Source organism: Pseudophryne corroboree, chromosome 6 (genome assembly GCF_028390025.1).
Source record: "Pseudophryne corroboree isolate aPseCor3 chromosome 6, aPseCor3.hap2, whole genome shotgun sequence".
In the NCBI taxonomy this organism is placed as follows: Eukaryota; Metazoa; Chordata; class Amphibia; order Anura; family Myobatrachidae; genus Pseudophryne; species Pseudophryne corroboree.
Genome location: NC_086449.1, coordinates 326,224,426 through 326,291,467, shown reverse-complemented (window position 1 = coordinate 326,291,467; position 67,042 = coordinate 326,224,426). Strand labels below are relative to the sequence as shown.

General features: G+C 46.2%; 1 protein-coding gene across 1 annotated transcript; it reads right to left on the bottom strand.

The window, feature by feature from the left end:
* Nucleotides 1-26,464: 26,464 nt before the first annotated feature.
* LOC134935241 (serine-rich adhesin for platelets-like) lies at nt 26,465-62,885 on the bottom strand. Its single transcript, XM_063930426.1, has 6 exons — nt 62,788-62,885; nt 58,742-58,822; nt 55,790-55,908; nt 53,401-53,578; nt 48,250-48,349; nt 26,465-27,735 (listed from the first exon to the last, which is right to left on the bottom strand). Exons 1-6 carry the CDS (start codon nt 62,878-62,880, stop codon nt 26,630-26,632), a joined length of 1,677 nt encoding a protein of 558 aa, XP_063786496.1. The 5' UTR covers nt 62,881-62,885; the 3' UTR covers nt 26,465-26,629.
* Nucleotides 62,886-67,042: the final 4,157 nt, after the last annotated feature.

Genomic DNA, 67,042 nt, shown 5'->3' with positions numbered 1-67,042 from the left:
TCACCCATTGTCCGGCTGTGCCTGTCGTCTTAGGTCACCCCTGGCTTGCCCTTCATAATCCCACCATAGATTGGCGGTCTGGGGAAATTTCCTGGTGGGGTTCCTTCTGTGTTAAAGGATGTATTTCTCGTCCAGTCCGGGTCGCGGCTGTCACTCTGGAACTCATACCTTCGGCGTATCAGGATTTTGCCGATGTTTTCTCTAAGGGTAATGCTGATATCCTGCCGCCCCACCGGTCATATGATTGCACCATTGACCTTGTCCCTGGTGCCACTCTGCCAAAAGGGAGACTTTATGCACTATCTGGCCCCGAGACTAAGGCCATGGATGATTATGTGCAGGAAAGCCTGAAGAAGGAGTTTATTAGGCCCTCGAAATCTCTGTTAAGTGCAGGGGGTTTTTTTGTTGAAAAAAAGATGGATCTCTAAGGCCGTGCATAGACTATCGGGCCTTGAATAAGATTTCTATTAAAAACACCTACCCCTTGCCGTTGATTTCGGTGTTGTTTGATCAGCTCCGGATTGCGGTTATTTTCTCTAAAATCGATCTCAGAGGAGCATACAACCTCATCCGAATAAGATCTGGGGATGAGTGGAAGATGGCTTTCAGTACACAGTCCGGACATTATGAATATCTTGTGATGCCGTTCGGTCTGTCTAACGCTCCTGCAGTGTTTCAGGATCTTATTAACGACGTCCTCTGCGACTTTCTAGGAAAGTTTGTGGTCATTTAGTTAGACGACATTTTGATTTACTCAGTCTCCTGAACAGCATGTTGTCCATGTGCGGCAAGTGCTTCAAAGGTTACGGGAGAACTATTTGTACGCTAAATTGGAGAAATGTGATTTCCACATCACTGAGGTGTCCTTTTTAGGGTATATTATTTCTCCTAAGGGGTTTTTTATGGAACCTAAGAAACTCCAGGCCATCCTAAGTTGGGCGTAACCCACTAACTTGAAGGCTATCCAGCGATTTTTGGGTTTTGCAAATTATTATAGACGTTTTATTCATGCCTTTTCCGATTTAGTTGCTCCTATTGTGGCGTTAACAAGAAAAGGAGCTGATCCTTCCAAGCCGAGTGTGCCTTCCAGGCTCTAAAACAGGCCTTTGTCTCGGCTCCAGTTCTCAGACACCCCAACCCTGATCTTCCCTTTATTGTCGATGTGGACGCCACAGAGGTTGGAGTGGGAGCCATTCTTTCTCAGGAAGACCCCAAGTCTCTGGTGTTACACCCTTGTGCCTTCATGTTCAGGAAAATCTCCTCTGCTGAATCCAACTATGATGTTGGTAATCGAGAATTGCTGGCAGTCAAATGGGCTTTTGAGGAATGGAGGCACTGGCTTGAAGGAGCTAAGCATACCATTACGGTATTCACTGACCACAAGAATCTACAGTATATTGAATCAGCAAAACGGCTTAATGCTCGGCAGGCGCGTTGGGCGCTGTTTTTTTTACACGATTCCAGTTCATCATCACCTACAGGCCGGGTTCTAAGAACACCAAGGCCGATGCCCTGTCACGTTGTTTTCTTCCGGCTCACAATAACCACCCTTCCGCAACTCCCATTGTTTCAACATCTGTCATCCGGGCCGGCCTCACACAGGATTTGTTTACACAGCTTGTCCAGGTTCAGCAGCAGGCTCCCAGTAATACTCCTGTTGGTCGTCTCTTCATTTCCGAGTTCTTGAGAGGCAGTGTCCTCACAGAGTTTCATGACAGTAAGGTTGCTGGCCATCCTGGTATTGCTAAAACCTTGGAGTTAATCTCTCACTCGGTGTGATGGCCTAATCTTTCTAAGGATGTTAGAGAATTTGTCCTTCCTGTCAAGATTGTGCTAAGCCCAAAGTGTCCCGATCCTTGCTGGTCGGGCAACTCATGCCTCTTGCAATTCCACTCAGGCCATGGTCACACATTTCCATGGATTTCGTGGTGGATCTTCCTCTTTCATCCGGGTTCCAGGTGATTTGGGTAGTTGTGGACCGTTTTAGCAAAATGGCCCACTTCATTGCTTTACCCCGATTACCCTCCACTCAAGTTTTGGCAGTTCTGTTCCTCCGCCATGTCTTCAGGCTTCATGGTTAACTCGTGGATATAGTCTCAGACCGGGGACCACAGTTTATTGTCCGTTTTTGGAAGCGTTTTTGTGCCTCGTTAAACATGAAACTCTGTTTAACATCTGGATACCATCCACAGTCTAACGGGCAGACTGAACGTGTGAATCAGTCACTAAAACAATATTTACGTATTTATACTGCCAAACTTCAGAATGATTGGTCAGATTTTTTTCCTCTGGCCAAGTTTGCCTACAATAACTCTTGCCATTCATCCACCAAGGAGTCTCCATTCTTTTCGGTCCTGGGCTTTCACTCTAGAGCCAATTCCTTTACTCCTCATTATCCAGCTTCTTCTTTGACCTTAACCTCCCGTCTCAGAGTTATTTGGAGGAAGGTACACCTTGCTCTTAAGAAAGCTAATCTGTCTAAAATTAATTAAACAAAAGAGAGCGCATAGAGAATATATACCAATTTATTATTGGATAAAACACTTAAAATTGTATGTATACTGATGATTTAAAACATGAATGAATGAAACCGCACAAAAGGAAACCACTGAACTAACAATGATATAGGCTTGTAATCCCAAATGATTGTGGGGAAAAAAAAACGTTCTCAATATAGCTGAGAGAGGTAATGTTCAATGTCCCACCAAGCAGGTGATAGCTAATGAGCAAAGCAATAGAACCGTGGCAGGTCCACTTGATCCTCTTGAAAAATAAGTAACATTTGTAACAATGCAATATGAATGTAACCGATTCCTCCCACAGCAAGTGGGTAGGCTACAACCCCCCGCCGCAATCCGACAGTGTGGTATCTCACCGCTGCAGATGAAAAGAGTGGTGGTCCGCTTCCAGAGCTCCTGGGCGATGCGGTAACACGGGCGCGGCGGTCAGATGCGGCAATGTCCCAGCAAGGGAGAAGGGGGGGAACCCACACCACGGCTGGAGCTGGTAACTGGAGGTGGTGGTAAAGTGCTGGATCAGCGCTGCGGCTGTAAAGTGCAGTAGTCAGGGCTCACAGTGATGCGGTTAATGTCCCTTATCCTTAACGCATTTCTCCGACGTAGGGCAAGTCGGTTTCACCTTCTGATGAAACCGACTTTCACCAGCTCCAGCCGTGGTGTGGGTTCCCCCCCCTTCTCCCTTGCTGGGACATTGCCGCATCTGACCGCCGCGCCCGTGTTACCGCATCGCCCAGGAGCTCTGGAAGCGGACCACCACTCTTTTCATCTGCAGCGGTGAGATACCACACTGTCGGATTGCGGCGGGGGGTTGTAGCCTACCCACTTGCTGTGGGAGGAATCGGTTACATTCATATTGCATTGTTACAAATGTTACTTATTTTTCAAGAGGATCAAGTGGACCTGCCACGGTTCTATTGCTTTGCTCATTAGCTATCACCTGCTTGGTGGGACATTGAACATTACCTCTCTCAGCTACTGTATATTGAGAACGTTTTTTTTCCCCACAATCATTTGGGATTACAAGCCTATATCATTGTTAGTTCAGTGGTTTCCTTTTGTGCGGTTTCATTCATTCATGTTTTAAATCATCAGTATACATACAATTTTAAGTGTTTTATCCAATAATAAATTGGTATATATTCTCTATGCGCTCTCTTTTGTTTAATTAATTTTAGACAGATTGGTTTGTATATCAGGTGTTCAGAGCACCTCTTGAGAGCAGCTACTGTGCCTTTACAGGTGTATGTGTATTTGCATTGTTTAAATATTATTGCTTAACTACAAGCGCCTGATTTATTCCTTTACATTAAGGATTTTTTTTCTCTTAAGAAAGCTGCTTTCCGGGAAAAAAAAAATTCTGATAAGTTTTGACGCCCGTGCACATTTAAGGTAGGAGATAAGGTGTGGTTGTCAACCCGCAACATCAAGCTCCGACAACCCTCGGCTAGATTGGGACCCAGATTTATTGGACCATTCCTTATTATCAAAAAAGTCAATCCAGTGGCCTTTCAGCTACAGTTGCCAAAGTCACTTAAAATTGCCAACACTTTCCATTGTTCCCTATTGAAGCCATATGTTCTCTCCAGGAGATTTCCTCTGAAAATTTTCCAGGGTAGACCTCCGGTGGATGTTCAGGGTCAACAAGAATTCCTAGTGGAGAAAGTACTGGATTCTAAATTTTCTCGTGGTCTGCTCTATTTTTCGGTTCATTGGAAAGGGTACAGCCCAGAGGAAAGGTCTTGGGTCCTGGACAAGGATTTGCATGCCCCTAGACTTAAGAGGTTGTTCTTTCGGGAATTTCCTCATAAACCCGGATATAGGGGTTCTTTAACCCCTCCTCAAGGGGGGGGGGTACTGTTAGGTGCGGCGGCTCTCGCCAGCGCCCGACCGTTGCTAAGCAACGGTCCCGGCGCATCACGTCCGCCGCGCCTCCTCCTGCTCCCCGCACGGCGCCTGGCAACGCCAGGATGCTGTGCGCACTGAGCCGCCGGGTCCTTGGCAACGGGGACGCCACAGGCGGACCGCGTTCCCTGTTGCCATATAATTAATCACCTGTCACCTGCAGGGCAGCTGCATGACATTATCAATTTAGGTTCTCTGCAGCGATTGGTGCAGCTACCTGGTATATTCTCCCTCAGTGCCTTACACAGATGCCGGTGATAGCTTCCTGTGAGCTGTTCCTGCTCTGGAGAATTCCCTGTTCGGTGTTCTGTGATCTGGTCTACCTGGTTCCAGTGGCCCTGTGTCCTGGTGTTCGGAAGCCTGTCTTTGGAGTCCTTCCAGCCCTCCAGTCAGTAGAAACCAGTGTCTGTGATCTCGAGGTTCTTGTGCACCTGCGGTTGTTCCCCCCGGTGTTGTGAGTAGCGGCTTTTGCCACGTCTTGCAGCCTAGGCCGTAGTGTTTTCGTTATACTTGTTGCTAGTGCTTTTGCAGAGGTTTTCCACCCTAGCTGTCCTCCCCGGTACACGACGGTGCTGTGTAGGGTGTGGACAGAATTACCTTTGTTCTCTTTTTCCATTGGTGGCCATGCCACACATACGTTTTGTTTGAGTTCTGTAGCAGCCCCTAGCTCTGTGTTTAATTTAGTTAGAGGACCCCTTGTTCACACCCCATGTCAGTTTACGCCTTGTCTCCAATTAGGACCGGGGGGGCATCGGAGCTGGGTAGACTTAATCCGCCCTTCAAACGCGGCTGCCGTGGGCCCAAGAAAAGTCTCGCAGGCGTGGACTGACCACGTGGGTGGAACAACGGAGTTAGGGTCCTAGGGGTTGCTGCTGAACTTTGCTCTTCTTACAGCATCACGTTCCTGTGCTCAGGACTTACCCACTCTGTATCTTACATTCTGAGCACAGAGAACGTAACATTCCGGTTATATATATTATGCCCAAACTACACAAATCACAGACAGCTCCGTCCGGCCGCCCGATCATATCCGCACGTTTTCTCTGTACAGTAATATTTCCAAATATTTAGACTATTATTTGCAACCACGGATTGCATCTGAACCCACTTTCTTGAGACACCCCAACATGTTACTAGACAAATTGGATGGATTATGTAATTTGCCCAACCACCTACTACTCTGTACCATTGACGTGGTCTCGTTATATACGAGTATTCCACAACAAGAAGGACTCTCCAGTGTTAATACTTACCTGCATAATCGTCCAAAATACCAAGGCCCTGACATCAACTTCTTCATTAATTTACTGGAAAAAACTGTTGTACATTATTATTTCCTGTTCAATTAGCAATTCTTTGTGCAAAAGAGGGGCTACGCAATGGGCTAACATGTGGCCCCCTCATTTGCCAATATATACATGTTGAAAGTGGAGGAGGATTGCATGCAGAATTTAAATTTCCAGACATATGTGGCATTTTTTTGCCGTTACATTGATGACATCCTTGCCTTATTGACTGGTACAATTACACAGTTTGAATCAGCTATGTTGGAGATAAATCCGATGCATCAGCATATCAAGTTCACCTATGAGTACAGTCATACTAACATTCATTTTTTGGATGTATGCATTCATTGGAATGGTACTACTTTTGACACTAGAATATACCACAAACCCATAGATGCGAATAACATCCTGCATGCTCAAAGCCACCAACCTCCTTCCTTGAAAAGGGGTCTCCCTTTCTCTCAATTTCTAAGGATCCGGAGCACTACCAAGGATACTGATGCTGCACTGCAGGAAATTGACAGCATGTTACAGATGTTTTTGCAGAGGGGCTATACATTGAAGGAGTTGGAAACAGCAAAAGCCAAGGTTCTTACCTGATCAAGGTCGGAGTGGCGAGAAAACACCAAATAGAAGAAACGGGCTGAAGCAAAAGTATTGCCTTTTGTGACCAGTTTTAATTCATCTAGTAATTTTGTCAGCTCCACCACAAAGAAATTGTGGCCTATTCTGAATACAGATCAGTTGCTGGAATCATTAACAGATTCACGTGTGATGATGTGTTACAAGCGGGGGAGGAATTTGCGTGACTGGTTGGTGCATAACAAGGTGTCCAGACCATGTTCAGTGATGGACCAACATTTCCTGAGTAGAAAACCCGGTTTCTATAGATGCACTGGGTGTACTACTTGTAGATAACTTGAAACAGGGGGCTTGGTTATGCACCCCAGATATGGCAAACGCATTCCCATCAGACACATATTGACCTGCATGACTAACTTTGTGGTGTACTACATTAAGGGGGGAATTCAAATGTTTGAAAAATCAGTTGGGTATCTTTTTTTCCCTATCTAATAGACAGGAAAAGACAGACACCCAACCGACTTTTCAAACATTTGAATTCCCCCCTATGTGTCCGTGCAGTCTTATGTCTGTTGGGAAAACCATATGTACCGTTTGTGAGCGTATGACCCAGCACCGCTCAGCCATCCGACATGCCCTGGAGGGAAATTATGTCATCAAGCCTGTAGGGAGACACTTTAGGGAGCTTATATATATGCAATTAGCGGCTAATCGCGGCAATTTTTCACCCGTTTTTTAATTCGACACAATTCGACCGTCGAATTCCGGCAAGTGGGTGCCGGAATTCAACATATTCAATAAAAAACGGATTTGACAGTCCCGCTGTCAAAAAACGGCCGATTTAACGGATTTTGATCCGATTTTAAAAAAAACGGAAAAAAAATTGCGTGGGGTCCCCCCTCCAAAGCATAACCAGCCTCGGGCTCTTCGAGCCGGTCCTGGTTCTAAAAATCGGGGGGGGGGGGGGGGGAAATGACACGGGATCTCCCGTATTTTTAAAACCAGCACCGGGCTCTGCGCCTGGTGCTGGTGCAAAAAATACGGGGGACAAAAAGAGTAGGGGTCCCCCGTATTTTTTACACCAGCATCGGGCTCCACGAGCTGGACAGATAATGCCACAGCCGGGGGTCACTTTTGTACAGCGCCCTGCGGCCGTGGCATTAAATATCCAACTAGTCACCCCTGGCCGGGGTACCCTGGGGGAGTGGGGACCCCTTCAATCAAGGCCCCCCCCCCAGCCACCCAAGGGCCAGGGGTGAAGCCCGAGGCTGTCCCCCCCATCCAAGGGCTGCGGATGGGGGCTGATAGCCTTGAGAAAATTGAAAGAATATTGTTTTTTCCAGTAGTACTACAAGTCCCAGCAAGCCTCCCCGCAAGCTGGTACTTGGAGAACCACAAGTACCAGCATGCAGGAGAAAAACGGGCCTGCTGGTACCTGTAGTTCTACTGGGAAAAAAATACCCCAATAAAAACAGGACACGCACACCGTGATAGTAAAACTTTATTTCACACATGTCGACACATACATACTTACCTATGTTCACACGCCGACCTCTGTCCACTTGTCCAAGTAGAATCCACGTGTACCTGTGAATAAAATTATACTCACCTGATCCAGTGTCCAGATTATAATCCACGTACTTGGCAAAAAAAAAAAACGAACACCCGGACTGAAAGGGGTCCCATGTTTACACATGGGACCCCTTTCCACGAATGCTGGGACCCCACGTGACTGCTGTCACAGAAAGGTCCCTTCAGCCAATCAGGAAGCGCTACTTCGTGGCACTCACCTGATTGGCTGTATGCGCGTCTGCTGGCAGACAGCGCATCGCACAGCTCCCTCCATTAGTTCAATGGTGGGAACTTTGCCGTCAGCGGTGGGGGTACCCGCGGTCAGCCGCTGACCGCGGGTGACCTCACCGCTGACCGCAAAGTTCCCACCATTGAATATAATGGAGAGGCTTTGCGATGCGCTGTCTGACAGCTCAGACGCGCATAGCCAATCAGCAGAGTGCCAGGACGTTGCGCTCGCTGATTGGCTGAAGAGACCTTTCTGTGACAGCAGTCACGGGGGGGTCTCTGCATTCGGGGAAAGGGGTCCCATGTGTAAACATGGGACCCCTTTCAGTCCGTTTGGTCCGGGTGTTCATTTTTTTTTTTTGCCAAGTACATGGATTATAATCTGGACACTGGATCAGGTGAGTATAATTTTATTCACAGGTACACGTGGATTCTACTTGGACAAGTGGACAGAGGTCGACGTGTGAACATAGGTAAGTATGTATGTGTCGACATGTGTGAAATAAAGTTTTACTATCACGGTGTGCGTGTCCTGTTTTTATTTGGGTATTTTTTTCCAGTAAAACTACAGGTACCAGCGGGCCCGTTTTTCTCCTGCATGCTGGTACTTGTGGTTCTCCAAGTACCAGCTTGCGGGGGAGGCTTGCTGGGACTTGTAGTACTACTGGGAAAAAACAATATTCTTTCAATTTTCTCAAGGCTATCAGCCCCCCATTGGATGGGGGGGGGGACAGCCTCGGGCTTCACTCCTGGCCCTTGGGTGGCTGGGGGGGACCCCTTGATTGAAGGGGTCCCCACTCCCCCAGGGTACCCCGGCCAGGGGTGACTAGTTGGATATTTAATGCCACGGCCGCAGGGCGCTGTATAAAAGTGACCCCCGGCTGTGGCATTATCTGTCCAGCTAGTGGAGCCCGATGCTGGTGTAAAAAATACGGGGGACCCCTACTCTTTTTGTCCCCCATATTTTTTGCACCAGCACCAGGCGCAGAGCCCGGTGCTGGTTTTAAAAATACGGGGGATCCCCTGTCATTCCCCCCCCCCCCCCCGGATTTTTAGAACCAGGACCGGCTCGAAGAGCCCGAGGCTGGTTATGCTTAGGAGGGGGGACCCCACGCAATATTTTTTCTGATTTCTACCATTCCATTTAAAATATATATATATATATATATTTTTACAAATATATAAATAATACTTGTGCCTCCAAAATAGACAAACCAAGTACCTAATCCCTTCTAATATAAATAGATATGCTATTACCAATAAAAAAAACACCAAAAAAAAACATGTTTTTACATTTTTTTATTAGATTCCGCCACCAAAGTGTGGCGGATTGAAAATGACGAGTTTACTGTCTAATCGCAGCAATTTTTCGCCCATTTTTTAATTCGACCGTCGAATTCCGGCAAGTGGGTGCCGGAATTCAACATATTCAATAAAAAACGGATTCGACAGTCCTGCTGTCGAAAAACAGCCGATTTGACGAATTTGATCCGATTTAAAAAAAAACCGGAAAAAACGGTAAAAAACCCGAAAAAAATTGCGTGGGGTCCCCCCTCCAAAGCATAACCAGCCTTGGGCTCTCCGAGCCGGTCCTGGTTCTAAAAATCCGGGGGGGGGGGGGGGGGAATGACAGGGAATCCCCAGTATTTTTAAAACCAGCACCGGGCTCTGCGCCTGGTGCTGGTGCAAAAAATATGGGGGACAAAAAGAGTAGGGGTCCCCCGTATTTTTTACACCAGCATCGGGCTCCACTAGCTGGACAGATAATGCCACAGCCTGGGGTCACTTTTATACAGCGCCCTGCGGCCGTGGCATTAAATATCCAACTAGTCACCCCTGGCCGGGATACCCTGGGGGAGTGGGGACCCCTTTAATCAAGGGGTCCCCCCCAGCCACCCAAGGGCCAGGGGTGAAGCCCAAGGCTGTCCCCCCCATCCAAGGGCTGCGGATGGGGGGCTGATAGCCTTGAGAAAATTGAAAGAATATTGTTTTTCCAGTAGTACTACAAGTCCCAGCAAGCCTCCCCTGCAAGCTGGTACTTGGAGAACCACAAGTACCAGCATGCAGGAGAAAAACGGGCCCGCTGGTACCTGTAGTTCTACTGAAAAAAAAATACCCAAATAGAAACAGGACACGCACACCGTGATAGTAAAACTTTATTTCACACATGTCGACACATACATACTTACCTATGTTCACACGCCGACCTCTGTCCACTTGTCCAAGTAGAATCCACGTGTACCTGTGAATAAAATTATACTCACCTGATCCAGTGTCCAGATTATAATCCACGTACTTGGCAAAAAAAAAAAAAAAACGAACACCCGGACCAAACGGACTGAAAGGGGTCCCATGTTTACACATGGGACCCCTTTCCACGAATGCCGGGACCCCATGTGACTGCTGTCACAGAAAGGTCCCTTCAGAATTTGACAAATGTCGAATTTCAAAAAGTCGAATTTGGAAAGTCCGTTTTTTTGACGGAAAGTACTGAATTGCATTGTCGATTTTTTTTTTTTGGGCGAAAATGTCCAGTTTTTCGACATTTTCGGGAATTCGACCGCAATTGCATATACCCCTTAAAGCACTGTTGTCGAATTTCCAAACTTCAATTGAATATACTTTTGTCGAATTGCCGCATTTGTACCATTGCAGAAATGTCGAATTTGACAAATGTCGAATTTCAAAAAGTCGAATTTGGAAAGTCCGTTTTTTTGACAGAAAGTACTGAATTGCATTGTCAAAAAAAAAATTTGGGCGAAAATGTCCCGTTTTTCGACATTTTCGGGAATTCGACCGCAATTGCATATACCCCTCAGTGGTAACCTTGTCATATAAAATTATAGACCACGTCCTGGCCAGTAGACGCGGAGGGGATCGGGAGAAAAGACTACTGCAAGTGGAGTCTTTTTGGATCCATTCCTTAAATATTCTGTCTCCTCATGGCTTAAATGAGACACTTTCTCTTCTTTTTTTGGAGTAACTCAGGAGGTGTTTGAAAATGTCTTTTGATAGTAGTTTATGTCATCATATTTATATCAACCTTGGGTTCATAGTAGTCACTTCAATAAGTTATGTTATTGTCACGGAATGTTGTTTAACATCTACTAATATTTATGATTAAGTATAAGACCTGTGTGGCATTAGTCAAAGTTACGGCTGGCATTGATGCAGTTTATTCGCACCCATGAATAGGTCACGTAGGTTCAGCGTACGGAATTTATGCACTGATCTGGTATATATCGCATACATACCAATGGTGGCGTTGTTGAATGCTTGTATTTGTATTAGTGATGTGCACCGGAAATTTTTCGGGTTTTGTGTTTTGGTTTTGGATTCGGTTCCGCGGCCGTGTTTTGGATTCGGACGCGTTTTGGCAAAACCTCCCTGAAATTTTTTTGTCGGATTCGGGTGTGTTTTGGATTCGGGTGTTTTTTTACAAAAACCCTCAAAAACAGCTTAAATCATAGAATTTGGGGGTCATTTTGATCCCATAGTATTATTAACCTCAATAACCATAATTTCCACTCATTTCCAGTCTATTCTTAACACCTCACACCTCACAATATTATTTTTAGCCCTAAAATTTGCACCGAGGTCGCTGGATGACTAAGCTAAGCGACCCAAGTGGCCGACACAAACACCTGGCCCATCTAGGAGTGGCACTGCAGTGTCAGACAGGATGGCACTTCAAAAAATAGTCCCCAAACAGCACATGATGCAAAGAAAAAAAGAGGTGCACCAAGGTCGCTGGATGGCTAAGCTAAGCGACCCAAGTGGCCGACACAAACACCTGGCCCATCTAGGAGTGGCACTGCAGTGTCAGACAGGATGGCAGATTTAAAAAAAATAGTCCCCAAACAGCACATGATGCGAAGAAAAAAAGAGGTGCAATGAGGTAGCTGTGTGACTAAGCTAAGCGACCCAAGTGGCCGACACAAACACCTGGCCCATCTAGGAGTGGCACTGCAGTGTCAGACAGGATGGCAGATTTAAAAAATAGTCCCCAAACAGCACATGATGCAAAGAAAAAAAGAGGTGCACCAAGGTCGCTGGATGGCTAAGCTAAGCGACCCAAGTGGCCGACACAAACACCTGGCCCATCTAGGAGTGCCACTGCAGTTTTCTAGCGAGAGGATGAGTGCTTCCATCCTCATGTGAATCTGAACCACTAACCATGAACATAGGCCAGGGCCTTAGCCGTTCCTTGCCACTCCGTGTCGTAAATGGCATATTGGCAAGTTTACGCTTCTCCTCAGACGCTTTTAATTTTGATTTTTGGGTCATTTTACTGAACTTTTGTAATATACTTGATGACACAGAGGTAGAGCAGTGGACTACTGTACCGTACTGCTATATATATACTGGTGGTCACAGCAACATTCTGCACTGTCCCTCCTACTATATACTGCGCACAACTAAAATGCAGCACAGGTATGGATGGATAGTATACTTGATGACACAGAGGTAGGTAGAGCAGTGGCCTACTGTACCGTACTGCTATATATTATATACTGGTGGTCAGCAAAATTCTGCACTGTCCTCCTACTACATATACTGCGTACAACAACTAAAATGCACCACAGGTATGGATGGATAGTATACTTGACAACACAGAGGTAGGTAGAGCAGTGGCCTACTGTACCGTACTGCTATATATTATATACTGGTGGTCAGCAAAAGTCTGCACTGTCCTCCTACTATATATACTGCGCACAACTAAAATGCACCACAGGTATGGATGGATAGTATACTTGACGACACAGAGGTAGGTAGAGCAGTGGCCTACTGTACCGTACTGCTATATATTATATACTGGTGGTCAGCAAAATTCTGCACTGTCCTCCTACTATATACACTGCGCACAACTAAAATGCACAGGTATGGATGGATAGTATACTTGACGACACAGAGGTAGGTAGAGCAGTGGCCTACTGTACCGTACTGCTATATATTATATACTGGTGGTCAGCAAAAGTCTGCACTGTCCTCCTACTATATATACTGCGCACAACTAAAATGCACCACAGGTATGGATGGATAGTATACTTGACGACACAGAGGTAGGTAGAGCAGTGGCCTACTGTACCGTACTGCTATATATTATATACTGGTGGTCAGCAAAATTCTGCACTGTCCTCCTACTATATATACTGCGCACAACTAAAATGCACCGCAGGTATTGATGGATAGTATACTTGACGTCACAGAGGTAGGTAGAGCAGTGGCCTACTGTACCGTACTGCTATATATTATATACTGGTGGTCAGCAAAATTCTGCACTGTCCTCCTACTATATATACTGCGCACAACTAAAATGCACCACAGGTATGGATGGATAGTATACTTGACGACACAGTGGTAGGTAGAGCAGTGGCCTACTGTACCGTACTGCTATATATTATATACTGGTGGTCAGCAAAATTCTGCACTGTCCTCCTACTATATATACTGCGCACAACTAAAATGCACCACAGGTATGGATGGATAGTATACTTGACGACACAGAGGTAGGTAGAGCAGTGGACTACTGTACTGTACTGCTATATAATACTGGTGGTCACTGGTCAGCAAAATTCTGCACTGTCCTCCTACTATATACTACAATGCAGCACAGATATGGAGCGTTTTTCAGGCAGAGAACGTAGATATTTTCAGCACACTGAGCACAGATATTTGCAAGCACACTGAGGAGGTCATTCCGAGTTGTTCGCTCGCAAGGCGATTTTAGCAGAGTTGCTCACGCTAAGCCGCCGCCTACTGGGAGTGAATCTTAGCATCTTAAAATTGCGAACGAAGTAATCGCAATATTGCGATTACACACCTCATAGCAGTTTCTGAGTAGCTTCAGACTTACTCGGCATCTGCGATCAGTTCAGTGATTGTCGTTCCTGGTTTGACGTCACAAACACACCCAGCATTCGCCTAGACACTCCTCCGTTTCTCCGGCCACTCCTGCGGTTTTTCCGGAAACTGTAGCGTTTTTTCCCACACGCCCATAAAACGGCCTGTTTCCGCCCAGTAACACCCATTTCCTGTCAATCACATTACGATCGCCAGACCGATGAAAAAGCCGTGAGTAAAATTACTAAGTGCATAGCAAATTTACTTGGCGCAGTCGCAGTGCGGATATTGCGCATGCGCATTAAGCGGAAAATCGCTGCGATGCGAAGATTTTTACCGAGCGAACAACTCGGAATGAGGGCCTGAGCACAGATACTTGCAGCACACTGAGCACAGATACTTGCAGCACACTGAGCACAAATATTTGCAGCACACTGAACACAGAAACTGAGAGAACGCTGCATGTCCTCTCCCTATCATCTCCAATGCACGAGTGAAAATGGCGGCGACGCGCGGCTCCTTATATAGAATTCGAATCTCGCGAGAATCCGACGGCGGGATGATGACATTCGGGCGCGCTCGGGTTAACCGAGCAAGGTGGGAGGATCCGAGTCTGCCTCGGAACCGTGTAAAATGGGTGAAGTTCGGGGGGGTTCGGATTCCGAGGAACCGAATCCGCTCATCACTAATTTGTATTATTTTGTTGTTTTGTTTTTTCACTTGGTTTTTTTTTTAAATAGCATTTGTTTCTGTATATAGATATATGTTGAATAATTTTATGTATTTAGCATTGATATCATGGCATCATGTTGCTAGGGAGATGCTGTGTCACGGATCATGATCCCCCGCCCCTGCCCTGCAGGAGACGTATGGGGTCAGCACGCCCTACTATGTTGATGCTGGAACGCAGTTGGAATGCATGGCGGCACAGTGCATGTCACTGGGATACAGTGAGTTACCACGTTTCGGAAGTGCTGGCCGGACATCGCATCTCAGGCGGTGCAGCAGCGGGGAACTTTGGGATTAGAAAAAAAGCGGGATTATTTGTGTATATAAGGTATGTGCACGTTGTATTTCACTGTGAGTTCTTGATAAAGGTGGCAACACTGAAACGTTGGACTCGGATCCTTTACACTATAGACCACTGAGTGCCGCCTCCTGCTGTGTGTGTGTGTGTGTGTGTGTGTGTGTGTGTGTGTGTGTGTGTGTGTGTGTGTGTGTGTGTGTGTGTGTATGTATATATATATATATATATATATATATATATATATATATTCATTCATTCTTTTCCCACTTTCTGCGGATACAAAATCTTTTTTTCTTCTTTGGTATGGAATGTGCTTCACAAACTCCTGGCAATCAGTTCTGTGGGACTGGCTCTTACAGCTCACCAAGAACATATGCAATCTGGCTGGACCAATTTGCAATATATGGAGCTCGTATCCTCAAGTATCAAGGCCTATAGATTGTGAGCTTGCGAGCAGGGCCCTCTTTTCTCTTTGTCTGTTTGTTATTACCCATTCTTGTTTTATTACTGTTTTATTCATAATTATAAAGCAGTGATTGTGATGTGTTGGAACCGGTGTAAGGTGGGGTATGTATATTAGATTGTGCATACCTCCCAACATGTCCCATTGCAGGAGGGACACAATGCTCTCTACTTGGACTTTCCTCTTAATATATGATTGGTGTCACCTGTACTGAACTATTTAAATGATAAGAAAGGTGTTTCAACACAGGTGTTTGCAATCATAAATTAAGAAGGAAGTCCAGGTAGAAAGCATTTTGTCCCTCCTGGAATGGGTCATGATGGGAGGTATAGATTATTTATATTAAATTTAAACCAATGGTGTATATTAGTTTTAAACTAATAGTTTAATAATACCTGGGCACTGTTTATACAGTAGACCCACTTAATTGAAATACAACTATTTTATACAATTTTCTTGGCAACTTAAACAACCTTAAAATATACATCGAAAAAGAAGATACTTTATCTTGTCACATGCAAGAATAGCATCAGCCTCTGTACTACTTACACACTGGGATAGGACTCAGGAGGACTCTCTGTGTGTCTCTCTTTCTCTAGACCCAAATGGTTTAGTTGCATAAAAGTTTACACAGGACTCAGACACCTAGGCAGGGAGGAGGAGAAGCTGGGATCCCTGTGTCACTTACTGCTCTCTCTACCAGTGACGTGCGGTGAGGTCTTTGGCTGGGGAGGCACATATATATCTCCATCTTCCCCCTCTCTCACTTGAGATGTGTGTGCAGGCCAGAGTGTAGGTGCCGCTCAGGGCCGGTGCAAGGGTGTTCGGCGCCCTCCCTCCCTTAACTCATAAAGGGACAGCGTGCATCACAAAAGAGGGGTGTAGTCTCCCAAGGAAGGGGCGTGGACACAATAGCACCTGAGAACAGTACCTCCAATTCAAATTACGCCACACTGTAGCGCAATCTTATTCACATTACACTATATGCAGGCACGGACGCTGAGGGGGAGATACAGGGAGGGTGAGGGCAGGAAAGCTGACGGGGAGGGTGAGGGCAGGGACGCTGAGGGGGAGATACAGGGAGGGTGAGGGCAGGAAAGCTGACGGGGAGGGTGAGGGCAGGGACGCTGAGGGGGAGATACAGGGAGGGTGAGGGCAGGAAAGCTGACGGGGAGGGTGAGGGCAGGGACGCTGAGGGGGAGATACAGGGAGGGTGAGGGCAGGAATGCTGACGGGGAGGGTGAGGGTAAGGACGCTCATGGGGAGTTAGAGGGATCATGAGGGGCGAGTTACAGGGAGGGTAAGGGCAGTAGAACTGAAGAGGGAGTTACAGGGAGGTTGAGGAAAGGGGCCTAAAAAATAGATTAGAATAAACAAATGCTCTAAATCCCCCCAACCGTCACTTACCAGATATGTGCAGTGCCTCCTCACTTCTTCCGGAAGAGGCAGTAGTCTGTCACACGTGGGTCTCTATCAGTGATTGTGCAGGACAGGACTCGGAGCTGATAGTGTGGTTTCCGCTCACCACCGGCAAAGCTCTTGACTGTGGTCTGGGTCTGGATCCCATCTTCATGTGCCTGGGGGGGGGGGGGGGGGGGGACATGGCACACACTTTAGTTAGAGGGGGGGACAGTGCACACACTTTAGTTAGAGGGGGGACACGGCACACACTTTAGTTAGGAGGAGGGGGGGAACATGGCACACACTTTAGTTAGTAGGGGAGGGGGAGGGGGGACACGGCACATACTTTATTTAGAGGGGGGGACACGGCACACACTTTAGTTAGGAGGGGGACCCCCTCCCTCTCCTAACTAAAGTGTGTGCCGTGTCCCCCCCCCTCTAAATACAGTGTGTGCCATGTCCCCCCCTCCTAACTAAAGTGTGTGCCGTGTCCCCCCCTCCCCCTCCTAACTAAAGTGTGTGTCGTGACTCGTGTCCCCCCCTCTAACTAAAGCGGCACACACTTTAGTTAGAGGGGGGGACACGGCACACACTTTAGTTAGGAGGGGGGACATGGCACACACTTTAGTTAGTAGGGGGAGGGGGGACATGGCACACACTTTAATTAGGGGGGACATGGGACACACTTTAGTTAGGAGGGGGGACATGGCACACACTTTAGTTAGGAGGGGGAGGGGGGACATGGCACACACTTTAATTAGGGGGGGACATGGCACACACTTTAGTTAGGAGGGGGAGGGGGGACATGGCACACACTTTAATTAGGGGGGGACATGGGACACACTTTAGTTAGGAGGGGGGGACATGGCACACACTTTAGTTAGGAGGAGGGGGGGACATGGAACACACTTTAGTTAGGAGGAGGGGGGGGGACATGGAACACACTTTAGTTAGGAGGAGGGAGGGACATGGAACACACTTTAGTTAGTAGGGGGAGGGGGGACACAGTAGACAGATCTGCCATTCCGCTCTCACCCTATACCGCTGCTGGTGCGCCCCATGTCTTCCGCTCTCCCCCCTCCTCCATGTGCTGCTGCTGCTGCTCTGTGTCTTCCGCTCTGCCTGTGTGTGACAGGCGCCGGTCCGGCAGCGGCAGCAAGGACAGCTGTGCCGTGAGTAAGGAGGCAGGGAGGGGGGAGCCGCTCTTAAGTCAGCGCCGCATCCCGGTGTCCGGGCGCCGCCGCAGCAGTACCTGTCGGGTCCCGTCGCTTCTCCTGGCCGCGTCTATGTGATTGGACCAGCGGATCCAGCACTGGATCCGCTGTCCAATCACTGGTGCCTCGCTAGCAGCGGCGTGCTTTCCCTGCAGCAAAGCACTTGTATATGTGCCGCATTCCCCTTCTTTTGTAATGGGCTTTTACAGCCCAGCGCATGGCCCCGCCCCCCGCTTTGTCCCCGTTTCCACTGGCTACGGGCGGCACTAGCTATTAGTGCCTCCCAAACTTAATACATGGCCTACAATGATTATAATAATATAAAGTTGATACATATGACACAGAATATGTGTCATATGTATCTGCTTTATATTATTTGAATCATTAATGGCAGGGGAGGCACTGCCTCCCCTGCCGCCCCTGACTGCACGTTCCTGCTCTCTACCCTCCAGAAAGCTCCGTCAGTAGCTCATGAAACATGATATTCCTGTGTCTCTGCCTGCACTGCATACTGTCCTGCTCGCCTAAGAGGGAAAGCTTGTGATATCAGAGTGCTTTGGCCGGGGGCCCGGTGTACAGTATGTTCTGCCCCCCCTTAATCTGGCTATGGTTGGTAGCAGGACAAATGGGCTAAGGATCCGGGTGATCTTAGGGTCAGAGAATCTTCACAACGTTAGGTCTGCAGTATGTACTACTGATTAGTACCTAATAAAAGTGGTCCAAGGAAGGACAACTGGTGAACCAGCGATAGGGTCATGGGTACCGAAGGCTTATTGATGCACATGGGTAGCTAAGGCTAGCCTGTCTGGTCCTATCCCAAAGAAGAGCAAAGTGCTGAAAAGTTAATGCTGACTACCTCATATGATAGACAGGTGTCAGAACACACAGTGCACCGCTGTTTGTTACGTAGTTGCAGACTGGTCAGAGTGCCCATGCTGACCCATCCACCATCGAAAGCTCCTAAAATAGCTACGTGAGTGTGTCATCTTTTCCCCAGGTAAACGCACATACTTCAGGCCCTCCACAAAGTGGCGCTGAGAGAGGGGGGGAGAGGGTACAAAGACCTGGGCCCAGGTCTGAAGGAGGGGCCCAGCGGGGGGGCCTGGCCCACGCTTCCTTTGATTAGGCCATGCCCCCTAAACAGTACCAGGGCCCAGCCAGGCTCTCTACTGCTCTAGCTGGGAGGCATGCCATGCTCCTGTGAGTGGGTGCTTCTAATGTGCTAGACATCCCCCTATAGAGGTGTTGCCATGCCCCGAATGCTGTCACCACACCCCCTCCAGGGGGCAGGGCGGGCCAGAAAGTTGTTGTACTGGGGCCCAGGAATTCTCTTGGCAGCCCTGTGTCCACATGATATGAAAGAAAATGTGATTCATCATACCAGGCCACCTTCTGACAAACTGTTTTATCAGCTGCCTGGACTGACCACTTTACTTGGGAAGTGGACATGATGCTGTTCTGGGAGACTTGAATACTCTTTCGGGTGGCCGGGAGCACCACATGTGATCAGGGAGCCTCTCAACCATTCTGGGAGAGTAGGCAAGTATATGGTGCTGTTGCTATGAAACAATAGGGCATACTTGCTACTCTCCCGGGATCGCTGGGAGGTTCCCAAAAATTTGATGGCCTTCCTGGCTTCCCGGAGAACGGGCAAATCTCCTGACTACAGAAGCAGCTCTGGACCTGGCCGCCCACTTAGCGAGTGAAGTGGGTGGTCGGGGCAGCCAATGACGTGATTCTCACTGATTTGCGTCATCGTAGCCACGAAGCCTGCTGTATAATGCCGGTAATCTCGGCATTGTATGACAAGAGGCGTGGCTATGATGATGTAATAATGGGTACCACACCCTGTACAGCATCATTTGTATAGTCACACAGCCATCCCGCCCCTGCACCAATTACCCTGCTTTGCAGACCTGGCTACACTCTCCTGGAGAGAGCAGCCAGGAAGTCGGCAACGATGCAATAATAAGATTTTACTTACCGATAAATCTATTTCTCGTAGTCCGTAGTGGATGCTGGGGACTCCGTCAGGACCATGGGGATTAGCGGCTCCGCAGGAGACAGGGCACAAAAATAAAGCTTTAGGATCAGGTGGTGTGCACTGGCTCCTCCCCCTATGACCCTCCTCCAAGCCTCAGTTAGGATACTGTGCCCGGACGAGCGTACACAATAAGGAAGGATTTTGAATCCCGGGTAAGACTCATACCAGCCACACCAATCACACCGTACAACTTGTGATCTGAACCCAGTTAACAGTATGACAAACGTAGGAGCCTCTGAACAGACGGCTCACAACAATAACAACCCGATTTTTTTTCTTTAACAATAACTATGTACAAGTATTGCAGACAATCCGCACTTGGGATGGGCGCCCAGCATCCACTACGGACTACGAGAAATAGATTTATCGGTAAGTAAAATCTTATTTTCTCTGACGTCCTAGTGGATGCTGGGGACTCCGTCAGGACCATGGGGATTATACCAAAGCTCCCAAACGGGCGGGAGAGTGCGGATGACTCTGCAGCACCGAATGAGAGAACTCCAGGTCCTCTTTAGCCAGGGTATCAAATTTGTAGAATTTTACAAACGTGTTCTCCCCCGACCACGTAGCTGCTCGGCAGAGTTGTAATGCCGAGACCCCTCGGGCAGCCGCCCAGGATGAGCCCACCTTCCTTGTGGAATGGGCCTTGACAGATTTAGGCTGTGGCAGGCCTGCCACAGAATGTGCAAGTTGAATTGTGCTACAAATCCAACGAGCAATCGTCTGCTTAGAAGCAGGAGCACCCAGCTTGTTGGGTGCATACAGTATAAACAGCGAGTCAGATTTTCTGACTCCAGCCGTCCTTGAAATATATATTTTCAATGCCCTGACAACGTCCAGCAACTTGGCATCCTCCAAATCGCTAGTAGCCGCAGGCACCACAATAGGCTGGTTCAGGTGAAACGCTGACACCACCTTAGGCAGAAACTGAGGACGCGTCCGCAGTTCTGCCCTGTCCGAATGGAAAATCAGATATGGGCTTTTATACGATAAAGCCGCCAATTCTGACACTCTCCTGGCTGAAGCCAGGGCCAGTAGCATGGTTACTTTCCATGTAAGATATTTCAAATCCACCGATTTGAGTGGCTCAAACCAATGGGATTTGAGAAAATCCAAAACTACATTAAGGTCCCACGGAGCCACTGGGGGCACAACCGGGGGCTGTATATGTAGTACTCCTTTTACAAAAGTCTGGACTTCAGGAACTGAAGCCAATTCTTTCTGGAAGAAAATCGACAGGGCCGAAATTTGAACCTTAATGGACCCCAATTTGAGGCCCATAGACAATCCTGTTTGCAGGAAATGTAGGAATCGACCCAATTGAAATTCCTCCGTGGGGGCCTTCCTGGCCTCACACCACGCAACATATTTTCTCCAAATGCGGTGATAATGTTGTGCAGTCACTTCCTTCCTGGCTTTTACCAGTGTAGGAATGACCTCTTCCGGAATGCCTTTTTCCCTTAGAATTCGGCGTTCAACCGCCATGCCGTCAAACGCAGCCGCGGTAAGTCTTGGAATAGACACGGTCCCTGCTGAAGCAGGTCCCGTCTTAGAGGTAGAGGCCACGGATCTTCCGTGAGCATCTCCTGAAGTTCCGGGTACCAAGTTCTTCTTGGCCAATCCGGAGCCACGAGTATCGTTCTTACTCCCCTTTGCCGTATAATTCTCAGTACTTTTGGTATGAGAGGCAGAGGAGGAAACACATACACTGACTGGAACACCCACGGTGTTACCAGAGCGTCCACAGCTATTGCCTGAGGGTCTCTTGACCTGGCGCAATACCTGTCCAGTTTTTTGTTGAGGCGAGACGCCATCATATCCACCTTTGGTTTTTCCCAACGGTTCACAATCATGTGGAAGACTTCTGGATGAAGTCTCCACTCTCCCGGGTGTAGATCGTGTCTGCTGAGGAAGTCTGCTTCCCAGTTGTCCACTCCCGGAATGAACACTGCTGACAGTGCTATCACATGATCTTCCGCCCAGCGAAGAATCCTTGCAGCTTCTGCCATTGCTCTCCTGCTTCTTGTGCCGCCCTGTCTGTTTACGTGGGCGACTGCCGTGATGTTGTCCGACTGGATCAACACCGGCTGACCCTGAAGCAGGGGTTTTGCCAGGCTTAGAGCATTGTAAATCGCTCTTAGCTCCAGTATATTTATGTGAAGAGACATCTCCAGGCTTGACCATACTCCCTGGAAGTTTCTTCCCTGTGTGACCGCTCCCCAGCCTCTCAGACTGGCATCCGTGGTCACCAGGACCCAGTCCTGTATGCCGAATCTGCGGCCCTCTAACAGATGAGCACTCTGCACCCACCACAGAAGAGACACCTTTGTCCGTGGCGATAAGGTTATCCGCTGATGCAACTGCAGATGCGATCCGGACCATTTGTCCAGCAGATCCCACTGAAAAGTTCTTGCGTGAAATCTGCCGAATGGAATCGCTTCGTAAGAAGCCACCATTTTTCCCAGGACCCTTGTGCAATGATGCACTGACACTTTTCCTGGTTTTAGGAGGTTCCTGACTAGCTCGGATAACTCCCTGGCTTTCTTCTCCGGGAGAAGCACCTTTTTCTGGACTGTGTCCAGAATCATCCCTAGGAACAGCAGACGTGTCGTCGGAAACAGCTGCGGTTTTGGAATATTTAGAATCCACCCGTGCTGTCGTAGAACTACTTGAGATAGTGCTACTCCGACCTCCAACTGTTCTCTGGACCTTGCCCTTATCAGGAGATCGTCCATTTTCTTTGAAGAAGAATCATCATTTCGGCCATTACCTTGATAAGGACCCGGGGTGCCGTGGACAATCCAACCGGCAGCGTCTGAAACTGATAGTGACAGTTCTGTACCACGAACCTGAGGTACCCTTGGTGAGAAGGGCAAATTGGGACATGGAGGTAAGCATCTGTCCCGGGACACCATATAGTCCCCTTTTTCCTGGTTCGCTATCACTGCTCTGAGTGACTCCATCTTGATTTGAACCTTTGTATGTAAGTGTTCAAATATTTCAGATTTAGAATAGGTCTCACGAGCCGTCTGGCTTCAGTACCACAATATAGTGTGGAATAATACCCCTTTCCTTGTTGTAGGAGGGGTACTTTGATTATCACCTGCTGGGAATACAGCTTGTGAATTGTTTCCACTACTGCCTCCCTGTCGGAGGGAGACGTTGGTAAAGCAGACTTCAGGAACCTGCGAGGGGGAGACGTCTCGAATTTCCAATCTGTACCCCTGGGATACTACTTGTAGGATCCAGGGGTCCACTTGCGAGTGAGCCCACTGCGTGCTGAAACTCTTGAGACGACCCCCCACCGCACCTGAGTCCGCTTGTACGGCCCCAGCGTCATGCTGAGGACTTGGCAGAAGCGGTGGAGGGCTTCTGTTCCTGGGAATGGGCTGCCTGCTGCAGTCTTCTTCCCTTTCCTCTATCCCATGGCAGATATGACTGGCCTTTTGCCCGCTTGCCCTTATGGGGACGAAAGGACTGAGGCTGAAAAGACGTTGTCTTTTTCTCCTTTATACGGCAATACTTCCATGTGCCGTTTGGAATCTGCATCACCTGACCACTGTCGTGTCCATAAACAACTTCTGGCAGATATGGACATCGCACTTACTCTTGATGCCAGAGTGCAAATATCCCTCTGTGCATCTCGCATATATAGAAATGCATCCTTTAAATGCTCTATAGTCAATAAAATACTGTCCCTGTCAAGGGTATCAATATTTTCAGTCAGGGAATCCGACCAAGCCACCCCAGCGCTGCACATCCAGGCTGAGGCGATCGCTGGTCGCAGTATAACACCAGTATGTGTGTATATACTTTTTAGGATATTTTCCAGCCTCCTATCAGCTGGCTCCTTGAGGGCGGCCCTATCTGGAGACGGTACCGCCACTTGTTTTGATAAGCGTGTGAGCGCCTTATCCACCCTAAGGGGTGTTTCCCAACGCGCCCTAACTTCTGGCGGGAAAGGGTATACCGCCAATAATTTTCTATCGGGGGAAACCCACGCATCATCACACACTTCATTTAATTTATCTGATTCAGGAAAAACTACAGGTAGTTTTTTCACACTCCACAAAATACCCTTTTTTGTGGTACTTGTAGTATCAGAAATATGTAACACCTCCTTCATTGCCCTTAACAAGTAACGTGTGGCCCTAAAAGAAAAATACGTTTGTTTCTTCACCGTCGACACTGGAGTCAGTGTCCGTGTCTGTGTCTGTGTCGACCGACTGAGGTAAAAAGACTTTTTAACGCCCCTGACGGTGTTTGAGACGCCTGGACAGGTACTAATTGGTTTGCCGGCCGTCTCATGTCGTCAACCGACCTTGCAGCGTGTTGACATTATCACGTAATTCCTTAAATAAGCCATCCATTCCGGTGTCGACTCCCTAGAGAGTGACATCACCATTACAGGCAATTGCTCCGCCTCCTCACCAACATCGTCCTCATACATGTCGACACACACGTACCGACACACAGCACACACACAGGGAATGCTCTGATAGAGGACAGGACCCCACTAGCCCTTTGGAGAGACAGAGGGAGAGTTTGCCAGCACACACCAAAACGCTATAATTATACAGGGACAACCTTTATATAAGTGTTTTTCCCTTATAGCATCTTAATATATATAATCATATCGCCAAATAAGTGCCCCCCCTCTCTGTTTTAACCCTGTTTCTGTAGTGCAGTGCAGGGGAGAGCCTGGGAGCCTTCCCACCAGCATTTCTGTGAGGGAAAATGGCGCTGTGTGCTGAGGAGAATAGGCCCCGCCCCCTTTTCGGCGGGCTTCTTCTCCCGTTTTTCTGAGACCTGGCAGGGGTTAAATACATCCATATAGCCCCAGGGGCTATATGTGATGTATCTTTTAGCCAGTATAGGTATTTCATTGCTGCCCAGGGCGCCCCCCACAGCGCCCTGCACCCTCAGTGACCGCTGGTGTGAAGTGTGTGACAACAATGGCGCACAGCTGCAGTGCTGTGCGCTACCTCATGAAGACTGAAAAGTCTTCTGCCGCCGGTTTCTGGACCTCTTCACTTTTCGGCATCTGCAAGGGGGTCGGCGGCGCGGCTCCGGGACCGGACTCCATGGCTGGGCCTGTGTTCGATCCCTCTGGAGCTAATGGTGTCCAGTAGCCTAAGAAGCCAATCCATCCTGCACGCAGGTGAGTTCACTTCTTCTCCCCTAAGTCCCTCGTTGCAGTGAGCCTGTTGCCAGCAGGACTCACTGTAAAATAAAAAACCTAAAAACTTTTTCTAAGCAGCTCTTTAGGAGAGCCACCTAGATTGCACCCTGCTCGGACGGGCACAAAAACCTAACTGAGGCTTGGAGGAGGGTCATAGGGGGAGGAGCCAGTGCACACCACCTGATCCTAAAGCTTTATTTTTGTGCCCTGTCTCCTGCGGAGCCGCTAATCCCCATGGTCCTGACGGAGTCCCCAGCATCCACTAGGACGTCAGAGAAAAGGGGACTGTCTCTGGGGCCCATAACGCCTGTACCTCTCTGGAGGCTGTTTGTTATAGCATAACTGTATTCAATACCCTGCAAAAAGTGTCAGTCAACAAACTACTTGCCATGATATGTTCACCTCCGTATACTGAATACACTAGATCATGTAGAATAGTTTGTAGACTGCCCCTAAGTCACTTTCTGCTAGCCTAGCATTAGATCTTGCAGAGCTGCAGCAAACATGATGTCACAGAGCTTAGCAGGAGCCCGCCAAGCACATTCTGATAGTGGCAGCAGATTGGACTGTTATCTGGGGGCATTGTGTAGCATACTGTGCTCTTGATAGACTGTGTGGCATACTATCATCCTGATACACTACAATCAGAGCTGCCGAGTTGGGGGTGGGTACTAATTACCTGGGCCCAGCTTGTTGGAGGGGCCCGGCAGGAGCTCAAGTCCGCCGGCTTCCCTCTTACCTGACAACAGCAGCCTTTCTCCCCAGCCCAGCTGCTGTGTGCTGGGCTGCAGTCAGGCCAGAGAGGCAGAAGCAGCAGTCTCTGCCGGGGCAGGTGTGTGTGTGAGGGGTGGAAGCGATCTACCTAGGCATGGCCACGCCGCCCGCGATTAGGCCATGTCTCCCGAAATATTGCCTGGATGGGACAAAGCGCTCGACAGCACTAACAGCAATAGGGCATAAAATTAAGGAAGGCACTACTATGGGGCATACAATGAATCAGAACTGGGGAGAGAAGGGTCCCTCTAGAAGCATTTAATTGCAGCTTATGATTGGTCTTTCTATCACCCCTCCCACTCTCTCTCTGGTAATGTAAAGGAGAGGGCATCTTAGGAAAATATTTTCCTAGGTGGTAATTCAGTTTTAAATAAACACACAAAAACCTTTAGATTCTAATCATAATCTGTTTAATGTACACTGTTACAAACACTACAAGCTTAAAAACAAATCACAGTCTATACAGACTAATTGAATTATAAATCTTGGTGCCAAACGCAAAGGTTTGTGTTTTACTTGCTTAGATATAACTACTGCCTGCATCTTCATCGGATTGTACTGAATAATAATCATGTCTCATTTTAGGCCTATTTATTTATATAGTGCCTCATTTATACAGTGTAGCGCTTTATATATTTTCCCTTCAAAATGACTCTTGGTGGACACATTGGAGGAAGAGTCTGATAGCCCTCTAGAGTCTCTTGTCAGGGTCACAGCAGGAATATTTTGGTTTATAAGATCAGCGCTTCTTTGTTGATTTGTAGGAGATGATGAACTTGAACTGTTGGCAGTCATACTGGTTAATTGCGAGACTACAACCCGATTGCTATTTGTCACAAGTGATAAGGAGTCTGTGCTCCTGTTGGTCACTCTTGAGGAATGATCTGAGTTGCTTTTTGTGGGTTGCAGTAAGGAACAGTGACTCTTGGATTCTTCTGGTGAAGGGTTTTGGCTTCTACTTACATACTGTGAAAATGTATTTGAAATTTCCATTCTATGTAATGAATCTTCTGCAAACTCTGGCTCTTTTTGTGATGTGGGGCTTGCACTAATTGCTTTGGTTTTTGACATTCTTGAATAATGTGTGGGAGAAGGATGGGGACTCTCCCCAGAGTCTTCTAGGGAATAACAAGAGCTCGCATCAGATTCCTCTGATGAGAAGTCAAAGCTCTGATTTGATCCGACATACATATGTGGTTTTGTTTCTGCGTCTGAAACGACAGTTTCACACTCTGTGGATCGGTAAGATGCTGTGCCACTTCTGGATATTTTTTTAGACTGACTTGTACATTGGTCATGCTCATTACTTGACTGATATTTCTGTCTCACACTGTCCTCCTGAGACATATCTTCCCTTCCATCAGAATCCTCTAGGAATAGGCTTGCTCCTCCAGAATTCGCATTACTAATACCATACTTAGAATTGCTAAGACATTTCTGACCTCTTGATTTACATCTAGTCTGTAGTTTATGACCAGCTCTTTCATATTCTACACTTTGATAGGTCCCTCTCTTATGGAAGCTGTTGGTGGATCCATCTCTCGAGTCACAATAGTTTGAGCTCCCATACAAAGTCAGTGTGGATGTCTCAGCTTGAATTGGAGTGATTTGTCTCTTCTTCTCTGTGTGGTATAGGGGTTCTTTGCTTGTCCTGTGTTCTACTGTTTGAGGGATACTCTCAAGTTTGAGTGTTGATCCTGTAGAAATAACAATATCAAAGCCTGTAAAAGTCTACCCTCACATATGGATCTAAAAAAACCTCACTAAGGACTAATTACTTACAAACAATTTTCGTCACACATAGGGGAAATTAAATTTGAAGTGATGCTGGAAATATGCAATAACAATAAAAAGAAACATCTGTAATGGCGGCACATTGGCCCTGATTCAGATGTGGACAGTGGTGTGCCCTGCGCCACAAAGGACTGATTATTGCAGGACATGTCCTGTGTGTGTGAACAAGTCCGGCAACACAGGATGCAGTTCAGCATTAGACTAAGTGATTGACAGTCTGATGCCATTTTGGGGTGGGGAGGCGGCAGCTATGGCCTCCATTTCTCCAAACGGAGGCGTGTCACCGGCGTTTAGGTGGAGGGAAGATCTACAAAGAAGGGGGGATAGAGGACTGCTGCGCCTCAGAGAGCTGCAGTGGGGAAATCCGCGGGTGATCACTCAATCACCCTAGAACATGGATGCACAAGGAATGAGAAATCCCTTCTGCGCTCATCCAACAACAACAATGTACAGTGATAAAGTAATTCAAATAAGTTCTCAGTCAATCAGTCTATAAAAAAGTTCTGGTCTCTGCCTCAGTTCTTTTCCATACAGGAGGTGTTAGGTGCAAGAGGACTTGATGCGTACCATACTCGCATAGAGTCGTGATATGTCCCTCGTATAAAGGTATCTTTGGGTCCTTTGTTCCTTTCTCTCCCACTCCTCCAAAGTGAAAAGTTCTTATCCTCGTGGTTGGAAAAAGTAAGAAATGGGACAGGAGAACAACTGATAGTGTAGTAAGTTCGTGAAAGCGGAAGATCACTGGATAAAAATGCGTGAAGGAGTGTATTGAACGTGGCTCTAAGAGTTAATAATCCGGAATTTTCATCCTTTCTACAGGTGATGGTACGGGAGTGGAGGTGCTCAGAATGGATGATAATTTAACGCGTACCGTACTCACGTTAGATCGTGGTTGGTCCTCCATATAAAGGTATCTTTAATCCTTCGTTTCCCCTCTTCCTCTTGTCCCAGAGATGGCGCTGAATCGATGTTTATTCTCGGCGGTGAGGAAAAAAGACAAGTGAACGACTGATAGTGTAGTACGTACGTAACAACACGTAACCATATATAACTGTTAGAATGGAGAGTGACCTTTATACTATTCTGATAACTTGGTGCGTACCATGGCCCTCATTCCGAGTTGTTCGCTCGCAAGGCGAATGTAGCAGAGTTACACACGCTAAGCCGCCGCCTACTGGGAGTGAATCTTAGCTTCTTAAAATTGCGACCGACGTACGCGCAATATTGCGATTACAAACGAGTTAGCAGTTTCAGAGTAGCTCCAGACTTACTCTGCCTGTGCGATCATTTCAGTGCTTGTCGTTCCTGGTTGACGTCACAAACACACCCAGCGTTCGCCCAGGCACTCCCACCGTTTCCCCGGCCACTCCTGCGTTTTTTCCGGAAACGGTAGCGTTTTCAGCCACACGCCCCTGAAACGCCGTGTTTCCGCCCAGTAACACCCATTTCCTGTCAATCACATTACGATCGCCGGAGCGAAGAAAAAGCCGTGAGTAAAAATACTTTCTTCATAGTAAAGTTACTTGGCGCAGTCGCAGTGCGAACATTGCGCATGCGTACTAAGCGGATTTTCACTGCGATGCGATGAAAAATACCGAGCGAACAACTCGGAATGAGGGCCCATACTCGCATCCATAAGAGGAGGGAAAAAGTACATAAAGGTATCTTTCCTTGTACTGGTGTTTATATAAACCTGGTGGTATCACTTAGAGTCACTCACACTCAAATGAGACAGATGACACCTTGAAAAATACTTTTCTGTCGAAACGCGTTGGTGTGAGGGCCAGGACCACCAGTAATTAATCAGGACGGTATTAGCTAAGATTTTTTTGTGTTCAATAAATTTTGTGTGTTAATACTTCATCTCTGAATTATTGACACTCGGTTTTTCTCCCCACACGTACACCGCCACCTACGAGAGGAGTGGAATTGGGGACCCGGGACATCTAGGACCACTCCAAAGATACCTTTATATACAGGTCTTAACACTATTAAGTGTGAGTTGGGTACGCCCATTTCTTATGTATCATCTGTCTCATTTTGTCACGATCCGGGTATCTGGACGCCATTTCTTACCCATCAGGTGCCTCCTAAGGCTGGCTCAGCGCTCCAGGACCGGATCCCATCTGTTATCCTGATGTGTACATTCCTGTATCCTCTCCTGTCACTCTGGGACGCTGTCACAGTAAACGCCATATTACACCTGGCATGGCGTCTCCGGCGGCCTCCGCCGCCGTCCCTGAACTTCTGCATGCAGAGTGTCTGAGTGGCGATTACGTCAGCCGCGGCCTCCGCTGTGTCCGCGTGGTTGGATGTGCATCTGTCAGCCTGGCGCCTCCTGTCTCCGGTGGCCGGCGCCGCCATTACTGTTTTCATTACCACATGGATTACAAACCAAACTTCCCTCCAAGTGTCTGCATGGGCGCAGCCATCTTGGATTCTGTCAGCTGATCATTTCCACCAATCTGTTCTCAGTATTGATAATCTGCATAATTGCCTACCCAATCCCTTCCTTGCTGCAGGTATAAATACACTGTGCCTGAGCAAGGAAGGCGTCAGTGCTTTGGTTGTCAAACCTAGTTCCTGTTTGTCTCTCTCCTGTGATTGTCTTCCAGGTTCCAGCTCCTGTCTCAAGACTTCCACCATAGAGACCCGCACCAGCATTCCACCTGCGGTGTAGCCTGACTCTCCAATCCATTGTGGATTCATCTGTTTCCAGCTACAACTTTACCTGCTTCCAGCTCAGCTTCCAGCAGAGTACAGCTTCCCTTAAAGGGCCGGTGTCCTTTCTACACTTTACCACTCTCCACCGGTATTATTATTTCTCCGCTCTCAAGTTCTACATTTCAGTTCATATTTCATCGCTCCCAAGTTCATTTATTATTTAACTGGTTCCAGCCAGTATCCACTCCGTGCTAACAACAGTCTGGTTCCAGCCAGTATCCACAACAGCTGTTTTATCTTCAGCAACCCAGCTTTTCCTGGAACACCAGCTGGCACAAACCTGGGTTATCTCCATTGCTACAGTCGGGCCTGGTAAGGACTTTCCATCTAGAAGATCATAAGAACTATCTCACACTACCAGTGCCCTGTGGCTCCTGCCATCCTGTAGTACCCAGGAACTGTATTTATTCTTTGCTGACTTTTACGTTTTCTTTTACTGCTGCTGTGTTGCGGAGTTGTCATAATAAACATCATTGACTTTTATCCAAGTTGTCGTGGTCACGCCTTCGGGCAGTTATTATTCATGTTACTTACATGTCCAGGGGTCTGATACAACCTCCCAGGTTCCGGTACATCTCAGCCCCTACAACTGAGGCTGCCTCCCGTCAGCTCAGGCCCTCAGTTGTGACAGTAAGCACTGACCTAATGAATCCAGCCGGAGACCAGGATCAAGCGGCCAGGCCGATGCAAGAACTGGCAGCCCGACTAGAACATCAGGAGGCTGCACAGGGCCACATCATCCGCTGTCTCCAGGATCTCTCTACTCGGCTGGATGGGATTCAGACAACTCTCCGTGGATCAGGCGCGTCTGGTGCGTCAACCACAGTGACTCCAGCTATAACCCCACCCACCTTACCCATTTCTGCTCCACGTCTTCATCTTCCAACGCCAGCAAAATTTGACGGATCTCCAAGATTCTGCAGGGGATTTCTCAACCAGTGTGAGATTCAGTTTGAGCTACAACCTGGCAATTTTCCCAGTGACCGTACAAAAATTGCCTACATTATTTCTCTTCTCAGTGGCTCAGCCCTTGATTGGGCATCACCGTTATGGGAGAGGTCCGACACCCTGCTATCTTCCTACACTGCCTTCGTGTCAACATTCAGGCGCATCTTCGACGAGCCAGGCCGGGTAACCTCAGCTTCATCCGAGATTCTCCGTTTACGCCAGGGGTCACGTACTGTAGGACAATATCTGATACAGTTCCAGATCCTGGCATCCGAACTGGCATGGAACGACGAGGCCCTGTATGCTGCATTCTGGCATGGCTTATCTGAGCGTATTAAAGATGAGTTAGCTACCAGAGACTTACCTTCTAAGTTAGATGAGCTAATCTCACTCTGCACGAAAGTTGATTTACGTTTCAGAGAGAGAGCAACTGAGCGTGGAAGATCATCCGCTCCAAAATCTTCTGCTCCTCCTCCTCGTCAACTGTCACCATCTAAAGATGAGCCCATGCAACTTGGCCGTTCCCGTTTAACTCCTGCTGAGCGCCGAAGACGTCTCTCCGAGTCTCTCTGTCTCTATTGTGCAGCTCCGTCTCACACCATTAATGCCTGTCCCAAACGTCCGGGAAACTCCAAATCCTAGCTCGCCAAGGAGAGGGCCGGCTAGGAGTAATGATCTCCTCTCCATCTCCTCAAGATTGTAATCTCCCAGTCTCGCTTCAAGTTGCTCAACGTTATCGGAACGTCATTGCCCTCCTTGATTCCGGAGCAGCTGGGAACTTTATTACCGAAGCCTATGTTAAACGGTGGTCCCTACCCACCGAGAGACTTCCTTCGTCCATTTCTTTAACTGCCGTGGATGGCAGCAAAATTTTTGATGCAGTTATTTCTTTAAGGACTCTACCAGTTCGTCTGAGGGTGGGAGTTCTTCATTCCGAACTTATTTCTTTTTTAGTGATTCCAAGAGCCACACATCCTGTGGTCCTGGGCCTTCCATGGCTCCGTCTTCACAATCCTACAATTGATTGGACGACTACGCAAATCCTGGCATGGGGTTCCTCCTGTGCTGAGACATGTTTGTTTAAAGTATTGCCTGTCTGTTCTTCCTCCCCCAGGTCGTCTGATGTTCCACCTCCTCCATATCAAGATTTCACGGATGTGTTCAGTAAAGCTTCTGCTGATATCCTTCCTCCTCATAGAGAATGGGACTGTCCGATTGATCTCGTTCCAGGGAAGGTTCCACCTCGAGGCCGAACTTATCCGTTGTCTCTGCCTGAGACGCATTCTATGGAGGAATATATTAAAGAGAACCTAGCAAAGGGGTTCATTCGACCTTCTTCTTCTCCAGCCGGCGCAGGCTTCTTTTTTGTAAAAAAGAAAGATGGTGGTCTGCGGCCGTGCATCGACTACAGAGGTTTGAACGACATTACCATCAAGAACCGTTATCCTTTACCCCTGATTACTGAGCTCTTTGACAGAGTTAGCGGAGCTACCATCTTTACAAAGCTGGACTTGCGAGGTGCATACAATCTCATCCGGATCCGTGAGGGTGACGAGTGGAAGACCGCCTTTAACACCCGTGACGGACATTATGAGTACCTCGTCATGCCCTTCGGATTGAGCAATGCTCCAGCTGTCTTCCAGCATTTTGTCAATGAGATCTTCAGAGACATTCTATACCGTCATGTCGTGGTCTATCTAGACGATATCCTCATTTTTGCCAACGATTTAGAGGAACATCGTTTTTGGGTTAAAGAGGTTCTGTCCCGTCTCCGTGTCAATCATCTCTATTGCAAATTAGAAAAATGCGTCTTTGAAGTCAAGTCCATTCCGTTTCTAGGGTACATTGTGTCCGGTTCCGGACTAGAGATGGATCCTTAGAAACTACAAGCAATCCAAAATTGGCCGGTACCCTTAACCCTCAAAGGGGTCCAGAGGTTCTTAGGGTTCGCCAACTATTACCGAAAGTTTATACGAGACTTTTCCACCATTGTGGCGCCTATTACTGCTTTCACTAAGAAGGGTGCTAACCCGTCCAAGTGGTCTGAAGAAGCCATGCAAGCATTTCATCTTTTAAAACAAAGGTTCATCTCTGCGCCTGTTCTGAAACAGCCTGACATCGACTCTCCTTTCATCTTAGAGGTGGATGCCTCCTCCGTTGGAGTAGGAGCGGTGTTATCTCAGAGGGCTAAAGATGGCCATTTACACCCTTGCAGTTTCTTCTCCCGGAAGTTCTCCCCAGTTGAGCGCAACTATGCCATTGGCGACCAGGAGTTGCTAGCCATCAAGCTCGCTCTAGAAGAGTGGAGGTATCTGTTGGAGGGAGCTTCTCATTCAATCACCATACTTACAGACCACAAGAACCTTTTATACCTGAAGGGCGCACAATGTCTCAACCCTCGTCAGGCCAGATGGGCACTTTTCTTTTCCAGGTTCGACTTTAAACTCCAGTTCTGTCCGGGCTCTCAGAATCGCAAGGCCGATGCCCTTTCCCGCTCATGGGAGCAAGAAAATGAGTCAGAGTCTTCAGACAAGCATCCTATTATAAATCCGTTGGCATTCTCCACGGTAGGGATGGACTCTACGCCCCCATCAGGGAAAAGTTTTGTGAAGCCGATGCTAAGGAAGAAGCTCATGCATTGGGCCCATGCTTCCCGTTTTGCCGGACATACAGGTATCCAAAAAACCCTGGAGTTTATCTCTAGGTCCTATTGGTGGCCAACTCTGAAAAAGGACGTCTTGGAGTTAATTGCATCTTGCCCAAAGTGTGCCCAACATAAAGTATCCCGCCAGTCGCCTGCGGGGCAACTGGTTCCACTATCCGTTCCCCGTCGACCATGGACCCACTTGTCGATGGATTTCATTACAGACTTACCCATGTGCAACAAGTTCAATACCATCTGGGTGGTAGTTGATCGGTTCACCAAGATGGCACACTTCATTCCTCTCACCGGTCTTCCGTCAGCTTCCAAGTTGGCTCAAGTATTCATACAAGAGATCTTCCGACTCCACGGTCTTCCTGAAGAAATTATCTCAGATCGAGGAGTTCAATTCACAGCCAAATTCTGGCGAAGTTTATGTCAAGTCCTCCAAGTCAAGCTAAAGTTTTCCACGGCTTACCATCCTCAGACCAATGGTCAAACCGAGAGGGTGAATCAGGACTTGGAGGCCTTCCTCCGCATCTATGTGTCCTCCTCTCAAGATGACTGGGTTCAATTACTTCCCTGGGCCGAGTTCTGTCATAACAACCAGTATCATTCTTCATCTGCTTCAACACCATTCTTCACTAACTTTGGATTCCACCCTAAAGTCCCTGAGTTCCAACCGCTTCCAGCAACTTCTGTTCCCGCAGTGGATATCACCTTGCATCAGTTTGCCAATATCTGGAAGAGCGTACGATCAGCTCTGCTCAAGGCATCGTTCAGGTACAAGAAGTTTGCGGATAAGAAGCGTCGAGCAGTTCCTGCTCTCAAGGTGGGTGATCGGGTATGGTTATCCACGAAGAATTTGAGGTTAAGAGTTCCCAGTATGAAGTTTGCACCTCGCTATATCGGTCCTTTCAAGATTGAACAAGTCATCAATCCTGTTGCTTACAGACTCCAGTTGCCTCCCTTCTTAAAAATACCCAGGACATTCCATGCTTCCCTGTTGAAACCGCTGATCTTGAATCGGTTTCATTCCTCACTTCCTCCAACTCCGAAAGTCCAAACTCAACGAGGCGTTGAGTATGAAGTGGCCAAGATCCTGGACTCACGTCACCGTTACGGTCAACTACAATATCTTATTGACTGGAAGGGTTATGGTCCTGAGGAACGTTCATGGACCAATGCTTCTGATGTCCATGCTCCTGCCTTGGTCCGGAGATTCCATTCCAAGTTTCCTCAAAAGCCAAAGAAGTGTCCTGGGGCCACTCCTAAAGGGGGGGGTGCTGTCACGATCCGGGTATCTGGACGCCATTTCTTACCCATCAGATGCCTCCTAAGGCTGGCTCAGCGCTCCAGGACCGGATCCCATCTGTTATCCTGATGTGTACATTCCTGTATCCTCTCCTGTCACTCTGGGACGCTGTCACAGTAAACGCCATATTACACCTGGCATGGCGTCTCCCGCGGCCTCCGCCGCCGTCCCTGAACTTCTGCATGCAGAGTGTCTGAGTGGCGATTACGTCAGCCGCGGCCTCCGCTGTGTCCGCGTGGTTGGATGTGCATCTGTCAGCCTGGCGCCTCCTGTCTCCGGTGGCCGGCGCCGCCATTACTGTTTTCATTACCACATGGATTACAAACCAAACTTCCCTCCAAGTGTCTGCATGGGCGCAGCCATCTTGGATTCTGTCAGCTGATCATTTCCACCAATCTGTTCTCAGTATTGATAATCTGCATAATTGCCTAGCCAATCCCTTCCTTGCTGCAGGTATAAATACACTGTGCCTGAGCAAGGAAGGCGTCAGTGCTTTGGTTGTCAAACCTAGTTCCTGTTTGTCTCTCTCCTGTGATTGTCTTCCAGGTTCCAGCTCCTGTCTCAAGACTTCCACCATAGAGACCCGCACCAGCATTCCACCTGCGGTGTAGCCTGACTCTCCAATCCATTGTGGATTCATCTGTTTCCAGCTACAACTTTACCTGCTTCCAGCTCAGCTTCCAGCAGAGTACAGCTTCCCTTAAAGGGCCGGTGTCCTTTCTACACTTTACCACTCTCCACCGGTATTATTATTTCTCCGCTCTCAAGTTCTACATTTCAGTTCATATTTCATCGCTCCCAAGTTCATTTATTATTTAACTGGTTCCAGCCAGTATCCACTCCGTGCTAACAACAGTCTGGTTCCAGCCAGTATCCACAGCAGCTGTTTTATCTTCAGCAACCCAGCTTTTCCTGGAACACCAGCTGGCACAAACCTGGGTTATCTCCATTGCTACAGTCGGGCCTGGTAAGGACTTTCCATCTAGAAGATCATAAGAACTATCTCACACTACCAGTGCCCTGTGGCTCCTGCCATCCTGTAGTACCCAGGAACTGTATTTATTCTTTGCTGACTTTTACGTTTTCTTTTACTGCTGCTGTGTTGCGGAGTTGTCATAATAAACATCATTGACTTTTATCCAAGTTGTCGTGGTCACGCCTTCGGGCAGTTATTATTCATGTTACTTATGTCCAGGGGTCTGATACAACCTCCCAGGTTCCGGTACATCTCAGCCCCTACAACTGAGGCTGCCTCCCGTCAGCTCAGGCCCTCAGTTGTGACACATTTGAGTGTGAGTGACTCTAAGTGATACCACCAGGTTTATATAAACACCAGTACAAGGAAAGATACCTTTATGTACTTTTTCCCTCCTCTTATGGATGCGAGTATGGTACGCACCAAGTTATCAGAATAGTATAAAGGTCACTCTCCACTCTAACAGTTATATATGGTTACGTGTTGTTACGTACGTACTACACTATCAGTCGTTCCCTTGTCTTTTTTCCTCACCGCCGAGAATAAACATCGATCCAGCGCCATCTCTGGGACAATAGGAAGAAGGAGGGGAAACGAAGGATTAAAGATACCTTTATATGCAGTACCAACCACGATCTGACGTGAGTACGGTACGCGTTAAATTATCATCCATTCTGAGCACCTCCACTCCCGTACCATCACCTGCAGAAAGGATGAAAATTCTGGATTATTAACCCTTAGAGCCACGTTCAATACACTCCTTCACGCATTTTTATCCAGTGATCTTCCGCCTTCACGAACTTACTACACTATCAGTTGTTCTCCTGTCCCATTTCTTCTTTTTTCCAACCACGAGGATAAGAACTTTTCACTTTGGAGGAGTGGGAGAGAAAGGAACAAAGGACCCAAAGATACCTTTATACGAGGGACATATCACGACTCTATGTGAGTATGGTACGCATCAAGTCCTCTTGCACCTAACACCTCCTGTATGGAAAAGAACTGAGGCAGAGACCAGAACTTTTTTATAGACTGATTGACTGAGAACTTATTTGAATTACTTTATCACTGTACATTGTTGTTGTTGGATGAGCGCAGAAGGGATTTCTCATTCCTTGTGCATCCAGGCAGTGGCGTCACAACGTTGGTGCGGGGGGTGCGGCCCGCACCCGGGTGTCACTGCTCAGTGACAGGAGCTGGATTCTGCAACCCGGCTCCTGTCACAGTGCAGAAGCCAGCACTGCAGATTCAGCAGTCTCCGGGTGAAGGCCGTATCCCCCGACCCACAATGTGCCGAAAACGGGGGTCGGGATTCAAAGCCACGCCCCTTCCACGAAGCCACACCCCCTTTTCACCCGCGTGTTATAAAAGTAAGTGACGCCTCTGCATCCAGGTGGAGGGAAGAGTCCAGGGGTCTCCGTGGTTGCATGGAGATTTCCTGGCCTCTGCGACACACGGCTTGCGCGGCACCATGGATGCCGCAAGCCACCTGATGGTGAGTGAGTGATCTGATGCTGTGTCCTGGCAAAGATCAGATCACTACTGCAGCAGGAGGCATCTGGTTGCAATAGATATCAGTGCTGCTTCCTTGGAACTTCCTAGCAACTCCAACCACATCTGAATCAGACCCATTTTAACGGCAGCATCGCAAAAGGATGCACAGCAAAATGAGCAATGCTGTGTTACTATAAATATTGTCGATGTGCACAGCCAAAAATCGCTTCAGATAGAATTGCCCTCATAGCATTCTTAATAGGCAAAACATTGTCTATTACTAATGCAAATTAGCTGTCCTGTTGACAAAGTTTTTATCCCTGTACAAACTTGGATCAAGAAGGATGTCAACCTGACAGCCTGCATGGAAATTAATAAAATAATAAAGTACTGAAAGTTTTCTTGGAGCATAGGAAAATGGGAAGGATAGGCATAAACAACTTAGTTGCCCAAAAGACCATTCACCATTAACTAATATTGGGGGAGTCATTTGGTACTTTGAAAATGTCTTCTGTTACTTAGAGATCGTAGAGGGTTGAAGCAATATTTACAGAAGACACACATTACAATACATACTACTGAGCAGTAGAGTTACATTGTAAATATATATTCATGACAGGTGTAATTCAGCCTGGAACAGGTCATTTTGACACACTGTCACACCTACCAGGTTCTGATCCAATAAAAAATAATTTATGAAAGTGCAACAAAAGAATCATCACAAATGCTGTTTCTTGATGCCATGTGTCTATATTTCCATAAACATGCTCTTTACATACAAAGCATGTATACTAGTGAGACATGATGGCACCATCCTTGGAGAGGTACAGAATGTGAAGGTATAAGCTGGGAGCATTGGGGCACTTCTGGCTGACTGCACTATAGGCACATTTGTTAGTCTTGTAATGATCTATGCTAAAACAAGACTATGGGCCAAATGTATAAGCCAATTGCAGAGAGATAGTCATTATATTTAAAGTGGCAATTAAAGAAAAAAAAAAACAGGTTACATAGAAACAAAGAACTTGAACCACTTGGGTCTTTTTTACGGTTTGATAGCCTAAACCCTATTTGAACCTTAGTTCTCTGTAAAGATATTCTTATGTCTATCCCAGGCATGTTTAAATTGCTCTACTGTCTAAGCCTCTACTACCTCTGATGGGAGGCTATTCCACCTATCCACTACCCTATCTGTTAAGCAATTTTTCCTCAGATTTCATTTGTACCTATTTCCTTCCAGTTTCAGCAAGTGTCCTTGTGTTAGTACTTATCTTCCTTTGAAGAATGTCTCCCTCCTATACCTTGCTAAAACTCATATTTGAACGTTTCTATCATGTCCTCCCCCTTTCTCTTCTCTGCTCCAATGATACATATTAAGATCTTTTAGTCTTTCCAGCAAAGTTTTGTGATGTAGACCATGCACCATTTTAGTTGCACTTCTTTGTATAGTCTCTAATGCAGCGGTGGCCAACCAGTGGCTCTTGAGCCACATGAGGCTCTTTCTTTAATTAAATGTGGCTCCCAACACTCTAAATCATGTGACCACAACCAGGGCTGCCATCAGGAATTGTGGGGCCCAGGACTGACAAAATAGGCAGGGCCCTTTCCCAGTATGAGAAGTTAAATGCATGTCACATTGTTTACAACCTGGCTGAACACACACATTATCAATAAATAATAATCAGAATTACATGAAAAAAATATCAATAATACCCCTTTTACACTGACAATTTTGTTCCGGGATTTTGCACGTGTACGCGCATCGTCCCGGGATTTTTGTCAGTGTAAAAGGGTACACTTTCAATTTCCCGGGACGAGCATCCCGGGACTTCAACCCAGGTCTCGACCTGGGTTGAATCCGGGACCATCCCAGGAAGCTGTGCAGTGTAAACGGGTATACCGGGTCAAGGCGACCCGGCACCTGTTCTCTGCATAAGAGGAGGCGGTGCTCGGAGAAGATTATCTCCAAGCACCGCCTCCGGGAGACTCAGCGGTGACATCACTGACCCGGCAATATGCCGGGTCGGGCCGCTAATGTAAAAGAGTCATTCCCGGGAATGTGTCTTGGGAAATATCCTGGGACACATTCCCGGGAATGACCTCAGCCTGCGAGTGTAAAAGGGGTATGAGAGGTCTAGAGTGGGTGCCCGCATAAGAACGCCTCTGTCTGGGTTTAAGCATTAAGATGTGAAGGGCTTGGAATAAGTAGTAATATTGATAATAGACAGTAATTGGAAATAAATGGTCAGATAGGAGATGAACATGGATGATGATCTGTCAGCCTGCTGTGAGTTCTCAGGGACAATCTCCAGGGTGCCCATAGATGGTACAAGCCTTCCCGGTAATTAAAAGATGATCTGTGCTAGAATACAATATATGTAAAAAGAGCAGCTCTACTTCAATGTTGATTTGTAATAATAAAAAAGGAGGGATGGGTAATTTGGGATCTGGTCAGGATCCCAGCGGACAGGATCCAGGCAGTCAAAATACCGTCGTCAGAATCCTGACACTGATTGGAATGCCAGCACCGGCATCCCGACTAGGATCACAAGCCTAGCGCCAGAATGCTGATAGCCAGGATAGTCATTGCCAGGCTGCCGGATAGGTAAGCCACACGGGGAGAGGGTCAGGTTAGGTTTAGACTGCAGGGTGAGGGTTAGGCTGTGGGGAGGGGGATTAGATTTATGCTGCCGGAAGGGATCGGTTAGGTTTAGGCACTCCCAGGGAGGATTAGGGTTAGGCTGCGGGAAGGGGAGGCTAGATTTAGGCACCACTGGGGATGGTTAGGGATAGGCTGCGGTGGTGAAGGGTTTGGTTTAGGCTACGGGGAACGGGGGGGGGGGGGGAGGGGGTGAAGGTTTACATACTTATCCGCCCCTGTCGGAATTCTAACCATTGGGATACTATGGTTGGTATTCTGACCACCGGCATATCAGCACCAACCCGGTTATTTAGCTATTTGCACTGTATAGTAAAGTGTGTGTGGCACTTTACAAAATTAAAAATAATAATACAAAAAAATGAATATAAATGTTTATAGTATTTTTAGATTATTGTAAGCCAGTGAGACTTCTCAGCGGTGCAGGGTGCCAGCAAAAGGTAGGTAGTATAGGGAGAGATAGTTAGACCAACTGCTAAATGGATGGAAACTCCCTATTTCACTTATCATTCTTACATTTGTTCTACCTGAGGGCAAGCAGTAGAAGGAGCTGCAGGAGACCCAGCAGCAGGCAGCACATTGCGGTCCTTCTCCCCATAAAGTTGCAGTGCCGGGCTCCGGGGCACAGTTAAACGCAGGGAGCACACCGAGCATCTCACTTCCAAGTTCCTCCTGTCCCTTAGCTACCGCCGCGGGAGGGAGCGGGTAGCTTACGCTGCGGGAGAGAGCAGGGTCAAAGGAGATATGGCTTGGAGGAGAGAAGCCGGGACCCAGGGGAGCGGGGAGTGCTGAGCGTCAGCACGACCATGTGCAGGAAGAGGGAGAGAGGCTGTTGCTCACTGTGTCTTGCAGACGCTGCTCCGCTCCGCCCTCCTCCTCCTCCACCACCACAGTGTCAACGTCCTGCACCGCACAAGATTTAGAAGTAGAAGCCAGCGGCAGGGCCCCCATCTCTGTCCGGGCCCGGGACTAGAGTACCCGTAGCCCCCCCCTGATGGCGGCCCTGACCACAACAGATACAGAAACTGCTACACTCCAGCCAGACATGCAGCAGCACTACAGGGACTGAAAACTGAAGGAGCCAGATACTAGAGGCGAGACACCCACTGGCAAACAGAGAGCACATTAGGGGTTGCAGCAATGGCATGACTTGGTGGGGGAACTTTAGTGACACATGAGGGTGGGCTAGAGTGACACAAGGCGGAGCTGGCTGGAGTGACACAGAAGGGTCCTGGGCAGGAGTGACACATGGAGGAGCTGACTGGAGTGATGAAGGAGGGTGCTGGAAGTAGTGACACATGGGAAAGCTGGCTAGAGTGACATAGGAGGGTGGTAGCAGGAGTGACACATGGGAGAGCTGGCTGGAGTGACATGGGGGGGGTGCTGGCAGGAAGGACATAGGAGGGTGCTAGCAGGAGTGTCACATGGGAGAGCTGGCTGGAGTGACATGGGGGGGTGCTGGCAGGAGTGACATAGGAGGGTGCTAGCAGGAGTGTCGCATGGGGAGCTGGCTGGAGTGACATAGGAACGTAAATAGGGGGTTAGGTTTAGTCACTAGGGGGTGGGTTAGGCTACTGGGGGGAGTTAGGGTTAGGCTGCAGGTAGGGAGGGTTAGGAAAGTAGGGGGCAGTGTCACATGGGGAGCTGGCTGGAGTGACACATGGGGGAACTTAAGTTTATTATGTGAATCTGGCCTTTTCAATTATTTTATGTGGAAGTGGCTTTTTCAATGGATCTATTTTTTATTTTATGTCGTTCTGGCTTTTTCAATGTATTTTATACCAGGGGAGTGGTCTAGCATGTACAAGGCCACATTCCATTTTTGCATGCGCGCCTTCGGCTCGATGTCGGCTCTTTGACGTACCTAACAAGGTTTTTTGGCTCTTTGTCACTGACTGGTTGGCCGCCCCTGCTCTAATGTATTTATATCCTTCTGCAGACATGGTCTCCAGAACTGAACACAGTATTCTAGATGAGTCATACCAATGACATATACAGTACAGTGGCATTTTTACTTCTTTCTTTCTGCTATTGATTCCTCGACCTGTGCAACCAAGCATCTGACTTGCCTTTTTCATTGATTTTTTACATTGCTTACTTGCCATTAAAGTCACCTGAAATAGTGACTCCTAGATCCCTTTCCTCCTTAGTAGTTTCCATTATAGTGCCATTAATACTATATTTAGCGTTTGGGTTTTGAGACCCAAGTGCATGATTTTGCATTTTTTGACACATTCTTGACCATTCCTCTAGTTTACCTAGATCCTTGATTATTTGTTTCACACCTCCTGGTGTGCCTACCCTATTACATACTTTTTTGTGTCATCTGCAAAAAGGCACACTTTCCCTTTGATACCATTTGCAGTGTCCCTAATAAAGATATTAAAAAGCACTGGTCCAAGTACAAATCTTTGGGGTACATCACTTGTAACCTTTCCTTCCTGACACTGCACTCCATTTACTACAACTCTCTGTTTCCTATCCTCCCAAACTTTTGAGTTTATTTAGCAGTTTGTGATGTGGGACTGTGTCAAAAGCCTTACTGTAATCTAAATATGCTACATCAATGACCCCTTCATCTATTATTTTAGTCACCCAGTTAAAAAAGTCAATAAGATTTGTTTAGCATGATCTCCCCCCAGTAAATCCATACTGTTTTGGATCTTGTATATTGCTGGATTTGAGATATTCCACAATTCTTATTTTTAATAGGGTTTCCATAAATTTCCACATTACTGGTGTAAGGCTCAGTAGTTGGTAGTTGTTTGCACTACCTTACTTCCACTTTTGTTCAGTAGGATTACCTGGGCTCTTTTCCAGTCCTCTGGAATTACAACTGTAGCTAGCGACTGGTAAAATAATTCTGTTAATGGTGATACCGGCACGCCTTTTTAACTCTTTTAGTATACTTTCATGTATCCCATCTGGCCCCATTGATGTATCCACTTTTCGTTTTGAGAGTTCTGTTAAGACATTCTCCTCTGTAAATGCACTTGTATCGAACTTATTTCTATGACTTATCTTACAACTTAACTGTGGCACATTCCCCTCTCTTGCTTTAGTAAATACTAAGCAAATATAATTGGATGATCTGCTATTGCCTTGTCTCCTTCGACCAGGCTCTCACTCGGTTTTAAGTCTTATTATTCTGCCATCTGCTTTTCTCTTTTCACTTATTTACCTACAAAAGTTTTGCCCCTTTTAGCTATTGACTGGACCATTTCCTCTAAAGCTTGCGCCTTTGCATGTCTGATTACCTTCTTAGCCTCCTTCCTCCTGACAATATACACCACTTTGTCTTCATTATTTTATTTCCTAAAGGACTTTTTTTTTCTTTCACACTAGTTTCCTTCTCCTTGTTTTTCCTACCACTTTTGATACAAAGATCTGTTGCTTTTAGTATTGCACATTTTTTAAAATTTTCCCACCTTTCTTGACCTCCTTCCATGTTCCTCCAATCTGCCAATGTTTTTTTTTTTGTGACCTGAGTCGGTGCATGTCTTTATAGTAAATGATACAGCTCGATGGTCACTGGATCCTAGATTTTCTCACACATTTATGTCTGATATGTCTGATATTCTGTCTCTGTTTGTATTATGTCTAATATTGCATTTTTGTGTATGGGCTTCCTCACCAATTGCTTGAGGGATGCTCCATACAAGGAATTTACAAAGTCCCCACTTCTCGTGGAACTTGCAAACGAGCCCTCCCAGTTTACATCATGTAAATTCCTCTCCTCTTAAAGCCATTTTAGTGATGTCCTGCAACAGTTTCCTGTCCAGTTCTTCCCCCTGGCCTGGAGGTCGCTATATCACCCCAGGCTGGTTTTGCTGCTGCTTTAAATCTAGTGACCATCTCGCTGGAATCAAGCCAGCTTCCGCAATTCGTGAGTAATTACATCTAGCTCTATGTTTTGTGGGATGTTGATTAGGGGACCAGAGTCTATTTTGTATTGACCCATTCAGTGGTGACTCTATTATTACTATGTCACACCTCCCAGGGTGGGTATTTAAATGAATTACCTGCTCATTGCCAGGGGTTTCATGCGCGTTGCCAGGGGTTTCACGCACTGAGTGCCATTCTTGTTGCCAGGGGTTTCATGCTCTGGGATCCATGCTCGTTGCCAAGGCAAATGCTCATTGCCAAGGGTAATGCTTGCTGCCAAGGGGAATGCTCGTTGGCAAGGGGGTGTATTTTTGCTGGCAGGCACTGAAATCATCTCCCCCTCATCTCTCGTACTCCTCTGGAGGAGGAGTTCTGCAGAATTCTGCTAAGCCCCGCCCCCAGAGTACAAGGGAGGAGGAGCAGTTGCATGCCCGGGAAATCTTCTGGGATAGCCAGTCTCCCAGTGCAGCTGACCCTGGAGATTTTCCGGGCATGTTACTTAAGGGGTTAAAACTTGTATGTGCTCTAGTCTGGAGGTGTTGGTAACCAGTAGATTTCCTATAATTTTTATGGGACACATTTTAATAAACTATACACATTTTTTAAGTGGGAGACAGCATTTCTAAGTGCATAAAAACCTGACTCATATACTAAATACAGTGCCAACATCCACTTACTCTCGTGATTAATTGAAAGTATACATACTGTACGAGTAATCTTTAGGGAGAACCAGTGCCGTTTCTTGCGGCGGGCGAGCCGTGCAACCACACGGGGCGCCCGCCGCGGCACTTCTTCAGCACTAAATCCCCCCTCCCCTCTCCTCCCGAGTGTCCAGCTCGGGGGGCGGGGTTTCGCGGAATGACGCGTTTGCGTCGTGACGTCACGACGCAATCGCGTCATTCCGCGAAACCCCGCCCCCCGAGCTGGGCGCTCGGGAGGAGGGAGAAGGGGGAGCCAAGCCGGCCGGCGCCACGCAGACGAGGGAGAGGCGGCTGAAGAGCGGGAAGAACCGCTTCAAATGTAAGTCAGCCCCTCTCCCTCTCTCTCTCCCTCCCTCACCACCACCACCTGCCGTACTGTGTAAATTGGGGACACCTGTCTTCGGAATGTGTAAAATGGGGACACTTGCCTGCCGTAATATGTAAAATGGGGACGCAGTCTGCCGGAATGTGTAAATTGGGGACTCTTGCTTGCCGTGATGTGTAAAATGGGGACACGTGCCTGCCGCAATGTGTAAAATGTGGACACTTTCCTGCCGTACTGTGTAAAATGGGGACTTTCCTGCCGTACTGTGTAAAATGGGGACACTTTCCTGTCGTACTGTGTAAAATGGGGGCACTTTCCTGCCGCAATGTGTAAAATGGGGGCACTTTCCTGCCGTACTGTGTAAAATGGGGGCACTTTCCTGCCGCAATGTGTAAAATGGGGGCACTTTCCTGCCGCACTGTGTAAAATGGGGGCACGTGCCTGCCGCAATGTGTAAAATGGGGGCACGTGCCTGCCGCAATGTGTAAAATGGGGACACTTGCCTGCCGTACTGTGTAAAATGGGGACACTTGCCTGCCGTGCTGTGTAAAATGGGGTTGTGTGCCTGCTGTAATGTGTAAAATGAGGCCTTTTTTTTTTTTAATCCTGTGGTGGCCGTGATGATGAGATCAGATGAGGCCATGCCCATCTTAAAGCCATGCCCATTTTAACGAGGCCATGCCGGGAGCGCATGGTTTTCCTCTTTATATCTATGGGAGGGGGCATTTTTTCTTATGTGAATATGGGGGGGGGGGGGGGGCGCATTTTTAAATCTCGCACTGGGAGCCAAATTGGCTACAAACGGCCCTGGTCATGTGCTTATGTATACAAGTGCCTTGCTAAAGTATTCACCCCCTTGGCTTTTTACCTATTTTGTTACATTACAATCTGTAATTTACATTTTTTTTTATCTGAATTATATGTGATGGATCTGCACAAAATAGTCTAAGTTTGTGAAGTAAAATTAGAAAAATGTATATATAAAATAATTTTTATACATTCAAATTTGAAAATTGGCATGTGCATATGTATTCACCCCCTTTGCTATGAAGCCCCTCAAAAGTTCTGGTGCAACCAATTACCTTCAGAAGTCACATAATTAGTGAAATTAAGTCCACCGGTGTGCAATCTAAGTGTCACACGACTGTCAGTATAAACACACCTTTTCTGAAAAACCTCAGAGGCCGCAACACCACTAAGCAAGAGGCATCAAACCATGGAGACCAAGTAGCTCTCCAAACAAATCAGGGACAAAGTTGTTGAGAAGTAAAAGTCAGGGTTGGGTTATAAAAAATATCCAAATCTTTGATGATCCCCCGGAGCACCATTAAATCCATCATCTTCAAATGGAAAGAACATGGTACCACAATAAACCTGCCAAGAGAGGGCCAGCCACCAAAACTCACAAAGCGGGCAAGGGGGGCATTAATCCGAGAGGCAGCAGAGAGACCAAAGGTAACCCGGAAGGATCTGCAGAGTTCCACAGCAGAGACTGGTGTATCTGCGCATGTGACCACAATAAGCCGTACACTCCACAGAGCTGACCTTTATGGAAGAGTGGCCAGAAAAAAAGCCATTACTTAATGTTAAAAATAAGAATGCACATTTTGAGTTTGCCAAAAGGCATGTGGATGACTCCCCAAATGTATGGAGGAAGGTGCTCTGGTTAGATGAGAATAAAATATAACTTTTTGGCCACCAAGGAAGACGCTATGTCTGGCGCAAACCCAACACATCCCATCACCCCAAGAACACCATCCCTATAGTCAAACATGGTGGTGGCAACATGATGCTGTGGGGATGTTTTTCAGCAGCAGGGACTAGGAAACTGTTTCGAGTCGAAGGAAAGATGGATGGTGCTAAATACAGGGATATTCTTGAGCAAAACCTCTTTCAGTCTGCCTGTGATTTGAGACTGGGACGGAGGTTCACCTTCCAGCAGGACAATGACCCGAAGCATACTGCTAAAGCAATACTTGAGTGGTTTAAGGGGAAACATTTAAAATGTGTTGGAAAGGCCTAGTCAAAGTCCAGATCTTAATCCAATTGACAATCTGTGGTCAGACTTGAAGATTGCTGTTCACGAGCGGAAACCATCCAGCATGAAGGAGCTGGAACAGTTTTGCCTTGAGGAATGGGCAAAAATCCCAATGGCAAGATGTGGCAAGCTCATAGAGACTTATCCAAAGCGACTGTAATTGCCGCAAAATGTGGCTCTACAAAGTACTGACTTTAGGGGGGTGAATAGTTATGCACGCTGAAGTTTTCTGTTATTTTGTCCTATGTGTTGTTTGCTTCACAATAAAAAAAAAACATCTTCAAAGTTGTAGCCATGTTCTGTGAATGAAATGATGCAAACGTTCAAACAATCCATTTTAATTCCAGGTTGTGAGGCAACAAAACACAAAAAATGCAAAGGGGGGGTGAATACTTTAGCAAGGCACTGTACATAGGGCAGTCAACCATTTGTTTATAATGAAATGGGCTTTTGGGCAGCATTTTGCACCAGGTAAATGAGCGGTATGGGTGTCCACAGCCCCCATATAGGGAGAATATAACTTGTGGCAAGTGTAGCTTGCCACCGAGCCCGCAACGTAGTGTGTGCAGTGAGCCCGCAAGGCGCTCCAATGCGCTCACCCCCTGCCGGCATTTTACCGCTCGGGATGCCGATATTGGTATACTGACATTTGTCATCCCATGCAGCGGCAAATCATACCGAACCCAAATGAGCCTGTTTGTGTTTACTCACTGCTGTTTTGTGAGCCATCTGACTTACTGCCCTCCACCAGATCATAGATGTCCACTTGTTTTCCTCTGTTGTCCATAAAGGTAACTGTCTGCTGTCCTTCCTATAATTACATAACACAGACTCTCAAATATTACTGCTACATTGTATTATTATTACTATATTATTATTATTATTAATATTATTAATAATATAGGTTTGTATGATTATATGCAAGAATATAACAACCAGAAATACAGAAGGAAAAGGGAAGAGGACATACAAAACATAGACCAACTGTGATGTTCCCATAAACTACTATAGTCAGATTTTCCTTTTTATATGGCAAAACATGGATTATAAACCTATAGTAGATGCAGTATCATATTTTTAATCTACCCAACAAACAATTAGGCAGGGGTTAAAGTGGGGGGGAACGAGGTGGAACTGAGTTCCACCACCTGTAATGGTAGGGGGAACTAGTTCCACCTCCTCCATTGCCCTGCACAGTAATTCCAACAGAAAAGCCCACACCATCATCTGCGTCAATCGATGATACAGATGGCACTAGTGTTGCTAATGAGCTGCAGCCACCTACTCCTTCCTTAGGTCCTGGTGCCTCCATGGTCTTCCTCCATGAGTTCCACCACCTCACCAGGACCACTTTAAGCCCTGCAATTAGGTAAACAAAGGTTAGGGGGGGTACTACTACTATTATTATTATTATTATTATTATTATTACTACTACTACTACTACATAGCCCATGTATAGCCATTTTAAGAACATGTGCCACCCATAACGGGTGTTGCATGTTGACATGATAACTGTCGACCCAACATACATTAAGTCAACATGGTAAAAATGTCAGCATGAGCATGTCGACATGCTTAACTCTCCCCTAGTGCCTAACCCTAACCATTTGCATTCTGAGAATGTTGACATTTCAAATGTCAACATTAGGAACATGTCGACATTCTGAAGAGGTTAATATAGTGCCTGATGACATTCTAGTGTCCACATTATAAATGTTGACAATGTGAATGGATCGTGTCACATCTGAATTTCAAGTGTTGCTATAAGTGTGAAGACTTTTATTTTGGAGTCATAAATGCATGTAGATGGCTGAGTATCATGGCTGCTAAAAATCTCTACATTTTCTCATCACTGGTGAAATATGACACAAAAAAAATACAGTGATCAATTTAATTGACACTATAAATTATATATACTAATACTCCGGTTTTATGGTTTGAACAGTGTTAGAGTGTTTAGTTTTGCTGCTAGCTTGGATTGTTTACTCAGGGCCTGATGTAGAGATAGACGTAGCTACTGTGGAACCAGACACGCAACATGTTTCATTGATTGATGTCACTTCATAAAGAAGCTATAGGAATAATGTCTACTTATCTATATATTGTATTCATGTTTCCTATGCATATATCAAGAAATCCTATCATACAGTTCAAATATGTATAGTGCTCATTGCTTGTTTTGAAAAAAAGGGATGATGACATTTGTGTCTGACAACAAATGGGGAGATTTAGAAAAAAACATTTTTTTTAAGTTTTGCAATTATTTTAGAAATTGCCAGTTTTTGGGGGGTATGACTGCTACTGAGGAGCTTGTCCACCTTCTAGCTTTCCCTAGACATCAGAGCGCCTGAGAAATATGTGAGTGTAGTTTTAGATATCTGTTTCTTTTCCTGATTTAAAGAAAACAATTTTTGCATTTATATTTTCTTAATGTCATTTTGTTAGTACCATTTTTATTGGATAAGCATTGTGACTTGTTTGTCATATTAAACTCAGTTTAATAATGTTGTGTCTTTCTGTTCTGTAGAAGTCATAAGACAGGCTTTGATTTTAAAATGCTACATTTAACACAGATAATTTGTTAACAGTGATTGGTTAAATTAGGCTGTGACTCCATTTTGAGTTCAGACAGGGAGTAAATGAAGACTTCCTAAAAGTGCCAGGCCTTGAAATAAATATTGGCAGAGTTTTGAGTTTTATAGTGAGTATGCTATATGATAAAATTTTAGTATGTTTTAGACAGATATGGGGTACTTGCTTTGATTAACCCTTTCGAACCCATATGACACACATTCACAGGTGTGTAAGGAAGTGACTAAGTAATTTCTGACCCTAACTCTCTTTCAAACTACCGCCCTATCTCTCAGCTCCCTTGTCTCTCTACGCTACTTGAGAGACTTGCCTACACTCAACTCACATACTTTCTTAACTTACACAACTTATTGGACCCTCCTCAGTCAGGCTTCCGTTCCCAACACTCCACAGAGACAGCACTGACTACAGTGGTTAATGATTTGGTCACTACGAAGTCTAAAGGCCATTACTCACTACTTATTCTTCTAGATCAGGGGTTCTCAAACTCGGTCCTCAGGACCCCACACAGTGCATGTTTTGCAGGTAACCCAGCAAGTGCACAGGTGTATTAATTACTCACTGACACATTTTAAAAGGTCCACAGGTGGAGCTAATTATTTCACTTGCGATTCTGTGAGGAGACCTGCAAAACATGCACTGTGTGGGGTCCTGAGGACCGAGTTTGAGAACCTGTGTTCTAGATTTATCTGCTGCCTTTGACACTGTTGACCACTCTCTTCTCATACAAACACTGCAATCCCTAGTTCTTAAAGACACAGCCCTTTCTTGGTTTCTATCCTACCTATCTAATCGCTCCTTCAGTGTTCGCTTCTCTGAATCTACCTCCTCTTCGCTACCTCTTTCAGTTGGAGTACCGCAAGGCGCAGTCTTGGGTTCTCTGCTTTTCTCTATCTATACCTCATCTCTTGGTAAACTAATCAGCTCTTTTGGATTTCAGTATCATCTGTACACAGATGATACTCAAATCTACCTATCCTCCCCTGATTTGTCCCTATCTGTACTGGACCGTGTCACTGAATGCCTTTCTGACATTTCATCCTGGATGACATCTCGCCACCTCAAACTTAATATTTTAAAAACAGAGTTAACTACATTTCCACCGGCCAATAGTTGGTACCAACCTGATATCTCTATCACTGTTGAAAACTCGACAATCTACCCTACCCCACAAGCTTACTGCCTAGGTGTCATCCTTGACTCTGATCTGTCCTTTGTTTCCCACATTCAATCTGTCTAAAAATCATGTTACACGCAATTAACCCCTACCCGGATCAACTGATCATATGTGCAGCACATATGATCATTGAAGTGCATCGCATCATAATCGCACCCAAAACATGCACGATGTGCATGCGATGGGTTGAATGACGTGTCGATAATGTGTATTCGTACACGGCATCGACCTACTGTATAGCCGGCATTAGGCAGAGGGAGGATATTAGAATAAACAAACATATTAGAATAAACAATAATTTATTGTTCTTCAATGTAATAGTTGAATTCTAATGGCCCCCATCTGCCTAAGTCTGATCTAGCAGCAGGACTAGTGTATTTGTATTTTCAATAGTACTGTGTGGCATACTCTAATGAGTACTATTGCGTGGCTTACTGTGTATAAGCAGTACTACTGTGTGGCATACTGTAAGCAATACTACTGTGTGGCTTACTGTGTATAAGCAACACTACTGTGTGGCATACTGTGTATAAGCAACACTACTGTGTGGCATACTGTGTATAAGGGGTACTTATGTGGCGTAACGTGAATAAGTGGCACTACTGTGGGATGTAATATGAATAAGGGGCACAAGATCAGGCCCCCTTTTTTGGATGCATGCTTTCAGCGCACACTGTGCCTTTTGAGAATATTGGGGGCGGGGAGGAAGATATTGGGGGGAATATTGGGGGGGGGGGGGGCAAAGGGCTCCAAAAATGTCTACTTACGGCCCTACACTTCCATGTGGCTATATGTGTATATGTGCCTGGACCACTGTCCTGTACATATCTCAAATCTTATTATACTGTATGTTCTGTCATACTTTTGTCTTTGGTTTGTTTCCCTATAGTTTAGTGCTGTGGAACATGGTGGTGTTTTATTAAATAAACTATAACAATATATGCGGATGTCAGCCTCCACTACACAATAACAACAAAACACCAGTGTAACTTGAAGCATAGGAATCAATTACACCTGCATTTGTTTTGTTTTTTTACTCTGACCATTCAGTAAAATGAATAAATTATACATGACTATCATGTCTCTGAAACAGGCTTACTTAGTAGGGAAAAGAGATCCACAGCCTGTTTAGCAGGGACTGATCACCTCAGAAAGAATCAAGCCTGTAATAAAATGTTGCCCTCTTCCAACCCTCTTGGGGTCTAACTGCAATGACCTTCATTAATGCTATTATGTATCTCTTAAATGTATAGTGTATACATCTCACATGGCATCTTGACACTACTGTCCCTGAAATGCCTCCAGATGTATCTGTCCCTTTGTCATCTATTGAATTACAAGTTTGAAGAAAGAAAGGATAACTGAGTAAGGGTATGGGTCATTAGGTCGACCACACTTAGGTCGACAGTCATTATGTTGACCACTAATGGTCGACATGCATTAGGTCGACATGAACAAGGTCGACGTGGCAATAGGTCGACATGAGTTTTTTAACCTTTCTTTGGTGTCGTTTTCTTTGTAAAGTGACGGGGAACCCTAATTAGTGCACTGTACCCCCTCGCTGCGCTTGGCACAGGTTACTATTCTCAATCGTAGTCCACGTGGATCGTGAAGTATGAAATAGTTCAAAAAATGGGGGAAAATTAGAAAAAAGCATGTCGACCTTTTTCTATGTCGACCTAGTGTATGTCGACCAATAGTGGTCGACCTAATGACTGTCAAACTATGTGTGGTCGACCAAATGACCGTATCCACTGAGGAATTAGGTGAATAATATATTAGTGAACGAGAGAAATGTTGAGTATTTCAATAAAGTTTTTTTCATGGTGTCTGTATTTTTTATATGCCAGTTCAGGTCTCAGTGGGCTTTAGAAGTACAGCCATGTTTTGGGCGCAAATACGTCCAAATTTACTTTAGGCTTTTATGTGTGAGCTAATGCTGCATCATGTAAATACTTACCCAGGTAGTGTGGTGTGGTGTGTGGGGGGGGGGGGGGGGGGGGGGGACAAGCAGGATTATGGGCTACTCCTCCATTGTTTGTCTATAATATCCTTGAAACTTTATTAGCATGCAATATGCAGCTGCCTCTTACCCAATCAGGGCCAGAATCTTGTGGATAGCGGGATATGTTTGATCTAATCCTTTCCATCTTTTCATACTCTGACTTCCATCTTCCATATTCAGATTCCCTTTTGAGGATCCTTTCCAATATTTTCCCATTTTCCTCAGTTATCCTGCTTAGGTTTTGGTGCCTCTGCCCTATATTAAGGCTTTGTAGGAATATATGTGAAGGAAAAGTTAATGCAGAAATTCAAAAGAAGAAGAATGTTGTTCTGAACAGTATGAATCAATGCTTTTATAATAAGGCCAACCAGAAGCTTTCATTGTTCAGTGACAGACATGATGGGGGGAATGTATCAAACCTTGGCCCTCATTCCGAGTTGTTCGCTCGGTATTTTTCATCGCATCGCAATGAAAATCCGCTTAGTACGCATGCGCAATGTTCGCACTGCGACTGCGCCAAGTAACTTTGCTATGTAGAAAGTAATTTTACTCACGGCTTTTTCATCGCTCCGGCGATCGTAATGTGATTGACAGGAAATGGGTGTTACTGGGCGGAAACACGGCGTTTCAGGGGCGTGTGGCTGAAAACGCTACCGTTTCCGGAAAAAACGCAGGAGTGGCCGGAGAAACGGTGGGAGTGCCTGGGCGAACGCTGGGTGTGTTTGTGACGTCAACCAGGAACGACAAGCACTGAACTGATCGCACAGGCAGAGTAAGTCTGAAGCTACTCCAAAACTGCTACAAGGTTTGTGATCGCAATTTTGCGATTACTTCGGTCGCACTTTTAAGAAGCTAAGATACACTCCCAGTAGGCGGCGGCTTAGCGTGTGTAACTCTGCTAAATTCGCATTGCGACCGATCAACTCGGAATGAGGGCCCTTATACAGAGGACAAGTAGAGGTGTTGCCATTAGCAACCAGATTATTGCTATAATTTATCTAGTACATTCTACATAATGATAGCTCGAATATGATAGGTTGCTATGGAAACACCTCCACTTGTCTTTGTTATAAGATTTGATACATTTCTCTCATTATTTCTGATGGTCTCAAGTTACATAAAATTGTTTCATCTACCAATCTTACATCAGTAGCTCAATGAATAATCTAGATATTATGGGCCATTAAAACTAACTGCACAGAGTAAAAGGCCTACATGTCTCCCTGTGATGTTACAGTTATACAAGACCATACATCGTATTAATGAGACATAACCCGTTTAGCACTCGCTAAAGGGGTGACATCCTCCTTTCAGTATGTAATAAACAGCAGTAAGCTTACCGCTGTTTGTCACTGTACCACTGATGCACTTATGACAAATGCCATTTGGATGGATGGTCTGATGGACCATCCTACTCAGCAGTTAGACATTGAGCCATACAAAGGCCTGGCTGAGTAATGGTAAGGATCCATAAAGGTATGTGCAGTTATGCATATATAATATAGGAATATGCTGTACTGTGGGGGTGATTCCGAGTTGTTCGCTCTGTTTTTTTTTCCCCGCTATGGAGCGATTAGTCGCAAACTGCGCATGCGCAATGTACGCAGTGCACCTGCGCCAAGTAAATTAGCACAAAAGTTTGGTAATTTACTCACGGCGTAACAAAGTTTTTTCATCGCTGTGCTGATCGTAGTGTGATTGACAGGAAGTGGGTGTTTCTGGGCGGAAACTGGCCGTTTTATGGGAGTGTGCGGAAAAACGCAGGCGTTCGAGTTGCAAAACGAAGGAGTGTCTGGAGAAACGGGGAGTGGTTGGGCAAACGCTGGGTGTGTTTGTGACGTCAAACCAGGAACGAAAAGGACTGAGCTGGTCGCAATGGCTGAGTAAGTCTGGAGCTACTCAGAAACTGCGGGGTAATCGTTACGAGAAAATTAGCGAAGCTTTCGTTAGCAAATCTGCTAAGCTAAGATACACTCCCAGTAGGCGTAGCGTGTGCAATGCTGCTAAAAGCAGCTAACGAGCGAACAACTCGGAATGTCCTCCTGTGTACACAATCTCTACGTAATTGTCTTTAGTGATGGCGGCTGTATGTGTCTGGGACATAATGGTAAAAGCATGTACATGTGCCACTTCATTACTAATGTAGTGTAGATATTGCAAGATCCAGAGAATGGGTATAAGGTAATTAACCATAGCTTTTATTCTTTACAGTAATTTATTGCAAAAGAAGGTGTTTTTAATGCTAAATATTTAAATAAAATGTCCGGTGTAAAATAACACAGCATGCTCAGTATTTTATTCCGCAATATATGCAATAATTACTACAGCACGCATGCTGCTTATGTTCATTTTATTTTCGTTAAAGTATCAATAGTGATACATATGACACACTGTCTTCCACATGCAGCTGTGACACACACATATCATCCTTGCTTTACACGCCACTGGTAAAAGTTTACACCCATCACCATCGTTACCTGCGCTGAGGGTAGTAGTTCCAGTTATCCACTCGTCCATGAGATTGGCGTATTGAGCTCAGCTTGGTTGAATGAATGTGGTTCTGTCTCTCTATAACTGCTCGCTGATCTCTATCCATCTAGGTTCAAATCAAGGGTTTAACACATAAAACAAATTTTACTTGTTTTTAAATAAAAAGACCTGATGCCAAGCAGCACATTCATCTCACCTGTAATTTGTGACTTCATGTAAGAAAGGCTGTAAAATGTCACCGATCAGCCATACATAGGGAACGTAACCTATGAAGCCTAAAGTTAGCTTTCGGGGGCCAAATTAATATGCAAAAAATATGCAAACAGCAGCTTGATGCACTGCCTGATTTGTTTTGTTTTCACATGTAATAATCATGGCAGTTTCAGGAGGGGCGATTACATATCATGCAATCAGAGCCATATTAATGGAGGGGAAGGGGGACAGGGGGTGATTGCCTTGGGCTCTCCTATGAAAATATTGTGTGTAGTATGGTATGCCGGCGTCCGGGCTCCCGGTGACCAGCATACCGGCGCCTGAAGCCCGACCGCCGGCATACCGACAGCGCGGCGAGCGCAAATGAGACCCTTGTGGGCTCACTGCGCTCGCCACGCTGCGGGCACGGTGGCGCTCCCTCCAGGGGGGTCGTGGACCCCCACGAGAGAGAAAAAGTGTCGCTATGCCGGCTGTCGGGATTCCGGAGCCAGTATACTGTGCGCCGGGATCCCGACAGCAGGCAACCTGAAGACCACCCGAAATATTAGCATGTCACAGGTAGGAGAGATGTGCTGTAAGAAAATGGTGAAGAAAGAGCACATACAGTGTCGGACTGGGGCATGTAGGGCCCACCGGGAAAATGCAGTGGTAGGAGCCCATGTTAGGGGTGTGGCCAGTCTGCAGAGGGGGTGTGGCCTGCCACCTCATTGGTTTGACTAACCATTAGAGAGTGCAACTTTTGGGCCCCTTCATAAATAATACAGTAAATTCAGCTGCTGCATGTATGATAATGTACAGTACCAGATTAATAACAGCAATGCACTGTAGAAAATACACCATAGTCCAGTATAAGGTAATATATGTATAATGTATAATTCAAGTGCACAGTCTGGAACCTGATCCTTAGAGCAGGAGGTGGGCCCCCAGGCAGTGGGGCCCACCGGTGGTTTCCCCTGTACCCCTGTGGGCCAGTCCAAACCTGAGCACATATACTGCAATAACTGGGTTAATGTTGCTACTATTAATAATAAAAATGCAGTATGTTATTCTAATACCCACAACTTTGATAGAGTTTGTCTAACCAGCACATGTGGAGCGGCGTACTGAACACTGCAACCGCTATCAGTCACTGTCTGCACTTCAAGTAGCCCAGATGTATCTGGCACTGGCTGCTACACCCTGGGCATTACTATTTGTGTTAGAACCGATAGAACATTCTGGATACTACTTTGTGTCATCATAGGCAGTCAACCTGAGCTAAAATTGAGCTTTCAATTGAATTGGGTGACCTAAAACAGTTAGTTACTGGTGCTCAAAGAATGTGCTGATTATAAAGGTCCCCGCTTATTTGGGGGTGCCTCTCCCCATGAGCTTCCCTTCACATGTATTTTATATTAGGACACCTACTTCCACCTGTCTACTTAGATGGTTTTGCACTCTTTTGTGCATCTTTGGTACTGCATATCTTCTTGGTGATTAGTAATGAGCATGTTTATCTCCTGCTGACTCTGAAGACATTGATAGTTTCTAACCAAATTTTCCAATAATTTTTCAGCATTTTGATCTTTTTGTAAGGACAAACAAGTTGAGGACACTTTAAATTATAAGCTGAAAATAACTTTGAATTGGAGAAGGGGAGAGAAAAGGGGGCCAGGGGAGCGAGAAAGAGGGGACAAGGGAGCACAAGAGAGAAATGTGGGGCAGGGGAGCAAGAGAGGGACCATAGGAGTGAGAGAGAGGAGGCAGGGGAGGGAGAGGATACAGGGTAGTGAGAGAGAGAGAGGGACCATGAGAGCAAGAAAGTGTGGGGGGCACAGGAGTGAGGGAAAAAGAGAGGGGGCAGGAGGGAGTGAGAGAGGGACCATGGCAGCAAAGAAAGACAGGGGGACAGTGGAGTGAAGGGACCAGGTGAATTAGAGAGCGGGTGGTGGTAGGAGGCATGGGAGTAGGCGAGAGAGAGTGGGGCCAGGGGAGCAAGAGAGAGACAGAGAGAGGAGCAAGACTGAGAGGGGGGCCAGGGGAGTGAGAGAGGGGGTGGGATCAATGTAGTGAGACAGAGGGAACAGGGGAGTGAGAGACCAGAAAAGAGCGAGGGACCATGGAAAGAGAAAGAGGTGGGGCAGGGGAGAGAGAGAGAGTGAGTGAGGGACCAGGGTACCAAGGGTGGTGGGGGGCACAGGAGGAAGAGAGTATATACACTATTTTTTTCATTACTTAAAACAACCCTGTTTATGGTGCACTTGCTATATTGGGATACTGGGCCTGATTCAGAGGTGGACACAGTATCGGTGTCGCTTGCAAACGGGCAATGTTGTAAGTCTGAGCATGTGCCCGAGTTACACTGCGTAAGCGTTCAGATTGTCCATACACATATGCACAGCACAGAGTTGGACGCATGGTCTGAGAATCTTAGTTGGCGTTCCTGTGAGGTAACATGGTGTGGAGAACCTGACGTGGGTGAGTTGCTCAAAGCAGCTGCATTCAAAGACACACAGCTGATCACATGGGAGGCCATACTCGGACAAAGAAACTGAACCTGCCATGGGGCTGGTGCGTCTAAATACGTACACTGACGGAAATCCACTGTCCTAAGACACTGCAAGTGGGCGATTCAGTTGGAAATCAGACATGGCATTAGCATAAAGTTACAGACGCAACTGCGCACACCGCAGAATCACACCCATTACGTCATATATCTGATTTCTTGTTTGCTGGCGTCATCATACCTGTAATTTTTTCATGTTCATGAGGAGATGTGTAGGTGTTTGAAATCCTTTGCAGTTTACTGCGGGGACAGCTCTCTCTACCTGTAATAAAACATACAGTGATGCATCAGGCTTTTCTCTGTGCCTTTGTTTTGTCACCTCTTTCTGTGCTGGTTTTTGTCACTGTTTTCTCGACATTTTTTTTAAATCTTTTGTGTTGTGTTGGTTTTCCATCTCTTCACATTTACAAGTTCTAAACAAAACAAACCTGCAGCTTCACATTGGCACATGCATTTTTATTTTTTGTGCATTCACAAAAGAAAGCAAAAAATGATATGAAAATAATGCCAGTGTAACCAGTTCCTACAATCCCCTCCTTACTGTACTCCACTGTTAAAAGAACAGATGCCACTAAATGGAGACACTTGTCATACAGAGTGGTTAATATAATATAATGTATATGGTACTCCAGCTGAAAAACCGTATACTGCTCATGTGATCATTCTTAGCCAATAAACTGAAGCCATGATGTCTTAAGAGTAAAGCTCATGCTCCGAATCCTGTATATACATGGTCTATTCACAAACAGAAATAGCATAAAGAAAGAAAGTATATATTGAGTCAGTGCTGGATTAACAGGGCTGCTGGGGCACATAGCTACAGCACAACCATGCAGGGCACTGTGGTATCATGTGAACTAGAAGTTTTATGTGGTATGATGATGTGAACTGGGGGCACTATAGTGTTTTCAACACATTTGTGGTGCTGGGTGTATTAGCACATTATACTTTATAATAACATGATTGGCAGTAAATCATTTTGACAATTTTATTTGTAGGAGCTTCCACAAGTAATAGCTCCCCACCCAAGAGCCAGCCCTGTATAAAGTACAGAGCTGTAACACACTGTCAGTGTTGCTTGTTTAGGTATCTGTTTTATAGGTGACAATTACACTTTAATCTGCATGTGAGACAGAATACATGTAATACATGGGCAGTACGGATGGTGTGATGGTTAGCATTACTGCCTCACAGCACTGAGGTCATGGGTTCAATTCCCACCATGGCCCTAACTGTGTGGAGTTTGTATATTCTCCCCGTACTTGCGTGGGTTTCCTCCCACAATCCAAAAAATATATACTGGCAGGTTAATTGGCTCCCAACAAAAATTAACCATAGGGTGAATGTGTGTGCATGTACATGTGATAGGGAATATAGATTGTAAGCTCCACTGGGGCAGGGACTGATGTGAATGGCCAATTCTCTGTAAAGCGCTGCGGAATATGTGTGCGCTATATAAATAACTGGTAATAATAATAATGTAATGTTAAAGTATTAAATGGAGTAGCAAACAGGGATAGTCTACAAACATGGAATAAACAATCAAAAATTGTATCAAACGGCAATTAAATCCTATTTTCTAAAACCTAAAAAAAAAGCAAAATGAAAAAAAGAATTTCCAAATTTCATTTGGGGGCCTGATAAAATAAAATAAAAAAAGAAAGGTAAAATAAAAATGATAAATGAATGCTAAAGACCGTCCAGAAATCTAGAGACAACATACTGTACTGTATATTTTGAAATTAAAGTTACATTGATATTTCAGTAATTACATTTTCATCAGCCAATTCAATTTTCACCTTAATTTATATAGAACTAGCTGGAGTACCCGGCCTTGCCCGGGACTTTAAAGGTGGGTAGACACTGGCCGATATATCGCGGGTCTGTCGGCCAGTGTGTATGGGCGATATGTCTGTGAACTCCGTCGTTCACAGACATATCGCGTCGGCCCCGCAGCACAGCCGATGGCCAATATTTCTACTGATATATTGGCACGTCGCTGTGTGTGTACGGGCAGTCGGCCGACCGCCCATACACATGCTGCGGCAGCCGGCGGTGATTGACAGCTGAACTGGGCGGCCGTGTGTACACGCCCACCCAGTTCATGACGTCAGTCCCCGATGGATCGGGCAGTGTGTATGCTCAACACACTGCCCGATCCGTCCATAGATATAGCTGCCGATCAATTGATCTTCAGGTATAGCTATCAGTGTGTACCCACCTTAAGAATGTCTGTTTACAAAAATAAATGAAAATTTTAAACACAGTATAAATAACATTGTAGATAGCTGAATACCCGTGCTTCGCTACGGGATGAGGATGGTAAATTAGAATGATAGTTGTTAATTTACTTTAGTTGGAGATATAGTATATAGGCATATCTTGCTTCCCAAATGCACTTTGTGTAGTGGCCGGACCCCTGTTTGGTCACCCAAGGGACCCTGCTCTTTCCACTATACAATTCTCAGTCTATGGCTTCCTGCTGTCTCCATTTTCCTCCTCACATCATGTCAGTGCCCCTGTGAAATTATTGATTTATTGACAGTTTCTTATATAGTCAGCACATTATGTATCTCCTGATATACTCTGTGCTGCTGGGGGACGGTGCTACTTCCACTATATAACTCTCAGTGTGTGGGTTAATTCTTCACGTCACTGCCCTTGTCACATGCAGCCCTGTCATCACTGACATATCATGCATGTCCTGATATAGGGGGTCATTCCGAGTTGATCGCTCGCTAGCAGTTTTTAGCAGCCGTGCAAATGCATTGTCGCCGTCCACTGGGGGGTGTATTTTAGCTTTGCAGAAGTGCGAACACTTGTGCAGCAGAGCACCTGCAAAATCTGTTTATGCAAAACAAGACCAGCCCTGTGGTTACTCTTCGTGTGCGTTGATTCTAACCCTTTTGATGTCACACACCCACCCAGCCACACCTTCGGTTTTCTGCAACGCCTGCGTTTTTCTAAGCACTCCCTGAAAATGGTCAGTTGACACCCAGAAACGCCCTCTTTCTGTCAGTCTCCTTCCGGCCGGCTGTGCGATTGGAATCGTCACTAGAACCAGTGCAAAACCACAATGGACTTTGTACCCGTACGACGCACGTAAGTCATATGTGTACCAAATTTGTTGTAAATTGGTCCAGGAATTCGGGAGTTATGCTGTCTCCTAAAATACTCTGTGCTGCTGTCCCAACCCTAGGGGTGTCTAACCCCCACGGAGTTTGTTCCCATAGTGTAAGTCATATGTGTACCAAGTTTGGGGTAAATTGCTCCAGGCCCTCCACAGTTTTGCTGTCTGCTGACATACTCCGTGCTGCTGTCTCACCCCTAGGGGTGCTAGGGGTGTCTTCCCCCCACAGTGTTTGTTGCCAGATTGTAAGGCATATGTGTACCAATTTTAGAGTACATTGCACCAGCAATTCCGTAGTTATGCTGTCTCCTGATAAACTCTGTGCTGCTGTCTGCCCTCCTAGGGGTGCTAGGGATTTCAAATTGTTTTAGTTGCCTCCAGCGTGTTTTAATACGCTCGTATGCCAAATTTCACGATCTTCGCTTGTAAACTGTGGATTTGTATAGAAGGACAAATTTTCACTTTTCTATAGCAGATAGCATCCTTAGACAATCAGAGTCATGCGCTCTGCAGGATGACAGCTGTCTGAATGGGATTGTGAGGGAGGCTTCACTTACGGCAAAGAAATGATGGTCTATCTGTCTAATTATAAAATCCCATTCCCTCTAAGAATATTTTGGATAGGATCCTTCCTGATGCCCCCTCTGTTATGCTACTGTTTAGCAGGGTCCCAGCGCTGATACACAGCTGGGACCTCTGCCAATCCCTTTTGACATTTCTTCTGCATGAAAAGCTTGAAGCTTGTAAATAAAAGCCAAGTGCTGATTGGAGGAGAGCTGTCCAAGGTCTTTCCTGCATGAAAGATGTGTCACCTTGAGTATACAATACAGTGGTCATTAGTGCTTTGAAAAAAAAGTCAAAGTAAAGGCGTCAGAAAGTGAGGGAATGTAAAACATATATACCATGTGCATTGCCTTAAGTAAGGTTATCAGTGGTTTACGGATTATAGTACTTATGAGTGTCAGCACCACACCCAGATGATAAAAGTTATACCTGCCAATGCCAGAAGCATGGTTACGGAGTATTATTCTTATGATGACACAGTACTACAACAGGTGTCAGCTTTACTCTTATTCTCACCATACCCAGTTCCCTACCTTTCTCCTGTGTTCTGCATATCTGCTCCTGTCCCATTTCTCCTGTAGGTAGAGGTTAGCTGTTGGCAAAGTGGGCTGATAGGCTCGATACATTGTGGACATACAGGAGACAACTGCATAGACTGTGGATAATAATCATCAAACCCCTTGCCCATGTGACCTGGCAATGAAGATTGTGTGTCTCACAACAAAGCTTCCTCCGGTTGAATAACAACATGTTCAGAGATAGTGTGTCAGATATCCTGATGACTTGTTTTTCAGTGAGGAGATGATCAAGTGTCTGTTACTTCCCTTGCTACTAGCGTTTCGGTGCACTTAATAGTGCAAACAAACAAAAAAATCACAAAAACTAACAAACACAATGTAACATCTTGCCACACTGTAAATATACCCCTCATTTTTTTGTTATACTCACTTAAAATGGCCTTACAGTATATTGAAAGACAATAGCATGCACCAAAAAAATGGAATTAATAGGATACATTTTAATGATTAAACCAGAGGTTTTCAAACCCGGTCCTCAAAGCACCACAAAAATCCAGGTTTTAGGTATATCCATGGCTCAGTACAGATTAATTAGGTCACCGGTGGCCAAGCATGGATAGGCTTAAAACATGGACCATTGGGGTGCCTTGAGGACTGCGTTTGAGAACCTCTGGAATAAACAAAATACAAATAATAAAACAGCATGCATTCCAGGCTGTGGCGCCTTTATGAGATAATTATGTCATGATACTAAAAATTATAGTCATATACACATCTGTTAGGGTTGTGTCTGTACATAACAATTTGTTTTCAGAAATATACTTCTAGGGACTGTTTATGACCTATGGAGAGGGAAAAAAAATTGGGACAGAATTTCTCTGTATGTTCCAGCATCACGCAAAAATTGCTGGATGAATTTGGATCGCATTTTCACTATTAAATAGCTTAGTGACATAAAATGAAACTGAGGTATGTATGATGTGACAGCAGGAAGGAGCAATAAAGGAACAAACAGGCGCTTGCCACTCGGCACATTGAAAGTTGGTGTTCCGATTATGCTTCTGTGGCACTTAACGCCGCCCAAATTATGCAGTGAAACGCGACTTTAAGTGACTGCTCTGCAGAGAAACCTAATCGAGGCAGAGATTCACATGGGATGTGGTGCAAGTGAGACTGTGTTTGTACCACGTATGTCCCTGATCCCCAACAATTTTCCTTTTCTACTCAACCATCCAGTTTCCTGTAAATGTCTGCTTCTCTTCGATGATTAGCAAGTCAGACGGGCAAACGATCAGGGCTGCAGGCGTAGATCTCAAGACCAGCTGCTTCTCCCATGGGCAGCTTTACGTGGCTTGCTCACGAGTTATTAGCGCCAAGCATCTTTTTGTGTTAATCCCTGAAGGAAAAAAATGCAAATATTGGACCCTATTCAGTATGGATTGCAAATTCTGGTTAAAAAGCAGAATTTGCAACCCATTCTTTTGCATGCTGGGGACCGCCCCTCGCATGGCAAGGCTGCCCACCAATTGTGACCACACTCTAATTGCGATTGCACCACAATTAGTGCGTTGTCGCAGAAACTAGGGAAGCAGCCTGGCTGCATCAGCAGGAGTCCCACAGCCATTTATTGATCAGAGCGGCTGCCCCCAGAACAGCCGACACCCCCCCCATTTTCCCAGCAGCAACCCTGCAATGGTTCGTGAATGTCCCCCGCAAGCCCCACGAACGCCTCTGCCTTTCAATCAGGTAGAGGCGTTCACAGATAATGCGAGCCAACTACATTAACTACACGCGCACAACGGGAGCTGCGTGTGTGTGCTGCAACCTTATCTCAGAAATTGCGGACCTGAATAAAGCCCTTTGTTTACAAATAAATATTATAATCAGAGGAGCTTGTCATCATAGAGACTTGACAGGTAGACCCTACACTTGGTAACTCGGCTAGCAACATGACAACAACCTGCGGCACGAGACCACAGGGTGGCAAAAGCAGGATTTCTAGGAGATTCTAAAACCTTGATTTTAGAGCGAGTGTGGACAGCCTATGAAGAGGTCATAATGCATGTGCAATCACAGTAATGCCGCTTTCACACACAAAACCCAGGTCTGACCTGGGATTTGTAACACTGGGGCAGATATATTAACCTGGAGAAGGCATAAGGAAGTGATAAACCAGTGATAAGTGCAAAGTGATAAACACACCAGCCAGTCAGCTCCAATATGTAAATTAACAGGTAGGAGCTGATTGGCTCATGCGTTTATCACCTTGCACTTATCACTGGTTTATCACTCCCTTTTGCTGTCTCCAGGTTAATACATCTGCCCCACTGTTCCATTCCGGGACAGATCCCGTTCACACCGCAGCTCCGACCCGGCTTATGTCATCTCCAAGCACCGGTTATCCAGCTCTTCCTTTACCTGGGTTGAACCGTTCACACTGTCCCATTACACAGGTTATTCCAGTGTCTAACTTAGGTCCTAATTTTTTTTAAGGGATCCTTCATATCAAGCTGCAACCCAGGTTAACCCGTCAATCATTTTGTTTAGAGCAGCGGTATAAGCGGTTAGATGATGTATTAAGGCCAGCCTACATAAGATGAATGTACCCAGCAAGTCCAGGAGTCTTGGGGAGTGGTAGACGAATCTAGCACCATCTCTGGACGTGTGCACACATTGTTCTTATACACAGGATAGTGTATGTTAAACAATAATATTAATGGTTTACAGTATTTTTCCCAACTCCATCCTTCAAAGACCCCTAAAAATGCATGTTTTCTATACTCCCGTCGTGGGAGAACAGGTGTATTCATTACTGAATGTCACGTTATATACTCAACAGGTGGTAGCAATTATTTCACTTATGATTTTGGGGTCTGTTTGCTAAGCATTGGATGGAGATAAAGTAGCTGGAGATAAAGTATCAGCCAATCACCTCCTAACTGCCATGCCACAGGCTGTGTTTGAAAAAGGACAGTTAGGAGGTGATTGGCTGGTACTTTATCTCCAGCGACTTTATCTCCATCCAAGGCTTAGTAAATAGACCCCTAAGTGAGGAGATCTGGGAAATATGCAGTTAGAGTTCTCTGAAGGGTGAAGTAGTTACCACTGGTCCATAGCGGTGTACCCCTAAAAGAATGCATGTTTTTCGGATCTCCTAGTTGGTGCACAGATGTATTCATTACTTGCCGACACAGGTGCTGCTAAATAGGTCAGCTTTAGTAACATTTAGTTAATTGCCATAGTGGTAAGTGTGGGCCAATGCAAATACAATTTTGAACTGCATAACACCAAAAGTAACAGCAGATAAACCAAGGCATTACTTTGGTAGAATATTAGATCATTTTTGATTTGGAAGATACAGTAGATACAAGTGGTGTGAGAAGAAACAGATTTGCACTAATCCACGCTATATTTACCTCCTAAATGGTTACTGAAACTACTGTATACACATCCATTTATGATGCTATGTTTCAGGCTTATAAAAAGATATTACATTTATTCATAGACAAATAGGTTTATAGAGGCAGTCCATTAAGACATGTGTATGTGTTTTAAAGGAGATTTATGGTAGACTTACCATGGTTAAATCTCTTTCTGCAAGGTACACTGGATTCCACAGGGAATAACACCGGGGTGTAGAGTTAGAGCTTGATCCGAGGCACCAACAGGCTAAAGCTTTGACTGTTCCCAGGATGCATTGCCCCGCCTCCAGGCACTGGAGCTCAGTTTCGTTAACTAGTCCAATGCAGTAGCAGGTAAGAGAGAGGGCAGATGTTAGTCATATAGAACCACGTTCTCATGACAGAAGGGACTACCGGCTAATGCCATACAAACCCAAAGAAGCTAAGTGCGTCAGGGTGGTTGCCCTGTGGAATCCAGTGTACCTCACAGAAAGAGATTTAACCATGGTAAGTCTACCATAAATCTCCTTTTCTGCAGCGGGTTACACTGGTATTCCGCAAGGATTAACATCGGGGATGTCCTAAAGCAGTTCTTCATGGGAGCGGACGCCTGCAGCGGATACAAGAACGCGGCGTCCAAAGGAAGCATCCTGGGAGGTGGAAGTATCAAAGGCATAGAACCTAATGAATGTGTTCACTGAGGACCACGTAGCCGCCTTGCACAATTGTTCAGCGGACGCGCCACGGTGGGCCACCCAAGAAGGTCCAACAGACCAAGTAGAATGGGCTTTGAAAGCAGCAGGAGCTGGTAGACCAGTCTGCGCATAGGCTTGTGCAATCACCATTTTAATCCATCTGGCCAAGGAATG

Bases quoted from the DNA above. Each gene is read 5' to 3' on its own strand.
- LOC134935241 (XM_063930426.1), bottom strand. From the start codon at position 62,880: ATGTATCGAGCCTATCAGCCCACTTTGCCAACAGCTAACCTCTACCTA. The intron at 53,579-55,789 runs GTAACGATGGTG...ATTCCTACAAAG, and splicing joins AACTACTACCCTCAGCGCAG to CCTTAATATAGGGCAGAGGC. The intron at 27,736-48,249 runs GTGAGTAAACAC...TTATTTCTACAG, and splicing joins AGATGGCTCACAAAACAGCA to GATCAACACTCAAACTTGAG.